The 72,089-nt window shown below is 40.0% G+C and overlaps 3 protein-coding genes across 3 annotated transcripts; 2 read left to right on the forward strand and 1 right to left on the reverse strand.

The window, feature by feature from the left end:
- Positions 1-2,894: 2,894 nt before the first annotated feature.
- On the reverse strand, positions 2,895-6,223 carry LOC139454842 (neurofilament medium polypeptide-like). The gene is made up of 2 exons (XM_071236462.1): positions 5,770-6,223; positions 2,895-3,013 (listed from the first exon to the last, which is right to left on the reverse strand). Exons 1-2 carry the CDS (start codon positions 6,221-6,223, stop codon positions 2,895-2,897), a joined length of 573 nt encoding a protein of 190 aa, XP_071092563.1.
- Positions 6,224-6,227: 4 nt separating this feature from the next.
- LOC139454843 (sporozoite surface protein 2-like) lies at positions 6,228-6,917 on the forward strand (the record flags this gene model as incomplete). The annotated part of the gene is made up of 1 exon (XM_071236463.1): positions 6,228-6,917. A coding segment is annotated over one exon (690 nt), but the record flags the coding sequence as incomplete, so codon positions are not given.
- A 36,382-nt stretch (positions 6,918-43,299) lies between these two features.
- On the forward strand, positions 43,300-43,656 carry LOC139454844 (uncharacterized). Its single transcript, XM_071236465.1, has one exon. It carries the CDS (start codon positions 43,300-43,302, stop codon positions 43,654-43,656), a length of 357 nt encoding a protein of 118 aa, XP_071092566.1.
- Positions 43,657-72,089: the final 28,433 nt, after the last annotated feature.

Genomic DNA, 72,089 nt, shown 5'->3' on the forward strand with positions numbered 1-72,089 from the left:
CTCCCGCATTTTATCGGTATGGATGAGGGGCGGTCGGATAGCGTAGTGGTTAAAGCAATAGCTCGTCACGCCGAAGACCCGGTTTCGATGCCCGACATGGGTACATTGTGTGAAGCCCATTTCTGGTGTCACCTGCCGTGATATTGTTGGAATATTGCTAAAAGCGGCGTATAACCATATTCACTCATTCACTCACTCCTAAGGAGCTTTAAGTAACATCGTACCTCTTCATAAACCTGTAAGGAGCCCATCGTTCTCCCCTCCATATGTGCGTAGAACTGTAGACACATTTCGCTGGTGACGTCAAAACGTGGGGAGAGGAGTGAAGCAATATCTCACTCACTCGGTATGGATGTTAAAGCAACGGGTCGGTAATCGTTATTAACAGAAGGATTTGGAATTGTTGGAACATGGATAACATTAGATGTCCTTCAAAGTAAAGAAATAACATTAGCAACTACAGTAGTTTGAAATATTTGTTTGAAAATATGACAGAGTTGATCACGACGTTCCTTCAATACCAGACAGTATACATTATAAGGACCTGTAGCTACCGGATATTTATTTTAGAAAATGATTTTAACACATCACAGTGGATTCTTCTAGCGTTTCACAATCCGATAAAGCATTTCAGCCTGCCGTGCCAAAGCGAACGCAGAATATATTCAACTCATTGACAGAGTTCAAGGTATCTGCAACACTAATTTCTGCTCGTTTCTTTTCTGTCTCAATTATTGTTTTAACGCCGTCCCAAGCCAATCAAACAGGCAGCAAATTGTCTTTCTGTAATTTGGCTTTTTTTTTAAGTTTACGTTTTTCCGTGGCACGTGATATTTCTTTCGGAACAGATTTGACCTTCAACATGTCTCCAGCACAAAAAAAGCTCCTTTCCCATCATTTGATACTGATTTAAGTTCTTTTGGTGTGTTTTTTCAATAAGCAGTAACACTAAGCCTATTGTTCGGAAAGATATTTGATAGATGTTAAAGACACAATAGAGTTAATACAGAGGTATTTTGCAATCAGTGACAGCATCTATCAATTCGTCAAAATTCCTGCTAGAATTCTCGAACACGTCCCAGGCCATACAACTAAAGCAGCCTTACAATTAATCAAGGGTATGTGGTGTCTACGATTTCACCCATTTTAATATTGGATTGTCGGATTTTTACTTTTAGATAGACTGAAATTGACTGAATTGTGATCAGATGTTCCAAGTGCAGCCTTGGCGTAAGATTTAGAAGGTCAATCGTCCTATCGTCCCATGTCTGGCGTGTAACATGTTGACTGTAGGAATGTTTTCTTAAGACTGCAGTCCCAAAGAACAAATTTTGGTGCATTAACAGAAAGGTCATCAAGTTTATCCACGTGTTTATGAATGATAAATGTCTGTCCGAATTCTCTTGGAAGAGGGGGCACGGGTGGCCCAGTCGTCAAAGGCGCCGCGATTCGCTGTGCAGAGTTGCGTCCCTTGACCATGCCAGAAACCTATGATTGTGGGTTCGAATCCTGGTTCGACCCAATTATGTTTCTAGGTTTGTCAGCACTATACCCGTGCTCGTGGGTTTCACCGAAGTGGTAAAAGTCTGAGACCTGCATCACTTCGGGCTTTCCTCCCACATTAAGCTGACACGCCGTGATATAACTGGAATATTGTTAAAAGCGGTGTTAAACCCAACTCATTCACTCACTCTTGGAAGACAGAAGGGCCGTAATGAAACAGTAACTCCACATCTTCAGTGCACACCATGTCCCGCAATCTAACGTGCTTCATGTCGAGCAAAGTTCCGGCCGCTCCAGCCTTTGGTGTTTACATTTCCCAACTTTTGAGATACAATCCTGCATGCTCTTGCTACCAAGATTTCAAGGGGCGTCATACGACTCTTGACCAGAAAATGTTTGATCAAGCTTGCAACATTCAAGGCCTCAGTGAAGCTTTCAGTTTTTTTATGGTTGGCGTGTGGAGAACATTTCCAAATTTGACGCATCAGTGACATAAATGTTTGGTTGTTGTTTAACGCCGCACTCAGAAATATTCCAGCTATATGACGGCGGTCTGTAAATAATCGAGTCTGGACCAGACAATCCAGTGACTGACATCATGAGCATCGATCAACGCAATTGCGATCGATGACATGCATCAACCATGTCAGTGAGCCTGACCCGATCCCGGTAGTCGCTTCGTACGACAAGCACAGTCGTCTTTTACGACAAGCATGGGTTTGTGAAGACCTACTCTACCCCGGATCTTCAAAGGTAAGTGACAGAAATGACGTCCGATGCAATTCCCTATTTGGACGATCTGTCCCCGTGTTTTTTTAAGTGAACAATTGACTTGCCTTTGCATGCGTCTGTGACGGTGCCACTGGTGGGGCAGGATACGCTCACCTTTTCGCGAACTTCTCGTATCATTACTGTTGGATAGTGATTCATAAACACATGCTCATGATTTAGTCGGAATTGTGCAATCGACTCTGCTTTATGCAGAGATTTCTATTGGATGTGGAAAGGTTTTTGTCGCCTTATTTCCAATACCTCTGGTTGACATATAAACACTCACCGCCTCCGATACATTTTCCTATTATGTTGACGTCTCTATCATTACTGAACGGCGCTCCGAAACCATCAATTTCGAGTTCTAGAGTTCTCTATGTCAGCGTTTAACCAACCCTTAGTGAAACAAAATATGCAGCATTCTCGGAATTCATACATGAACTTTACACAGGCTTCTAGTTCGTTTAGTTGGCGCCACAGAGAACGCACATTTGCCATCAAAAAAATAGGTAATGGATTTCTGGTTTTGCATGATTTTATTCTTCCCCTCAGTCCCTCTCTCTTACCTCGTTCACGGCTCAAGCCTGTCCTTGCGTTCTTTGTACATTCAGAGGGTAATTCTACATGCAAGCCACTTCCATCAGACTGGAGAAGGTGTTCCCTTTCATAGCATATGGTGCGAAAGTGGCGGTGGTCGCCATGTTGTTTTCATGTATCAACTCTGACAACTCTGACAACTCTGACAACAAGGACATGTTGTGAAAACAACAAACATGACAAAGTCTTCACAGTCACAGTATTCCTTTTCCCCACTGTACATAACTCTACAGCTACAAGAATGACTTCGCAGCTTATTAAACAAGCATAACAAGCATAAAAACTTAACTTAAAGCTTTTTCAACCATGCATGTTGCCACAGCGCAGCGCCACCTTCTTATAATAAATGCTGAATCAAACATGTAAATCCAAGTGTCAAAACCTTTTTCCATATTCAGTAGAAACCTCTGCTTGAAGCAAAGTCGATCGTACGATTCCGACTATGGCTTGAGCATGTGTTTATGAATCACCATCAATAGTAATGATACCAGGTGGCAACGTCACAAAAACACGATGAACGAAAACGACGTAGCTAAGAAAGGATGTTTCGATTGTATACGAGTTCATATGGGATTGAGAAAACCCAAATACGAAAAATACTGGAACAATTTCACGCCATCATAGTAACTACACGTTATGATATGACGGAGTAACACGTGTACGCATGGATTCGAACTCTTCCATTCCTTTTCTGTTTTAAATGCTTTTGCTATTTCTTACTCGAGTACATATAGTATATCAAGTTGACACGTCGTGTTATATCTGAAATTTTAAGCAGGGTTGTACTTTTATTTCCGTGTTACAGAAGCATTTAGATTAACCCTTACAAGACGCATGGTTTCACATTTTACCACTAAACGTGGATAATATTCATGTTAGTTCAAAGCGCGACAGATTAAAGGAAGTATAACAATGAAAATAGTGATGAGACTAAGGCCATGTAAATTATGTGTTGACAGTGATACAGAGTCGGAACAGATATGTTTCCCCATTTCAGGACACATGTTTATCTTTGTGTGAAGACTTTATGAAATTAGACAGATGACAACCATTTTGCCATTTGTGGACTGTCTAAGATGTGACGAATCAACACAACTCGCTGGTATGAAGCAGAGGTACAAGCTTGACCGCAAGAAACTCAGGTTCGCGAATCCTGGTTCGCCCCGATTTTGTTTCTAGGTTTGTCAGCACCATACCTGTGCTCGTGGGATAGGTTTGTCAGCACCATACCTCTGCTCATGGGATAGGTTTGTCAGCACCATACCTGTGCTCGTGGGATAGGTTTGTCAGCACCATACCTGTGCTCGTGGGATAGGTTTGTCAGCACCATACCCGTGCTCGTGGGTTTCACTAAAGTGATAAACGTCTGAGACCTGCATAACTTCCCGCCTTCCTCCCCCATGACGCTGACACTGTTCAAAGTGGCGTTATAGCAAACACACTCACTCACTCACTGACTGATATATCGATATGTATTAGATTGTCCAGATATGTTCCAGCTGACATAAGTGTACTGCTGTTGGTTCTAAGGACGGTTTCCACTCTCAAGTCACAACTGAAGAAGAGCATGGACAATATAAACCCAAGATCAGGCCATCGATGTCATGTTATGTTCATATGAATATCACACGTGCAGAGTTAACTTCCGAAGGCGTGCTAGAACCATGGGTTTAAATCGAAGATTTGCCTCATTTATTTGGTCTGTCATCACCAGACACATTGTCTTGGCTTTCCTACCCACACTGTACATCACTTCAGGCTTTCATCCACATCAAGCACATAACACTGAAACAGTATTACAGTCGCCAGTTAGGCCGTAGATCTCCGCGGTGACTTACAAAATGTGTCTGAAATGTTCTGAGCTGATCTCGAAAGGATACATAGTTCGCCCATCACAGATTACATGTATTATGTACAGTACTAGGCATACTTATATGCCTCCTTTGATCCAAATGCACAACCGGGCAGTATATTCTCCTGGATCAAAAGGGACAAGGTATTCTATGTTGGTGACAATGAGGTCGCTACTGCGCTGCCAGCATTTTGATAAACATTTACATTATTAAAGTGTATTGACCCTTAACTGGGATGTACAGCGTCCCGTAAGTTCACAACAACGGCGAAGACTTCGCAAACGTGGGCTAAATCAATAAAAGTCTGAGAGTGTGAACCAATCTTCGAGCGTCCAATTAAAGACATAGAATATAATTTAAGGCCAATATTTGGACAGCCTACTTCGTTAAAAGATACACCTCATGAACACGTTCTGGGGGTGTAATGGTAAAGTTGGGAGTTCAGTAGTAGATTGCACACTTAAGGCAGATGGAGAGGTTATTTCGGTTGATTATATAGTCCTCCGTTGGTAGAACCGAGCGTAAAGGCGTGGATCGTTGCTCGTGATCTCCACCACCGGTTTGCGTGGCAAAGATAAGATTATTTACAGACAGCTGATCACCAGAACCATCTCAATGATAAACACTATCTAATCTTTAGTATCTCAATACTGTGGGCACATCCTCTGAATCCGAGTACCTTCCTACTGTGGGCACGCCACCTGATCGCTAGTATCTCCCTACTGTGGGCACACCTTCTGAATCCGAGACCCCCTGTACCTGCTTTCTGTGGAGACACCATCTAGTCCCCACTGCCTTCTTCAATAGGTCTTCAGCAACCCATACTTGCCGTAAAAGGCGACTATGCTTGTCGTGAGAGGCGACTAACGGGATCGGGTGGTCAGGCTCGCTGACTTGGTTGATACATGTCATCGACCCCAATTGTGTGGATCGATGTTCATGATATTAATCACTGGATTGTCTGGTTCAGACTCGATTATTTACAGACCGCCGTCATATAGCTGGAATATTGCTGAGTGCGGCGTTAATCAACAAACCAACCAACCAACTTTCTGTGGAGACACCATCTGATCCCCAGTACGTCCTTTCTGTGGGGACACCATCTGGTCCCCAGCACATCCTTTCTGTGGAGACATCATCTGATCCCTAGCACACTCTTTCTGTGGAGATATCATCTGGTCCCCACTACCTGTTTTATGCAGAGACATCATCTGGTCCCCAGTGCCTACTTTCTGTGGAGACATCATCTGGTCCCGAGCACATCCTTTCTGTGGAGACATCATCTGATCCCCAGAACATCCTTTCTGTGGAGACACCATCTGGTCCCCAGTACCTGCTTTCTGTGGAGACACCATCTGGTCCCCTGTACATCCTTTCTGTGGAGACACCCTCTGGTCCCCAGTACCTCCTTTCTGTGGAGACACCATCTGGTCCCCTGTACCTGCTTTCGGTGGAGACACCATCTGATCCCCAGAACATCCTTTCTTTTGAGACACCATCTGGTCCCTGTACCTGCTTTCGGTGGAGACACCATCTGATCCCCAGTACCTCCTTTCTGTGGAGACACCATCTGATCCCCAGTACGTCCTTTCTGTGGAGACACCATCTGGTCCCCTGAACCTGCTTTCGGTGGAGACACCATCTGATCCCCAGAACATCCTTTCTTTTGAGACACCATCTGATCCCCAGTACGTCCTTTCTGTGGAGACACCATCTGGTCCCCAGTACATCCTTTCTGTGGAGACACCATCTGATCCCCAGTACGTCCTTTCTGTGGAGACACCATCTGGTCCCCAGAACATCCTTTCTGTGGAGACACCATCTGGTCCCCTGTACCTGCTTTCGGTGGAGACACCATCTGATCCCCAGAACATCCTTTCTGTGGAGACACCATCTGATCCCCAGTACGTCCTTTCTGTGGAGACACCATCTGGTCCCCAGTACATCCTTTCTGTGGAGACACCATCTGGTCCCCTGTACCTGCTTTCGGTGGAGACACCATCTGATCCCCAGTACATCCTTTCTGTGGAGACACCATCTGGTCCCCAGAACATCCTTTCTGTGGAGACACCATCTAGTTCCCATTACCTTCTTTCTGTGGAGACACCATCTGGTCCCCTGTACCTGCTTTCGGTGGAGAGACGACCTGATCCCCAGCACTTTCTTTCTGTGGAGAGACGATCTGATCCCTAGCACTTCCTTTCTGTGGGGACATCCTCTTCACCAATCCCTAGCAATTAAAGACATAGAATATAATTTAAGGCCAATATTTGAACAGCCTACTTCATTGAAAGAAACACCTCATGAACACGTTCTCTAGGTGCAATGGTTAAGTTGGGAGTTCAGTAGTAGATTGCACACACTCCTCCGATTGGAAGAACCGTGCGTTAAGGCGTGGGTCGTTGCTCATAATCTACACCACCGGTTTACGTATGAACACTGTCTGATCTCTAGTATACCTCACTACTGTGGACACACCTTCTGAATCCGAGTACCTCACTACTGTGGACATACCATATAAAGTTACTACCATGACAACAATACATTTCACGGTGTGGAGCACATGGTGACAAAAGTCACAGCGTATTTCCCTTAACAGCCAGAGTTTAAACCCATGTCCCTGATTTCAGAGTAGTACCAATAACAGAATTGAAACCTTACAAACTTTGCAAAGAAGTATTCAGGATAACTTAAGTACCCTATTTATTAGAATCTTCTATTGATCAGCCCATGGGACTCGTTGAAAGTTGAGATGATGTGTGCTTCACCAATACAATCATCATTCAACACGTTCTTGCTGCCAAGTCTTGCTACGTTATTGCAACAATCTGCCTCAGTGAGTCGCTCCCTTGTCGCACTTCGGGCATTGATTCCGTTCCGTCTGTGGCCATTCTACGATCAGAGCACACTAAGATGTATTTAATCAGAGGTCTCGTGATGTGGTTGAGGATTGAAGAAAGATTACTATTAAAATTAACGAACGTAGATTCTAGGAACAACAGCCACACATTCGACCAGATAAATCCAGCGTCTGATATTCTGACGTGGATTTTAAACTATGCATAATACATGTATATATCATTGATCACTGGTTTGTCTGGTTCACACTCAAAAGCTTACATGTCGCTATCAACTGCCTCTGTGGTCTAATGGATAGAGCGTCTCCCCAGAGAGAGGAAGGTCGTGGTTCGATCCACGGGCACGTCATACCAAAAGACGGTAGCACATGGTACTTGTTGCTACCCTGCCTGGCGCTCGGCATAAAGGGGCTAAAAGAAAGGCTCGAAGTGATCAAGGCCTTAGACATTTACGAATTTAGAAGGAAAAACACAATAACGGGTATTGTGCTGACACTTCAATAAACATAATCAGGGCGAACCGAGATTCGATCCCACTATCACAGATTTTTGGTAAGGGACGCACTTCTGCACAGTGAATTGCTGTCACCTCCGCTGTCATAGGCCACACCGAGGACCCATTGTGACACTATATAATCGCCTGGACCGTCTTCAGGGGGCAACACAGCACCAGCATTGGCGCAACCAGCAGTGGAGAAGAGTCCTCTTCTCAGACGGGAGCCGTTACTGTATCTCAGATGTAGCAGATGGGAGAGAGAGAGAGAGAGCGAGAGAGAGAGAGAGAGAGAGAGAGAGAGAGTAAGTCTGCCCACGTCATGGGGAACGTTATTCGGATGCTTGTGTTGTTGAGAGAGACTCGTGGGGTGGTCCGAGCATCATGGGATGGGGAAGAATTGGTCTTGCACAGAGGGTCGGCCCTGTGGTCTTCCAGAACATCGGTCCAGGGAGAGGCAATGGTGTTACAGCAGCTCGGTACATTGATCAAGTATTGAGACCACACGCCATACCTCATTTGGAACGTCGCCGGAACCACGAGTTTCAGCATGATAACTCCCGTGCCCACACTGCGAGAGCAACAAGAGACTTCCTCCAGCAGAATGACATCAGAACCATGCAGTGGCCTGCCCTCAGTCCCGATTTAAATCCCATTGAGCACCTGTGGGACGAGATTCAAAGACGGCTGAATGACGTCCGACCAAGGCCGACAACTGCAGCTGAACTGCGTCAGGCGTTTCTCAGAGTGTGGGCTCAAGTGCCTATGGCCTTCATCAACCGCCTCATCCATTCCATGTATCGACGTTGCACGGCAGTCATCAATGCACATGGCGGACACACGAGATACAGACTTGTGATGCCATTTTATCAGAGACTTGTGTTGTTTCACTTAAAGAACATCTGACACTTTCATTTCAACCTTGATGATCAGTTTTGCCAAGTTTCATCTTTTTAATATGTCTCAAAGTATGTCTACAGTGTTTGAACAAATACGGTTTCTCATATATCTATCAGTGGTGACGTTTCTTTTGCGGTTCAGTGTATTTAGATCTATGCATAAAGATTCAGAGTGACAAAACACTCTCCACAAGACTGTATGACAAGAGGGATGATTTCAACTTTCCAATTGTCAACATTCTCTTCATTTCGAGCAATATTCCAGCAGCACCAGCCTTTGGTGTTTACATTTCATAACTTTTGAGATACAATCGAGCATGCTCTTTCTACCAAGATTTCAAAGAGCGTCAAATGACTCTTGCTCAGAAGTTGTTTGATCAAGGTTACAACATTCAAGGCCTCAGTAAAGCTTTGAAAATGTTTTATGGTAGACATGTGGGGGACATTTCCAAATTTTAAATGATGTCCGATGCAATTCCCTATTTAACTTGTACCATATGTTTTCGTGTGGGTTTTGTCAGGTAAAGAATTTACTTTCCTGTGCATGTGTTTGTGACGGTGCCACCGGTTGGGCTTGATACGCTCCCCTTTTCGCGAACAACTGATACTATTTGATAGTGATTCATAAACACATGCTCATGATATAGTCGGAATCGTAGAATCGACCCTGCTTCATGCAGAGATTTCTAGTGGATATGGATATTGGCTACGTCACACTGTAAGGTGAGAAGAGGTGAAATGTGTTTTAAGGTCGCGATTAAGATTACTACACTAATATAGCTACGTACATCCACGCGTGTGTGACTGCTTGTACTTTTAATGTCAGCTTTAGTAGTGCAAGCTCTCTCAGATTCCATGCACCAGTTTAACACCGATACCCTCCTCAGTCACGCTACACTGACCTATCCTTGTTTTATCCCCTTAATGCAGAGCCACAGGTAGATAAATCTAAAATGACAATGCAAGAGAATAAAGGGCAAAATAGGTGTGAAAACTACATAAATGGACCACTGAAAATCAGAAAAACATCTTTTAACTTACTTTGGTTTGACGCCACCAGGGGAGACGTAACCACCACACCAGTGAGGCCATTTATAGACGGGAAAGAATGATTCCTTACTATCAATTCTCCACGCACGGCATGTTACTGCCGATGCCAGCTGTGGTTTCAACTAGCGCTGAAATATTGTGGATGAAAGATGCTATGGAATTAGGTCTCAAAGAGTGTATTTTTCGTCATAGCCGAGAACGGGGCGGTCGGGTAGCCTAGTGGTTAAAGCGTTCGTTCGTCACGCCGAAGACACGGGTTTGATTCCCGACATGGGTACAATGTGTGAAACCCATGTCTGGTACCGCCGCTGTGATATTGCTTGAATATTGCTAAAAGCTCACTCACTCATTCACTCATAGCCGAGAACAATGACAAATGTGCTTCCTGCATTAGATATTACAACGCCAACGTCAGACAATAACCAGTCTCTAGTTTCCGACGAAACAGATTCCATTGGTCATGAAAGGCAAAGCGGCAAAGCAGTGACAATTACTTGAAAGGATCACTGAAAATCAGTGATGACACCAGGTGTTCGCGAAAAACGTATGCATGTCCTGCCCTACCGGTAGCACCCGCCACGCACAAAATTTGCATAAACAAGCATGTGTTTGTTGCCTGATGCTACACAGCAGTACTCCAGCAATGCGACGGTGGCATATAAAACAACCCAGACACTCAAGTGATACCACCCTAACACTTCCCATGTTTCTCAATAGTCTATTGATCACTGTTGCTCCTAGACTGCATTGCATTAGTGCCTATTGGCTAGATTGATCTCTTTATTCAGTTTATCTGTTTAGCAGTGACACGAGGATGAAAACACAGACACTGCAATTTTAAGCTTGGAAAATTTTAAATATTCTAAAGCTGATTTTTTCATATTATAACGATTTGAAAAAAGTAAATTCCATTGTGTCACTCCATTTTTTAATATATATATATATATATATATATATATATATATATATATATATATATATATATATATATATACAACGTCTATATAAATAAGTGAGTGAGTGAATTGGGTTTAACGCCGCTTTTAAGAGTATTCCAGTTATATCGCGGCGTGTCAGCTTAATGTGGGAGGAAAGCCCGAAGTCATGACGTTTACCACTTCGGTGAAACCCACGAGCATGGGTATGGTGCTGACAAACCTAGAAACCTAGAAGGCGAATCGGGATTCGAACCCACAATCATAGGTTTCTGGCGAGCGCAAGGGACGCAATTCTGCACAGCAAATCGCGGCGCCTTAGACGACTGGTGCCCCCCAATATAAATAATATAACCAATCATCCGCCGAAACAGATTCCATTGAATGCAAGGCAAAGTAGAGGTGAAAATGAAATGAATGGATCACTGAAAATCAGTGATGACACCAGGTGTTCACGAAAAGGTTACGTATGTCCTTACCTACGGGTAACACCCGACACACACACAATTAGCAAACAAAATTTAGAATTGGTTTGTTTGTTGAAGCTAAAACCACTGCCAATGTTTGAGGTCTTGGAGTCTCGAAAAGAAGATTATTTTCACAACACGCTTCCATACTAATTGACACAAAGGAAGTGTTGGTTTCAAATCTTACTGACACTATAGATTAATACACACTTTCAGCTACCTGACAATTACAAGCAAACTTCAACTTCAACTTCGAATTTGCTCTTTAAAGATAGAAAGGTCCATGAACATTGAATGATGGTAATAATATGATTGGTTAAGCTGAATGATCCTATTGGTCAAATATATTAGCTTTGTTGTCTTTCGCGATGAATATCTTATCATTTAGAACCTTTAATTTAACACCATCATACCTCACGTTTTACAAATATCGACACATTCCATCTATCCACATTCATTTCAGCTGAATGAAACGAGGGCATCGTCTTTGTAAAGGCAACTTGTGTACAAAGTCCTTAATTTGATTTTGTTTTATGTTAAGCAATGAACTTACAACACGACAAACCTGTTTATTGCAAAGATCATGATGTCTTCGTTGCATGTACAATGTCATTAGTTATGGGGCTATCTCTGTGTCACTTATCCAAAGAAACAGGGTTCAATCTTCGGCTGATTGTTGGGTATTGATTGTAGTACTTTTGATATCCTCATTGAGGCATGAGTGTTTTTGATGCAATCAGCCTGGCATTGGAGATCCTCCTCCACACGACACAGAAAGGCCAACGTTAGGAGGTCGATGGATATGAAGAATGATGCATTCCTGCAGGATCAAAGGAATTTATCACAGCTCTGTGTGTCTATTATGGATAATCCATATTGCTATCAAAATGGATTTCTGGGATGCTACGGTCGGATAAAGGGACGCGTTGTCCAAACGGAACTGTCCATTATAATGACGTGTGGTTTTCTTTGTCTTATGGACCAATTAGGATGTAAAATGTTCTTTTGAGTAGATCAAGCCGTTGAGCATACGACGAGAATATTTATGTGTATGTATGCAGTTTTCTGAGAGGAGCAAAGCATAGATCAAGGAAATGCCAGGAATGCCACTGACCACTTGAGTGTCTGGTTCACCCTCAATTGTTTATATGTCGCTATCGACCGCCATCGTGTTCTAGTGGATAGAGCTTTTGCGCGGGCGCGTCCTACAAAAAGACGTAAAAGGATTATACTTTATACCCAACCTGGCGCTCGGCATTACGGGGATGAAAGAAGGACAAGTCGGCTCGGACAGTATACTGTCTCTGAATTGGGTATATATGTTAAAAGCCGTCATAGAGCTGGAATATTGTTGAGTGCTGCGTTAAACAACAAACACCACCTCGACTATTCATGTTTAACGTCTGCAAGGTATCTCAGTGGGCTAGCACTATACAATAGACATTAGTCCAGAATAGAACATACACACACACACACACACACACACACACACACACACACACACACACACACACACACACACACACACACACTCACACACACACTTGTCTAGTGGATACAGCTTCTGTCCCAAGCGTCTGCAAACAAAAGACACTGAGGATGTTATTTGTTGTTACCCTGCCAGGCGCACGTCTTTAAATGGATAACAAACAGACATGTCGGTTTGGGGTCAGAAAAACGTGTCTGGGTGGGGTATCCATGTTACACCTCGACATGGTATCTCAGTGGGTTAGCACCATAAAACTGGCATATGCCCTGACTAGCACACACACACACACACACACACACACACACACACACACACACACACACACACACACACACACACACACACACACACATACACACAAACACACACACACACACAAACACACACACAAACACACACACACAAACACACATCAATAAATTTAGTAATTCATAAATACTTCTCATCACTATTTTACCATTATGCATGTATACGGTTTCCTATCAGGAGAAAAACATACACCAAAGAAATACCACGATGGCACCACCTATAGATACAGATAGGAACCATAATAGGGTCTACCGGAAGAGCAGAATGTGTGTGGTTCGATCCCAGGTGGCGTCATTAACAGATGGTAGATATTGTTACCCTGCGTGACGCTCGGTAGTACGTCGATAAAACAAGACCTCGTCAGCTCAGAGTCAGTATACTGTGTCTGAGTTGGGTATCCATGTTTGACTGGTACGGTAACTCAACAGGTTTGCACAATAAGGCCATAATAAATACCGACTAGTCCATGCAGCCATACACACATGTTGGTGGGTTGGTTTGTTGTTTAACGCCGCACACAGCAATATTCCAGCTATATGACGGCGGTCTGTAAATAATCGAGTCTGACAATCTAGTGATTAATATCATGAGCATCGATCCACGCAATTGGGATCGATGATAAGCATCAACCAAGTCAGCGAGTCTGACCACCCGATGCCGTTAGTCGCCTCTTATGACAAGCATAGTCGCCTTTTAGGCAAGCATTGGTTGCTGAAGACTTAGTCTACCCAAGATCTTCACGGGTCACACACACATGTACATGCACGTCGTTATATAACTGAATAATATAATTGAATGCGCCGTTAAACCCCATTTCATCTCACCCACATACAGTTAGGGATACATCAGGCATCTCTGAATATTTTAATCCTTGAGGTTTGCTACATTCCACCAATGGTGACATTAGCATGACTGCTCGCTCTACCCGATATTTGATTATCGTGTGATGGAAAGCTGTGTCACATGAAACTGTGTACCACGTATTTTCATGTTTTGATACATTTTCAAAAACAATTATATCTATGTTGTACATTATATCTGCTTCATCAAAATTAAATCAATATCAAGTTGCAACAGCCGTTCTTATTAATAACGACATCAAGTATCAAATATTATCAAAACCGTCTCAACGTTTCATAAGTGAATGTCAGTATAAAACATACATACAAATTTGCAAAGAAACATGACATGCTCACATTTCATTTCATAATTCCAACTAAATCATCTTCTATACATCACATTGAATGATATTCGTCTACTTTATCATTCAATGTGTGTCTTAGATATATGAATATTTTCTTGAATTTTTTTTATGAACTGTCTAACAAAACAATTATACATATGTCATTTGGATTTGGCCAATAAATTACAAACGTTAACTTATCAAAACCTTACTAGGTGAAAACGGTCTCAAAACGCTGCAAGCTTAAGGTTCAAGACACAGTCATGATACCCGTGTCAAATACATCACCACATTGAAACCATTTCGTGTTTGTTTCATTTTATGACCCCTGAAGATCCGGGGTAGAATAGGTCTATGATTGCCGTAAAAGGTGACTATGCTTGTCGCAAGAGGCGTCTAACGGGATCGGGTGGTCAGGCTCGCTGACATGGTTGATGCATGTCATCGATAACAATTGCGTGGATCGATGCTCATGATATTTATCACTGGATTGTCTGGTCCAGACTCGTTTATTTACAGACCGTCTTCATATAGCTGGAATATTGCTAAGTGCGGCGTTAAACAACAAACCAACCAAATTGTTCATTTTAGCCATCATCAAATATGGGTGTTAACTTTCTGTTACCCGGCAGTTAATGTACCACAGTGTCGTGGGCGTGTTGGTCCTGAAGCCTCCACGACACTGAATTACCCCAATGGTTCATGCGTAGCCATCAAAACAGGAATTTCAAGCACACTGCTTCAATATTTAATATTCTGACGTATCCTTATACTGTCAGGATTCTTGTTTTGTGAAAATCACTTCACATGCGATTTTTATCCATCACAACCCAATGTGATCAAATACATATATGCATTAACCCCAACATTATTTCTGTGATATGAGATCCTCACTCAGAATAATTTTTCCGAGAAAGTTAGGAAATTCGTGACGTCTACTAACTATTTGTACTTTCAAATTAAACATCCAACAAATCAATTCCTTTCAAGACCCAATAACATACACGCAAATGGTCAGATGAAAATGGATGCGAATCTAACATCTCGGAGTTCGGCATGAGTAAAAAAATTAAAAAGTCGTTGGTAGGTGAAGTATCGACAGCACGTGTCACGTTGGAGTGACTCGAGCTGATGCGAACTGAGACTGCAAAGCCAACCAATTTCCGCTCACAGACAGCTCTCCCGGCTTTCTGGTAATGAAAAATTTGTTCGACTGTCTGTCCTGATGCTGCATTTTGATTACTTAAAATTTCGACTTTTCCGGCTCTTCCGAACTTTCCTAATCGTTACGGAAGTAGGTATTCAGACAATATGATTAAACATCACATTTGCAACTGACTGTTTAGTTATGTGTCTCAACTTTTTTTAGATGTCTCTTCGTCTCCCTCTTCGTTCTGATTTTTTTCTTTCTAAACAGGAATTGGAACAATACGCATAAGAGTGAGTGAGTGAGTTGGGTTTAACGCCGCTTTTAACATTATTCCAGTTATATCGCGGCGTGTCAGCTTAATGTGGGAGGAAAGCCCGAAGTGATGCAGGTCTCAGACGTTTACCACTTCGGTGAAACCCACGAGCACGGGTATGGTGCTGACAAACCTAGAAACATAATCGGGGCGAACCGGGATTCGAACCCACAATCATAGGTTTCTGGCGTGCCCAAGGGACGCAACCCTGCACAGCGAATCGCGGCGCCTTAGACGATTGGGCCACCCGTGCCCCCAATACGCATAAGAGGTTTTTATAAAGGCAACAATATTGGACTGGTAAACATTGTGAACTCTCAATAGAACAATAAGGCCCGACTTTTACTTTTCAGATTTTACTCGTGAAACATTAGGTCGGTGGGTTGACTCTTTTTATATGAATTGTACAGTGTGTTTTGTTATTTTTTTATCTTATGATTTGATTTGGATTCACAGGAGATAAACAGATCTTATAAATATTCTATACACACGATAACATATATAACTGTCAGTAACATGGCATTATACTGGTTTTATTGGGAGAATATGTCTGGATACATCTGTAATTTGATCAACTTGTTTGCACACGGTCGGGCTGGTTATTGCTCACTTGTGGTGATAAATTGTTCCTTCAGCCATGTGTTAATGTTCCGTCTGTCTACTTTTCATGGTTGTAACCCGACCTGGGTATGCTTGATTTCACAACACCTCCCATTACATGACTTGCTTCAAGGAGACTGTCTACAGTACGCGTTGCAGTTTCGATTTTCTGATTTCAAACAACAAGGGAACAATGGATATAGTACTTGTATATAACGATATGCAGAGCTACATCTGAATAAAGCGCAGTATTTTACACCAAAGACATAGGATAAACTCTGGATGGCATCAGTGACGTCCACATCGGCGGATGTTAGTGATTCATTGGGAGTTTTACGAATCATTGTTACAGGGTACTGTCCTCTGTACGTACGTTAACGGACCCGTGAAGATTTCGGGGTAGAATGGGTCTCCAGCAACCCATGCTTGCCGTATAAGGCGACTATGATTGTCGTAAAAGGCGACTAACGGGATCGGGTGGTCAGGCTCGCTGACTTGGTTGATGCATGTCATCGACCCCAATTGCGTGGATCGATGCTCATGTTGTCAATCACTGGATTGTCTGGTCCAGACTCGATTATTTACAGACCGCCGTCATATAGCTGGAATATTGCTGAGTGTGGCGTTAAACAACAAACCAACCAACCAACGTACGTTAACGTTCCTGAGTTTATGGTAAGGCATGTAAATGGCGGATGCTACCAGTAGGGAAGGACATGCTTACCCTTTTCGCGTAGACCTGCTATCATCACTGATTTCAGTGATCCATTCATATGATTGTAACCGCTATTTTGCCATTGAAGCCCAATACAATCGGGCGGATAATCGAGTCTTGACGACGATTTATATCTACTTATTCACGGCATACAAAATAACGAGCTTTTTATAAATATGAATTTTTAGAGCAAAGCGCACACGTGAATTTTGTTAGTACGCTTATGACCGAACCCGACGTGACGGGAGAAACACTCGGCTTCTTCACCACTTCTGTGCCGACTGTGTTAAAGTTGATTCGAGTTCCCAAAAAGATGGCCTTTCGTCTGCTTCTTGAACATTTCCAGGGTTTTTATGTTTTGATGCCTTGTGGCAGACCATTCTATTCAGACCATTCATTCTGTCAGTGAAGGGGTGTTTGTTGGGACAGTGAGGAGACATTTGTCTGGAGATCCTAAATACGAGGAGCGGCGTGTGGCGGGTGTATCGTGGCTTATTTCTGCCATTTCGCCTCTTCGCGCTATCGCATCGCATCGCATCGCATCGCATCTTTGCCTATTTAGTTATACGCGAATATGCGAAATGGCAGGAGTAATTCTGTATCCTACCCTATGGATATGTTGTGATGGCGTTAATACGCAGTGGGTAGAGATTTTAAATGTAGACTTCCTCTGGCAGCCAATGGGATTGCTATTATTTGTACATATTAACTTTTTGTTTTTGTAACCATTTTAACTGAAATATTGTGGTTACCACATGGATGTTATTTCACTAAAGCTTTCTCTTTTAGAATTATGACAATTTCAATTTCAAAATAGAATGCTTAGATAGACATTTATGAATATTTTATGATCTACACAGGTCGTATAATTACATTTGTTTAAACATTTCACAGCTGGGAGTTTAGCTGAAATGTTTCTTCAGCAAATTCCATAAAGTCACGTTAATGCTTTCTCGCTTGTCTTTCAAACGGGTTTCAAATTGATGTTCCTTTTTCTCATCTATGTCTATGAATGTCCCTACGGTATTGAGGCAATTAAGGGAGAAAGCAAGCTGTGAAAATATGTAATGAAAAACGTTTGTAATAAGGAAAGCAACCTTTCTGTTGCTGAGTGTGATTAATGTTCAAAGCATATAGTTGGGATGTTTAAGCCATGGGACTGACACACAAGGGGGCTTATGTCGTCATAGTCTGTTTGTGCAGCATTCGTTGTGTCGCAAACAGCTTCTCCTCAGAAATCACTGGTCAAATAAATTTGAGACTTTACATTCTTGTTCCCACCAACGATGACAGCCCAACTTGTTCAGGACGTCCAAACTCGATTTCCATTATAACTGCCACAACAGCTGCTTTGACGATCGTATGTATGGTCATTACTCGATCATTGTTTTAAGATGAGATGAAAGTTGGTATATGCTTAGTCAGTAGTGGGACTAAACCCATTAGCAATATATTTCCTATTTATTTGACATTTGTGTTTGGATACAAGGTAACAAGGTTTTTATTCTCTTAAAACTACTTATGTGTCCATGCTCAAAATGTTTGGCTCTACAAACTTCTTTTCTGAAATTTGGCATGGATGTTTCTTCTTATGATGACATGAAATCTTCTTCAAATCATTCTAGTTACTTTGAATATCAATGATGACAACACTTTTATTAAGTGACGGTCTTCGATTAAGGTTTTTACCGTCGACTACACATTCTGGTGAGCTACAGTGCCGTGACACAAGTTCTTAAAAGTATAATGTGTTGGTTGTTCATATGTACATAGAGTTCCCAAATCTTATATAACATATGCAATTTGAGGCCGGAATATATATTAGTATACAAACAACTCCCGCCTTATACTCACCCACTCACTCACGTCCGTACAGGAATCTTGTCAATCTGATTTCAGTTAGATCTCGAGACATTTAATATAAATGAGCGTACGGTCTTTATGTCACATTCATTGCCACTTTGGTGGCAGATTTCTTCTGGGAGATGTTTTCCACACGCAATTGTTTCCCTTTTCGCATTGTTGCTACGTTTTATTAGAGGTCGTAACATCAATCCAGTATTGAACTCTGCGGTTTAATGTCGTGTTGGTCCTTTGTATGAAACATTCATATGGCGATTGCCATCGATCTGTCGCATGTTACAGACTTTAATGCCAGGCAGTCAGTGTATATTTATATCGACTAAAGGATAAAATACCTCAGGAGCAAGGTTCGTGGAAGACTGCACATATTTTAAGTTACAGCATAATGTATTTTTTAATATTGCCAGCGCTGTCATTAAGGTTATAGCAGATGATGGAAGGATTAGGTTGAAGTATCGTGGTGTTGGCAAGGACCAATATCTTTTACCAGATATCATATGATTTCCTATGCCCTACACACTGCTCTGGCTAGAGCCCATTCACATATATTTAATCAGTGGGATTTCTTGCCCGTTTAAGAAAAATATCTTAGTTCTACAACTGTTGTAATATCTACTAATATTGACTTACGACAGTCGTAGTGTTAGGACTGCATAGTTATCTCAAAACGAGGGAACCACTCATTTCTTGAAATATTATGGACGCTCAGAACATACTCTATGGTCATAAACTGCACATTTGAATAATAATCAATAAAGTTTGGATACATATCAACATGGGCGTCTTTTGCTGGAGAATAAAGGAGAATATTAGGAGTTTTTTGTATGATTCTATATTGTCAATTTTAAATACTCGATTCTGATAGATCAATCAGTGGCCGCGAAATCTTAATAACATACCGCTGATTTCACTGACGATATGCTTCGTACTTGCGTACGTGGCTTCGTAGAGACACTTTGCAACTGTCTCGATCACAACGACATTTGATCCTGTTTTTTCCCCCGTCAGCTGATATATATTTGGGGCTCTTTTACATTTCTTAATCTATGTCACAATGTCCCTATAACACCATTTTACGAACATGTGGGGACCATATAATATATAAAATGAAATAATGGCCAATGAAATATAATCACTCTTGTCTAGTGGGTACAGCTTCTGTCCCAAGCGTCTGCAAACAAAAGACAACAAGGATGTTATTTGTTGTTACCCTGCCAGGCGCACGTCTTTAAATGGATAACAAACGGACTAGTCGGTTTGGGGTGAGAAACACGTGTCTGGGTGGGGTATCCGTGGTACACCTCGACATGGTATCTCAGTGGGCTAGCACCATAAAACTGGCATATCCCCGGACTAGTACAAACACACACACACACACACACACACACACACACGCACACGCACGCACACATACACACACGCACACATACACACACACACTTGAAATCTACGAGACCGCTGATGGAAGCGAAAGAATACCCGCCGTTTAAGTAACAAAAATGTCTCGACTGACAAGTAAAATCAGACATCTACGGTTAATAACGAAACATTTTCAAGAGAACAACCATCGGTTAGAATCGATATTAACTCCATAAATGACGATCTGTCATTATTTTGCCTTGACAATGTGGAACTATCCAAAGACGTTCATATGTATCTCAATACGTCTTTGAACTAACGTAAACAGGAAGTCAAAAGTTTGTGCAGACAGTGTTAGATACTTACGATCAAAGGTAACTCTTGTAACACAATCGTCCCGTCAGTCTTATGTTCACTGGAGTGAAATACCAAGTGTTCAGTGCAGTGAAGGTATCCCTTTCACACTGAACGTAATAATAGATATATATCTCTCTTAGTCTGTCTAGGAGAATTACCCGTCTGGATTATCAACCTGATGCACAATAAACATAATCATGCTTCAAATATAACACTCATATATATTTTATTGCAGTAACCAGTAACAACTTGCCGCAAACGAAAAAGCTGAGGGCGGGACATATAACATCTGTATGAGGTACTCAGTGATGAAATAGGTTGGACCATGTGAATATTGCCATTAACCTCAACTGAAGGTATGAACCTAATTACGTTTGTAAATTAGCGCCTGAGGATGCTGCCAAATTTTGTTTGTCCACTATGTAGCCGATGGAAGAAAGTGACGTCTCTGCTATGTTAACGTTAAAATTATGAAAATCATCGGATGCAATTTCGTTATGTCACAACAGTTAGGAAACTAAGTGTTTCAGCTCATTTTTGTTGATACGATTATGGAAAAGGGATTGTTGCTTCTATTTATATTCAGTGTGTCTATGTGACCTTGTGTAAAGATATCTAAGATATGATACATCATCATATTCATCAAAACATTATTACTTTACATGACTCTTGCTTATTTACAGAGATTCCATTTGAGTCGACCAATAATATAGATTCAATAATGTGTCTGAAAACTTATCTGCACGGTTTCTTTTTGATCAACTGGCATCGATCATTTGTGTGGAAAGGAGTAATTCTTGACAGATGGAGCTTTTTCACTTATTAGCTTATTGCATTCCTATTAGATTGTCCAGCATTATTTCTCCATGGCCTGTCTGGATCGACCCTCAAGGTCGTTCCCGTGAAATCGCATAACGCGGTTTACATCTGAATCGTTCTTTAATTTTGACAATTGATGCATCGGAACATAGTTAAGATGAAACTCGTGACTCCCATTTCAGAACAAAAACCCATTATTCAATCACTTTTGAGCTTATTCTGCCAACAGCGTGTGAAGGAAGTTTCAGTAAAAGATAAAATGCAGTCCTCTCTCTCTCAATGTTTTTTTCAAAAGGATGTATCACCAACCTTTGAGACATTTTTAATCTGTTACTGCATTATTATTGACGTAGACGACTCCAATATCATGAGTCCAATTATGCTTCATAAATATTAATCTATACATCTTTCAGTCTACAGCCCATCCAGGTATTTATATCTTGGGGTCACTCGACTGTCCAGATAAGAGTACTTCTGTTTGGGTAAATCTACTGCCCAGAGATAAATTTTCCTTCCAAATAGGAATCCCTTTCTTGAAAGTAAATCTGTTGTTTATATATCAATATTTCAGGGGATAAATCCGTCATTTCCAGAATCCCCAAGTTGCCATTTGTATTTCACTGCATTATGATTTTGAAACACACCTTACTCTCTCTGTCGATAAATTGTGTAACATTATTCCAGTTATATCGCGGCGTGTCAGCTTAATGTGGGAGGAAAGCCCGAAGTGATGCAGGTCTCAGACGTTTACCACTTCGGTGAAACCCACGAGCACGGGTATGGTGCTGACAAACCTAGAAACATAATCGGGGCGAACCGGGATTCGAACCCACAATCATAGGTTTCTGGCGTGCCCAAGGGACGCAACCCTGCACAGCGAATCGCGGCGCCTTAGACGATTGGGCCACCCGTGCCCCCAATACGCATAAGAGGTTTTTATAAAGGCAACAATATTGGACTGGTAAACATTGTGAACTCTCAATAGAACAATAAGGCCCGACTTTTACTTTTCAGATTTTACTCGTGAAACATTAGGTCGGTGGGTTGACTCTTTTTATATGAATTGTACAGTGTGTTTTGTTATTTTTTTATCTTATGATTTGATTTGGATTCACAGGAGATAAACAGATCTTATAAATATTCTATACACACGATAACATATATAACTGTCAGTAACATGGCATTATACTGGTTTTATTGGGAGAATATGTCTGGATACATCTGTAATTTGATCAACTTGTTTGCACACGGTCGGGCTGGTTATTGCTCACTTGTGGTGATAAATTGTTCCTTCAGCCATGTGTTAATGTTCCGTCTGTCTACTTTTCATGGTTGTAACCCGACCTGGGTATGCTTGATTTCACAACACCTCCCATTACATGACTTGCTTCAAGGAGACTGTCTACAGTACGCGTTGCAGTTTCGATTTTCTGATTTCAAACAACAAGGGAACAATGGATATAGTACTTGTATATAACGATATGCAGAGCTACATCTGAATAAAGCGCAGTATTTTACACCAAAGACATAGGATAAACTCTGGATGGCATCAGTGACGTCCACATCGGCGGATGTTAGTGATTCATTGGGAGTTTTACGAATCATTGTTACAGGGTACTGTCCTCTGTACGTACGTTAACGGACCCGTGAAGATTTCGGGGTAGAATGGGTCTCCAGCAACCCATGCTTGCCGTATAAGGCGACTATGATTGTCGTAAAAGGCGACTAACGGGATCGGGTGGTCAGGCTCGCTGACTTGGTTGATGCATGTCATCGACCCCAATTGCGTGGATCGATGCTCATGTTGTCAATCACTGGATTGTCTGGTCCAGACTCGATTATTTACAGACCGCCGTCATATAGCTGGAATATTGCTGAGTGTGGCGTTAAACAACAAACCAACCAACCAACGTACGTTAACGTTCCTGAGTTTATGGTAAGGCATGTAAATGGCGGATGCTACCAGTAGGGAAGGACATGCTTACCCTTTTCGCGTAGACCTGCTATTATCACTGATTTCAGTGATCCATTCATATGATTGTAACCGCTATTTTGCCATTGAAGCCCAATACAATCGGGCGGATAATCGAGTCTTGACGACGATTTATATCTACTTATTCACGGCATACAAAATAACGAGCTTTTTATAAATATGAATTTTTAGAGCAAAGCGCACACGTGAATTTTGTTAGTACGCTTATGACCGAACCCGACGTGACGGGAGAAACACTCGGCTTCTTCACCACTTCTGTGCCGACTGTGTTAAAGTTGATTCGAGTTCCCAAAAAGATGGCCTTTCGTCTGCTTCTTGAACATTTCCAGGGTTTTTATGTTTTGATGCCTTGTGGCAGACCATTCTATTCAGACCATTCATTCTGTCAGTGAAGGGGTGTTTGTTGGGACAGTGAGGAGACATTTGTCTGGAGATCCTAAATACGAGGAGCGGCGTGTGGCGGGTGTATCGTGGCTTATTTCTGCCATTTCGCCTCTTCGCGCTATCGCATCGCATCGCATCGCATCGCATCTTTGCCTATTTAGTTATACGCGAATATGCGAAATGGCAGGAGTAATTCTGTATCCTACCCTATGGATATGTTGTGATGGCGTTAATACGCAGTGGGTAGAGATTTTAAATGTAGACTTCCTCTGGCAGCCAATGGGATTGCTATTATTTGTACATATTAACTTTTTGTTTTTGTAACCATTTTAACTGAAATATTGTGGTTACCACATGGATGTTATTTCACTAAAGCTTTCTCTTTTAGAATTATGACATTTTCAATTTCAAAATAGAATGCTTAGATAGACATTTATGAATATTTTATGATCTACACAGGTCGTATAATTACATTTGTTTAAACATTTCACAGCTGGGAGTTTAGCTGAAATGTTTCTTCAGCAAATTCCATAAAGTCACGTTAATGCTTTCTCGCTTGTCTTTCAAACGGGTTTCAAATTGATGTTCCTTTTTCTCATCTATGTCTATGAATGTCCCTACGGTATTGAGGCAATTAAGGGAGAAAGCAAGCTGTGAAAATATGTAATGAAAAACGTTTGTAATAAGGAAAGCAACCTTTCTGTTGCTGAGTGTGATTAATGTTCAAAGCATATAGTTGGGATGTTTAAGCCATGGGACTGACACACAAGGGGGCTTATGTCGTCATAGTCTGTTTGTGCAGCATTCGTTGTGTCGCAAACAGCTTCTCCTCAGAAATCACTGGTCAAATAAATTTGAGACTTTACATTTTTGTTCCCACCAACGATGACAGCCCAACTTGTTCAGGACGTCCAAACTCGATTTCCATTATAACTGCCACAACAGCTGCTTTGACGATCGTATGTATGGTCATTACTCGATCATTGTTTTAAGATGAGATGAAAGTTGGTATATGCTTAGTCAGTAGTGGGACTAAACCCATTTGTTCCAGTTCTTGCAATATATTTCCTATTTATTTGACATTTGTGTTCGGATACAAGGTAACAAGGTTTTTATTCTCTTAAAACTACTTATGTGTCCATGCTCAAAATGTTTGGCTCTACAAACTTCTTTTCTGAACTTTGGCATGGATGTTTCTTCTTATGATGACATGAAATCTTCTTTAAATCATTCTAGTTACTTTGAATATCAATGATGACAACACTTTTGTTAAGTGACGGTCTTCGATTAAGGTTTTTACCGTCGACTACACATTCCGGTGAGCTACAGTGCCGTGACACAAGTTCTTAAATGTATAATGTGTTGGTTGTTCATATGTACATAGAGTTCCCAAATCTTATATAACATATGCAATTTGAGGCCGGAATATATATTAGTATACAAACAACTCCCGCCTTATACTCACCCACTCACTCACGTCCGTACAGGAATCTTGTCAATCTGATTTCAGTTAGATCTCGAGACATTTAATATAAATGAGCGTACGGTCTTTATGTCACATTCATTGCCACTTTGGTGGCAGATTTCTTCTGGGAGATGTTTTCCACACGCAATTGTTTCCCTTTTCGCATTGTTGCTACGTTTTATTAGAGGTCGTAACATCAATCCAGTATTGAACTCTGCGGTTTAATGTCGTGTTGGTCCTTTGTATGAAACATTCATATGGCGATTGCCATCGATCTGTCGCATGTTACAGACTTTAATGCCAGGCAGTCAGTGTATATTTATATCGACTAAAGGATAAAATACCTCAGGAGCAAGGTTCGTGGAAGACTGCACATATTTTAAGTTACAGCATAATGTATTTTTTAATATTGACAGCGCTGTCATTAAGGTTATAGCAGATGATGGAAGGATTAGGTTGAAGTAATGTGGTCTGGCAAGTACCAATATCTTTTACCTGATATCATATGATTTCCTTTGCCCTATACACTGCTCTGGCTAGAGCCCATTCACATATATTTAATCAGTGGGATTTCTTGCCCGTTTAAGAAAAATATCTTAGTTCTACAACTGTTGTAATATCTACTAATATTGACTTACGACAGTCGTAGTGTTAGGCCTGCATAGTTATCTCAAAACGAGGGAACCACTCATTTCATGAAATATTATGGACGCTCAGAACATACTCTATGGTCATAAACTGCAAATTTGAATAACAATCAATAAAGTTTGGATACATATCAACATGGGCGTGTTTTGCTGGAGAATAAAGGAGAATATTAGGGAGTTTTTTGTATGATTCTATATTGTCAATTTTAAATACTCGATTCTGATAGATCAATCAGTGGCCGCAAAATCTTAATAACATACCGCTGATTTCACTGACGATATGCTTCGTACTTACGTACGTGGCTTCGTAGAGACACTTTGCAACTGTCTCGATCACAACGACTTTTGATCCTGTTTTTTTCCCGTCAACTGATATATATTTGGGGCTCTTTTACATTTCTTAATCTATGTCACAATGTCCCTATAACACAATTTTACGAACATGTGGGGACCATATAAAATGAAATAATGGCCAATGAAATATAATCACTCTTGTCTAGTGGATACAGCTTCTGTCTCAAGCGTCTACAAACAAAAAACACTAAGGATGTTATTTGTTGTTACCCTGCCAGGCGCACGTCTTTAAATGGATAACAAACGGACTAGTCGGTTTGGGGTCAGAAAAACGTGTCTGGGTGGGGTATCCATGTTACACCTCGACATGGTATCTCAGTGGGCTAGCTCCATAAAACTGGCATATCCCCGGACTAGTACAACACACACACACACACACACACACACACACACACACACACACACACACACACACACACACACACGCACACATACACACACACACATGAAATCTACGAGACCGCTGATGGAAGCGAAAGAATACCCGCCGTTTAAGTAACAAAAATGTCTCGACTGACAAGTAAAATCAGACATCTGCGGTTAATATCGAAACATTTTCAAGAGAACAACCATCGGTTAGAATCGATATTAACTCCATAAATGACGATCTGTCATTATTTTGCCTTGACAATGAGGAACTATCCAAAGACGTTCATATGTATCTCAATACGTCTTTGAACTAACGTAAACAGGAAGTCAAAAGTTTGTGCAGACAGTGTTAGATACTTACGATCAAAGGTAACTATTGTAACACAGTCGTCCCGTCAGTCTTATGTTCACTGGAGTGAAATACCAAGTGTTCAGTGCAGTGAAGGTATCCCTTTCACACTGAACGTAATAATATATATATATCTCTCTTAGTCTGTCTAGGAGAATGACCCGTCTGGATTATCAACCTGATGCACAATAAACATAATCATGCTTCAAATATAACGCTCATATATATTTTATTGCAGTAACCAGTAACAACTTGCCGCAAACGAAAAAGCTGAGGGCGGGACATATAACATCTGTATCAGGTACTCAGTGATGAAATAGGTTGGTCCATGTGAATATTGCCATTAGCCTCAACCGATGTATGAACCTAATTACGTTTGTAAATTAACGCCTGAGGATGCTGCCAAATTATGTTTGTCCACTATGTAGCCGATGAAAGAAAGTGACGTCTCTGCTATGTTAACGTTAAAATTATGAAAATCATCGGATGCAATTTCGTTATGTCACAACAGTTAGGAAACTAAGTGTTTCAGCTCATTTTTGTTGATACGATTATGGAAAAGGGATTGTTGCTTCTATTTATATTCAGTGTGTCTATGTGACCTTGTGTAAAGATATCTAAGATATAATACATCCTCATATTCAACAAAACATTATTACTTTACATGACTCTTGCTTATTTACAGAGATCCATTTGAGTCGACCAATAATATAGATTCAATAATGTGTCTGAAAACTTATCTGCACGGACTCTTTTTGATCAACTGGCATCGGTCATTGGTGTGGAAGGGAGTAATTCTTGACCGATGGAGCTTTTTCACTTATTAGCTTATTGCATTCCTATTAGATTGTCCAGCATTATTTCTCCATGGCCTGTCTGGATCGACCCTCAAGGTCGTTCCCGTGAAATCGCATAACGCGGTTTACATCTGAATCGTTCTTTAATTTTGACAATTGATGCATGGGAACATAGTTAAGATGAAACTCGTGACTCCCATTTCAGAACAAAAACCCATTATTCAATCACTTTGGAGCTTATTCTGCCAACAGCGTGTGAAGGAAGTTTCAGTAAAAGATAAAATGCAGTCCTCTCTCTCTCAATGTTTTTTCAAAAGGATGTATCACCAACCTTTGAGACATTTTTAATCTGTTACTGCATTATTATTGACGTAGACGACTCCAATATCATGAGTCCAATTATGCTTCATAAATATTTATCTATACATCTTTCAGTCTACAGCCCATCCAGGTATTTATATCTTGGAGTCACTCGACTGTCCAGATAAGAGTACTTCTGTTTGGGTAAATCTACTGCCCAGAGATAAATTTTCCTTCCAAATAGGAATCCCTTTCTTGAAGGTAAATCTGTTGCTTCGCAAATAGGAATATCAATATTTCAGGGGACAAATCCGTCATTTCCAGAATCCTCAAGTTGCCATTTGTATTTCACTGCATTATGATTTTGAAACACACCTTACTCTCTCTGTCGATAAATTGTGTCAATGATTATTTAGTACATGCAATTTTATCCAATGTAGCTGTTGAAGAAAATAACATTGTGGTGATAATTGCATGACGATGTCATAGCCGAAGGCAATGGTTGTTTATATCTGGTAGTTGATATCTGTTTTTGTTTTGTGAGGTTCAAAGCTGTTATGTGCCCTCTCGTGGAAAGCCGTGTTTTTGCGGCTATTCAACACGTCTGTACGATATTCATATTTCCTATCCAATCCTATTGTGTTATAATTGATATTTCTTTCGATAATTTGGTATATGGTAAATATACGTTTTCAGCTATTATCATATATGTTAGGAAGGGAAATTCTGTAACTTTTAACAATAGTTGTCTTAAACACACTTTAATATGAAGATCTGTCTGACAAAACTATGTTTGCCTACATGAAAAAGAACCAAACATGTTAAATGTATTCATTTCTGTGTACTGATTTAGGTAGAGGAGTAACAACCAGATACACCATGCAGCCACATGCACATCGCAGTCGCCAGTACAGCGTCTTGCGCTGTGATTATCGTCTTCGAGAAACGAAAGCGAAAGATGAAACTTTAACCCAAAATGTCCTCAAAGTAATGTTGCATATTGTGATGAGGTACAATGCAAGTTCATAGATTACATGTGCTTGAACAATTTTCCAATATCCAGCTATGCAAATCCAATAGGCTTAGAAAGGATTCAGTGTTGCATTGCCTCTTACTTTAAATCAGACTTTTCTAAAAGTTTTAACTTTTTTTGTTCGTGTTGGATAAAACATTATTTCATCGTTTTTTACGTACATATAATATTGTTAGAAATTGAGATGGTGTGCACTGACACACATGCATTAATCAGTCATATTGCACTTCATCAAGGTGCGCGATTTTGTGTTGTTCAAAGTCCCTAATATTAAGCGCCTGAAGTCTGAGGTTTGAAGGATTACATCATTAATGTAACGAAGCAGTGTAATGTAGTTGCTTTATGCCCAAAATGACAAATAATGAAATTGTCGACATGGATGATATTGCTGTTGCAGCCAAGACATTAACTAGTCTTTATTAAAGATTAAAGATTTAAAGATGCATTAAATAACTACCTTATACAAATTGAAAGAGGCATTAAATAACTACCTTATACAAATTGAAAGAGGCATTCTCCAGAAAAAGGCCCAACAACTCTTTGATAGGGTTCTTATCCTAAACTTCATTTCACCATAACATATTGTTTTCATTTGATGAATAAGTAACGTCAAGGAATTTACGTTGACGGGCGAAATTTCGCGTTTTGTAGTTGCAAAGGGGAAATCCATTGTTGGGATTAATGTCCTTTGGGGATTAAGATGTAAACGCACTCACAACCTACACTATCGTGTTAATGATGCATCAAACAACGTGAAGTGGGTATGCTAATGTGTCCACGAAACCTGTTACAATGGCTTCGACACGTGAACATCCGGGGTAGAATAGGTCTCCAGTAATCCATGTTTGCCGTAAAAGGCGATAATGCTTGTCGTAAGAGGCGACTAACGGGATCGGAGGGTCAGACTCGCTGACCTGGTTGATGCATGTCCCAAATTTGTGGATCGATGCTCATGATACCAATCACTGGATTGTCCGGTCGAGACTCGATTATTTACAGACCGCTTTTGACGCCTCAAACGTGGTAATCACGATCAACAACATCTCAGTCATAGTCGTATGACAGGCATTACTTATCAGTTGGTGGATGACAAAGCAGACACAATCTATGGATAACAACTTCTTTAATACTGTTAAAAGCGACGTTTCGGTATAGATTCTTATACCGTTATCAAGCAAGACTGAATGAGGGACATTGTACAGAATATATAGTAGAGGATTAACAGTAACAACAATTACATACATGAGTGGGATAACATAAGTAGGTAATGACAACAGGAGGATTATATTATCAGACCCTGATGGACAGAGAACACATAGGTGGGAGCCAATTAAACAGGATAAGTGATTATTGCTTAATGAGTTCATAGTAGGCGGATGGGATGAAATAGCCTTGATCTCTATTGATCGATGGCTTGTGGTTGCGAATGTGGACTGCTTCTGTTCTAAAAATGCTTCTCTGCTTCTATTTGTAATTTAGTGTCCAATCCAAACTGGTAGTTGACAGCACGAGCAGTGGTCCTCGCAGTCGGCGCAGGATGTCAGACAATCAGACAAGCTTTTGTTTGTGGCGACTTAATATACTCAAGAATCTCTGCGAAAGCCTCTTGTTAAGACATTTATAAATGGACCATGGTGTAAATATATACATCGCGAGTATGTTTTAAAGGTCATATACATTGCTAAATGTTAGTGTGATTAGAGCCATGCATAATTATTCGAGATTCATTAAGGGCACATTGAACAAATGCATTTATTGAATCCCATTAGGTATTATTTTGCCTATTTAAAATAACGTTCAACAGCCCACAGCGCGGATCGTGGGGCCCGCTGGTCGGAGATCAGAATGCTTTATGCTGACACGGCATATAATCACTGAAAAAAACAAATGAGGTGTTAATAAAAGCGACAATGCAATTTCAACAACCCCGAGAAATCTATGCAAAAAGCAGTCCGCTGTATGATTCCGAGCATGTTTTAAGAATCACTGTCAGTTAGAGATGGTGCCAGGTGCATCCTGCCCCACCTGTGGCACCCGTAAAAACACATTCGAATGCAACTCATCAGCACGCTCACATCATTCTGTGGACATAAGTATCAATACCTACAGCCAGCTTTGCCTATTGCAGCATTTTTTGTATGTACAGGATGGAACACGCTTGCAAGTTCGACACTTCTTTTACACCGACGTTTTATGTGTGCTGATTGATGTGTCACTATTCCAATGCATGCGATGACTTCAAGTCATCTGCTCCTCCAGCTTAGAAGAGATTCATAAGGATCCAATGATTTCTGAAAAAAAACGTTTCAACTTATCGACGTTACAAATGCGCGGATGGTGTCGAGAACCACATCGTATCTGCACTCATGTATTGCGAGCAAAATAAAACTTGATAGAAAATACATTGATGATGTTTTTAGTAGCTAAATTGCTTTGGTTGCGGTTTCTTTAAAAATGAACTCTTTACCGACTTTTTCTTTTTCTTCTGGAACTGTCGAAATAACATTGATCTGAAACCCGATTGAACGACAGGTTGGGCGAAAGGAGGATTAACTTGGCTGTTACTGCCTTGAAAATAAATGAGATGTGCTTGAGGAAAATTGCCACTCATGTTCTCAGCCTTTAAAAAAGGAAAATACTCATTCGCAAAAGTTTGAACATGCATGGTCGCGACTTGTGTAGATTACAGAGGCGTGAATGCCACTTAAAGAGCACATTTCGTTGATTTAAAGTAGTCTCTGTTAGATAAGGGTTAAAAGTTAAAAATATCAAGAATGTTCCTCTCAGATGAATATGCTGAAGTGAGTTGAAATGGAAACACCATTTTTATGGAAATACATTAGATCCAAAAGTGCACTGAAACGATGTAACTTAGCAGCCACAGAAGCTGTGGTTTTGCCAACTTCTATTCGCATTCACCAAAATGTCTGTTTCAAGGGTTGGTTTAAAGATAACAATGGAATATAATTATGACAAATATAGGAAACTTTAAGAGTACCTTTTAAATTGGACAAGTATTTATAAAGTCTTAACATTGGTTGTCATGAAAGGATGTTTTAGCGGACCACTTGTGGAGAAATAACATGTGTGTTTCATTCATGTTTTTGGGCGGATCCCCTGGACACGAAGTAATATAGATAGATATTCTTTATTTCCTCCAGATATTGAAGATACATATCATATATGATAGTCTGTATAATTACGGAGCTGTACAGTAGTACAATTTAACAATATTTTGAGAAATGATAACTACAAAATGCATGACAATCAAGCATTCTTATAACTGTTTTGTAACAGGTCCAGCCATTGCCTACAGTATCTTGACACAATAACCATAAGGTCACCCCATAGACTTTGTGATAAAGAGCTAATACACTCAGGCATACCGCCAAGTAGTACAGACAGGATTATATCATCGTCCTCACTACATAGTCATCTATCTATAGAGACATCTATCACATCACAAATGATTTCAAATAGTTCATTTCTGTCATTCATATTCAATGTACAATACAAAAAGACATGCTTAATAATATCATGAGCTACAATTCTACATCCACATTCCCTAGATTCTATATTTAGGCATCCCAGCCGTACAAGATGAGACAGGTTTGGGAACTGTTCAGGACGATCGAGTGCAAGCAGCCAGATTCTGTGTTCTTTATCATTACGTAGCGAAACATATCTATTTAAGTTAAGTCTAGATAGCAGCTTAGAGCATAGAAGTAATTGTTACCCTACCTGGCATTCGATAAAACAAGATCTGGCCGGCTTGGAGTCAATATCATTTGAGTGGATATCCATGTTAACTGCGGCATGGTATGTAAATGGGCTATCACTTTAACATTAACATACATCCGGACTAGTAGAAGCAAGTATGTTAGTGAATAAATCTTAAACACGACGTTAAACCTAATTTCACCTCCCCTTAACCAATCACAGAAACACCGACTTATACCACAACTCGCTTACGCAACCACTCGCTCATGTTTAAATGTTTTCAATGATAGATAATCCATTAATATCAGCCACGCTGCGAATCGTGCCAACAACGAAAGATTTGTTTGTTTGGTTGTTGTTGCACTCAGCAATATTCCAGCTATATGACGGCGGTCTGTAAATAATCGAGCCTGGACCAGACAATCCAGTGATTGACATCATGCCCATCGATCCACGCAATTGGGATCGATGGCATGTATCAACAAATTCAGCGAGCCTGACCACCCGATCCCGTTAGTCGACTTAAACAACAAGCATAGTCACCTTTTACGGCAAGCATGGGTTGCTGAAGATCTATTCTACCCCGAAATCTTCACGGGTCCAATAACGAAAGGATACTGTTTTCCTTCAAGTATACTTTTTTCCCAACATTTTTCCTCTGAGGTCCCATGTGCAAAGTCTCACACATGTATACATATAAGTATGTGTAAGCGAAGAAAAGATGTAATCCCTTTTAAACTTTATAAAGTTTGTTCAAAGAGGAATGGATATCGCACACGCACACCACTAACCTAATCAAGAAATATGAAATGTTCATATACATGTACCTTTACTGTGATAAAATTCTTACTCAATTGAATGACAAAACTTTTCAGGTTAAGCATACTAAGCCTCACATTTTCAAGGTGAGGTGATATGGGGTTTAACGTCCCGTTCAAGATTATTGCTCTTACATAGCGACGTATTCTGTGTGTGTGTGTGTGTGTTTGTGTTTGTGTGCGTGTGCGTGTGCGTGCCGATTTTATATTGCTAGCCTACTGAGATACCAAGCCGCAGCTTAACATGAATACCCCACTCAAACACAGTGTACTCTACTCCAAGCCGTCCAGTCCTGGTTTTAGTTCCTTAATGCCTAGCGCCAGGCAGGGTAACAACAAGTACCATCTTTTAATGTATTTTGGTATCGAACCCAAGACCTTCCGCTCTTACGCTGTCCGGACAGACGCTATACCACTAGTACACAGAGGCGGTCCTCATTATCAAGAATAGTATGGTCACTGGTTTACAGTAATGTTCGGTGATTAAAATATATTTTCATTTAAGAAGTGAAGTAAAAATGAAATATAAGCATGCGTTCCAAAGCTTGTGAGCTATTAACCAAGTTATGTTACAGCAAGTAGTCGATAATTCTCTGCAAGAGTCGTTATTGCAAACCATGCTCTCGGTATGGTGCGTGGAACCACGATACAACGATACAAATAAACCGATTGACTTGTGTAAATTCTTATCAAATTTATTATTTATTCTGCCTAGGAATAGATATTCCATGAAACATAGTATACCACCAAAGCCGATAGAAGGGGTTTACCTAATTTCCGGTAAACTGATACAGTGAAAAGCAATAGGAATTCCCATTTCCTCTGTAGATAATTGGAATTCATATCTGTTTGGAAAAGGGTCCCTTCGATATCATTTAATATCACTTAAATAAACTGATATAGATTTTCGTTTGACAAGTTACCATTGACGAATGGTTTTAGGGCAGAAACAGAACTTGTCCATTTGACATTCATCTGAGTAAATAACGATGTTAACGCAAACAAGAAACATGGCACTACACTATTCATTTCCATCAGCAAACTTGAGGTCATCATCTATGTGCGATTTTGGAATAAGACATTCAGGCAAGAAGTAGTAGCAATTGTGCTCCCTTTCGTGTCGACGTGTTTCTTGACGAATATATAGCGGATTACTGCTCGGATTGGCAAAACAAAAACAGGGGAGAGAGTGAGTTGGGTTTAACGCCGCTTTTAACAGTATTCCAGTTACATCGCGGCTTGTCAGCTTAATGTGGGAGGAAAGCCTGAAGTGATGCAGGTCTCAGACGTATGCCACTTCGGGTACCACGAGCACGGGTATGGTGCTGATAAACCTACAAACATAATCGGGGCGAATCGGGATTCGAACCCACAATCATAGGTTTCTGGCGCGCCCATGGGACGCAACTCTGCACAGCAAATCGCGGCACCTTAGACGACTGGGCCACCCGTGCCCCGAAATCAGGGGAATTTGCATAGAAGTTTAACTTTAGATTCAGGTATATAGATAATCTGATATCGTTCAATAATGGTCAGATGGCCAAGTCCCTTCCTCTAATATACCCACACTGAACTATAAATCACCGAAACCAGTAGAACCTCCTCATCCGTTTAATATTTAGAGATATGCGAAAAGATTCCAAGTGTCAACAATAATCTCCACAACACAGAAGTTGTTTGATCAAGGTTACAACATTCAAGGCCACTGTAAATGTTTTGTGGTAGACATGTGGAGGACAATTCCAAATTTAACGCATCAGTGACAAATACGATGTCAGATGCAATTCGTTTTATTAATTTGTACCATATGATTTTGTAGACATAAACTCTTTCCAAAGAGCTGTTGAACTCGTTTTAGTTGCTTATACATTTTGCCCTCTTGTCCTACTTAATATTAAAGCTTCCCGCTTTGCATTCTGGTCCGTAATCAAACTTCCTGGGATTAACTTTCCTCTTCAAACATTCCGCTGATTCAAGTATACAAGTGGAAAAATTTCTAAGGCTTCCTAGCCCGTGAAGATCCGGGGTAGAATAGGTTTTCAGCAACCTATGCCTGCCGTTAAAGGCGCCTATGCTTGTTGTAAGGGGTGACTAACGGGATCGGGTGGTCAGGTTCGCTGACTCCGTTGATCACAAATGCGTGGATCGATGCTCATGATATCAATCACTGGATTGTCTGATCTAGACTCGATCATTTACAGACCGCCGTCATATAGCTGAAATATTGCTGAGCGCGGCGTTAAACAACAAACCAAACCAATCTGGTATTGATAGTATTACTATCATTATTGTCCGTTAGTTTGACTGCTAACACTACAAAGAGAGTCCATCCGGTATTGGTAGTACTTACATAAGTTATATTTTTTTAATTTATAGTACTTGGGTTTACATAATTACTTTAGTATCCATTGGTAGTATTTAGATAGATTCTTTTGGTTTTATGGTCCCTGTATTAAACGAGTGTCTATTGGCATTGATAGTGCAATTAAAATCGATGCCATCAAGTTCTTCCACGCTTAGATTGATAGGGTGGTCAGGCTCGCTGACTTGGTTGATCCCAAAGGCAGGGATCGATGCTCATGATATCAATCACTGGATTGTCAGGTCCAGACTCGATTATTTACAGACCGCCGTCATACAGCTGGAATATTGCTGAGTGCGGCGTTAAATCAATAAACAAACTAACAAATCTAAGGCTTCGTTTACATCTCTACCTCTAACATTAACAGGGTATGTTACATAGTGCAAGACCCGTGAAGATTCCGGGGTAGAATAAGTCTTCAGCAACCCATACTTGCCGTAAAAGGCGACTATGCTTGTCGTAAAAGGCGACTAACGGGATCGGGTGGTCAGGCTTGCTGACTTGGTTGATACATGTTAAACAACAAACCAACCAAGCAACCAACCAAAATAGTGCAAAGGCCAACATTTTGGCTATAACAGTGTCAGCATGCGACATATTCCATCCAAACTTGCAGGACATGGTATGCTTCCTACATGAACGGTATCGTTTACATTACCTTTGAAAGAAAATGTTACACATGCTTACTCCCAATTCTGTTGTCAACCTTTATTTTATTTTTAATCAGCTAAAACGTTCAACAGAGGAAAATTAAATATTCGATGACCCTACATCCTTGTTCAGAGATGTAAGTAAAAGAACCACCTCTGTCTCCGGCAAGACGACCATTGAGTATATACAATCTTAATATGTAGCAAAAACTTAAAGGTAAATTTCCAAATCTATTTACACAACCAGCACTTGAATATATGTTGCTTTTAGGCACGCGCTAAGCTTCTTGAAAAATATCCCTGACTGCTTCATTATATACAGAAACAGGAGGCTGACATCCACAGTAGATTCAGGCGAATAAGTCCCCGCATAACTGAATTACTGAATATGAATATGACAGTCTGCAGCAATGCTATTGTTATCCTTCAGTTACTGCTCTAAACGTTCTAATACCATAGGTTTATAAGCATATGCCCTTATAAGTAGGAGATCTTTAACTGTTTTAAAGTACACTTGGCTAACCTTAGGCAAACTACATTCTGAATATTTTTTTGGAATACACGTGCAATAAGGCATGATTGACCTATGCATCCCCTCTCACTTGTTCTTCAATGATATCTCGCTGACGCTTAGTAAGGCCATTTGAGACACCGATGGAATCCAACTGAAGACTAGGTCCCCTCTTCAGTACTTCAACCGTGTCCTCACTCAATACTAATTTGGTAAAAAAGAATAAAGAACGTCGTTTAGTTCATTCTGAACGCAAACAATAGTGAGGGCGAAATATCTCCTGTATGAAGGTTTCAGTGAAATCCGACTTTCTCGAATTGCTTAAACGGTTGACAATTTATACAGTATTTATTGAATTGATAAAGAACTTAGACCAATAAAACAATTTATTTACTTATTCAGTACATACGTAGGCCAAGAAAACAAAATTACGAATAGCATTGCAATTGAATAAATAGATTGTAGCAAATGTGTTAGATAGCTATTAAACAACTCCAAGTAATGATGGTTCAACTCTCTGACATCAGACTAATTTCATCCCACTGCACCATCACGAGGACAAGACTTTCCTCACTGGGAAGAGAGCTGTGTCGCTGAGAAGACTGGATGATTGCACAGGGAGTGGTAGGCTCCGGGAACAGTCACTCCAACGTGACATGTGGGGCCGTCACTTCATCTCTTGACGACTGTTTGATTTTTACTGATGTCGCATCCTGGGGATATAGGATCCACATTCATTTCAACTAATCAATCTTCTCATTGTCTCTTTGCAAATGAAATGAGTCTGTTGTTTTTTACGACAATCAAGTAAGAAAAATCGTCAAAGGATAGCCTTTCTCTTTCCAACAAATATCTGCGTTAGTTCTAGAGACACAATTTATTTCCAAGTGTGATATTTGATTCAATCGGACTTATAGTTGGGGTTGACGCCTCAGAAGTAAACCTTTTATGATAATACAAGGCCACACGAAGATTGCATACAGTTAAAGTCTGAATAATTGATCGATGTTAACGTTTAAGCTCTTTCTGGATGAAAAACGATGTTGTGGCATTATCCGTTACATGTTCTTTCATTTGGTCATGGCAACCTATGGAATTCGCATTGCACCAAAGGATTATTCGGGATTGGCACCAATAGAGTTCCAACATTTGAGATAAAATGAGTGATATCAATGTGTATGCAATTCTGAATGCGAAGAATATATCATGATCAACACAAAAGCTAATCCATCAAGACACGAGGCAAAATCGAATTTGAGGACAAACAATTTAATTAAGACACTGCATTAATTCAAAATAAAACATGGGTATTGGCTGATATATTTGAGTAAAACAGGGGCGGTAACATCTGTAATCTGTTCAAGTTACGGAGTGATGACATTATCCTCAACTACAAATTGTGCCGGAGGATGCAGCCGAATGTACTTCGTCCTCTATGTTCCCTACCAAGTTACTTCTCTAGTAAAATGTTAATGTTAAAGTCATGAACACACATCATTAGACGCATCTTCGTTATGTCACATAATTTAAGGTTGGTTGATTGGTTGGTTGTTTAACGCCGCACTCAGCAATATTCCAGCTATATGACGGCGGTCTGTAAATAATCGAGTCTGGACCAGACAATCCAGTGATTAATATCATGAGCATCGATCCACGCAATTGGGATCGATGACATGTATCAAACAAGTTAATCGCCTTTTACGACAAGCATAGTCACCCTTTACGGCAAGTATAGGTTGTTGAAGACCTATTCTATCCCGGCGTCTTCACGGGCCCATAATTTAAGGAACTTAATGTTTCATCCAACAGCACACGGTTTAACTGCTCGCTAAATCTATTCCGTTCACTACATAATTACCACACACCATACAGCTTTGTCAGTACAGGAACACTGATACGTGGTATAAGGAGAGAACACGAATGAGACATGATCCCACAAATTATCATATAATGGGTAGGTTTCTCGGCAGGCTAAAGCCAACGGATAAAAACGATATCCGTTGGGATCATATGCGGATAGAGATGCAAAAGTCAAGTGGAGACTACTTTCAGTGTTTACAACATGGCGTCGCCCTTGTCATTCAGAATTAAACATCGGGAATCTGGAGAAACTACTGGGATAATTGCTATCATTATCAAAAGAATAGTCGAATATACTGACAATATGTGTCTAACTGTGACGTAGCTAAGGCATTTTACGACTTTTGGTAACTTTGGAGATAGAAACTGCGAAACAATTTAGCGAGGACACTCGCCTAGCGGAATCAGTTTCCATATCTGTGCTAGTAATCTTCTGCGGCTTGGGACCTTTTCTCCAAATTAAAACATTTGGATTTGGCCGAAATGTGTCCAAATTGTTACCTTGTTTCGTTTTGTCGCTATGTGTATATCTGACTGCATTTCATAACGTTATGACAGGGCAGGCAAACTCTAACACAAACGTGACGTTTCATAGACTAGGGTTAGAGTAATTTCTCTTTGATAAAGGGCGGTTACTCTTGCGGACAGACCGATGGGTTGCCGAGAAAGGTACGTAGAAACCATTTCTGCAGCCAATTGTTGTTCTGCGTATATGTAGTTACGCCGCTGTATAAAAAACAGGTTTCAAATGGAGCTATATTGACTGTTGTCTCTGTCTGACGGACCCGTCACTTTCCGCCAGACGCATATATTAATGCGCAAATTCCTGGAAACACTATATGATAAAGAGGCCTAGGCTCGCTAGCTAAATGCAATGTTTATTCCTAATACAGGATATTTACCATACCCAAACGCAATAGCGTGATAACCTCCATATGCTGACCATCTCAGGAATATTGGCAATTCCATTGAATCTACATTGACACTACATTGCATCAAGCGATGTTTTTTTTCAAAAGTTTAAAGTGATAAGTAAACGTACTTTCTTGAAGACTTTGTGAAATACTGAACTTTCAGCGACCAGCTTCGCAATATTGGGAAAGATCTTCGTAACTGGATCGTTCAAAGTTAAAATTACTCCAGACTCTAATATAGTAGCAGCTGAAAAGTCTACAACGCTATGGAATAAAAAAATCAACTAATCTACTTAAGTATATTAGAGCTCGATAAAGAGTGAATATAACCTTAAGAATGTAATATCATCTAGTATGAATATTATTTATAACAAAACTAAACAAATAAAACCGTTTTGCCATCTTTGTTCTTCGTGTTAACGACAGCTGTGTGAGTCATCCATATTTCCTTGCATATGCGGAATGTAAACCCTATCTCTTTTAGTATCTTCTATAAAATAACGACGACTAATTCAGATGATAACTCATATTTCAGGTGAATACACCATAAACATTACATCGACATGTAACTTGAACGTGCATTTTGATTGGAAACAAAATAAAGAAAATGTTCCTTGCAAAATAAGATAGTGATTACATGTTTGTATTGCTACGTATGTTCTTATGGACTTTGTTCTTTTGGGAAATAATAGTTTTGATATAACTTGTCATAAATATAGATATATGTATATTTGGATATTTTATTGAAATATTTTGACGCATACACCAAACTGCACTGCGGTGAAACACAGGAACACGGATGTGGCGCTTACAAAACAAGAGACATGATCAGGTGAATAAGGGATTCGAATCAACAATCGTAGGATACCGAACGCAACACTATGCGGCAAATTTCCGCATCTAAGACGTTATATTTATTTCTTTAAAAAAACAATAGAAACTAGTTCGTCAGTTTCATACCCTGAACGACATAGATAATTCTTCATGTCATGGGACATAGCTCAGCAATTGGTGTTGATACATCCATCCATCCATGCATGTGAGTATTTATGTACACGAGAATGCGTTTCTGTCACGCTGAACTCAACAAATTAAGATGTGCTTGTAAGAAACTATTTGGTTATGGAAATGAAACGTTTAAATGTTTTCGCAGTAAACACTTGGAGAGAGTCTGCATATCTGGCACGTGTGACAAGGGTGACATGGTGCGTAACGCGACTTGAACACAGTTTCCCTGTTGTGGCAAAGCTTCATAACTAGGAAAGAATTTGCATTTTTAAGAAACGTTCCATTTTCCGTTTGCAGGCTTCACTCGTGAGATGGAAATGTAGGGGAACATCTCTTCTATCAAGTGACTTCAGGGTGACTACGATCCGAGGTAGAATAGGACTACAGCTTGTCGTAAAAGGCGACTAACGGGAACGGGTGGTCAGGCTCGATGACTTGGTTGATGCATGTCATCGTATCCCAATTGCGTGGATCGATGCTAGCGATGTCAATCACTGGACTGTCGGGTCCATATTCGATTATTTACAGACCGCCGTCATACAGCTGGAATATTGCTGAGTGCGGCGTTAAACAACAATTCTACCATGAGTTTGGAAATTACTTAATCCTGATTGGTCAATCAGAGGCTATTGAATCACAATAAACCCCCTCTGATTGAAACAGCTGGTTTGACGGCCGCATATCGCGGAAGATAATATTCATAGAATAGTACCTTTTTAGTCATTGTCGGTAGGAATATATAGATAATTAGATCTACAATTACAGGTTACAACATGCATATATGCGGTTACTACTATATTCAAAGGATGTGTGGCAATACATTTCGTGGAGAAAACACGATAGAAATCTACAAAGAGATGTATTTACGTTTTGGAGTCAACAGAGAGCTTGGAATATGGCGCTTTTCTATATACGACTGTGACGTCATATATTTTGCGTCACATTGAGCGATAGGAGGTCATAATGGTGACGGGCGGTATGGAACGAAAGCCTTGCAAAGCATGGTTAGTTTTCTTTAGGGATGCCTACTTCATGTTAGCTTACCAAGTTGCCGTGTTTTTTATACTTCCAATGCCTATCATGTGTTTCAGTGAAGTATTACGGAGTAACTAACTGCTTGAGTATATACAGTGCCATATTTTCTTTACAAGCTGTTGTCGGGGAACCGTACTTCAGATCGACAACCCACTCAACACTCGACTCAACCCATCCCGCTTCACGCTTCACTCAATATATTTGCTAACACCAAAGAGTTCACGATTTATTTAACCATGATAGAATGGAGATAAACATACTGTGTTTTCAATGTAGAACTAGGTTACCTGTAGATTTAACCGCGTTAAATTTAACATTTGAAACCTCTCGCTGCTCGGGGTAACCCTCTTGATGCCACGGGACCATATATGGTCCCTCACTTTTCACACCCGCATAGTGCCAAAGGACCATATGTGGTCCCGAGAAAATGCCCGTTTTAAACTGTGAATTTTTATATCAAACACTGAATGCACAAAGTAAAAAATATAACCATCGTCACCCAATCATCTTAGCTTTAACATCGTGCAACTCATGCTTTGTACAATGCAATGGATTGCGAAATATGGCGAGATTAGTGAAGTGGCTACCGCTCTTCTCGGCCTTTCTCTGTCATGTTTGAACACCAAGCAAATGACGAAGAATTTTGATTATGCACCCATGTCATATACACGTAAATATTTTCAGACAAAATCCTTGTTCATAAGAAATAATATGACCTGAGTGGTGAGGACTTATTTTTCCCAACTGTATACTTATTCACGTAACTACAATTCTGTTCAATCCTTTACAAACAAGTTTATTTACCCGTTTTGTATATTTTTATCGACTATCTGTAATGGCGGAATGATCGGAACAGATGAGAAAACGACAGTGTATATTTCCATTACATTTATGATGTGCATTGAATGAAATTATAACCATCATCACCCTAACCATCTCACCGTTAATATCGTGTTACTCATATCTTATGGGTTATTTTCCATTAGTTAGACAGCCAGTTGTCAGACACTGAAGTAGGGGATTAATAAGGGCACTACCCACAACAATGGTACAGTCCTACTCAGTGAACTAATTAGGCATGTCTCAAGGTTCATTGTTTGATCTTTCTCTTGGTCGTCGCATTGAAGATTTCAAAGACCACATGTAAATGGTTATCAACTGGGTGGATGATGATGCAAGGTTTCCACTGCCCCTGTGGAATCACCATGAAACTGAAGGGCCAGGCACCAACAACAGTCTGGAAGGTTTTCACTGCCGGTCGAACCAGTCCCTGCCTCATCGCCATCCCAATATCTTCCGGCTTATAGAGGTCATCAGACGTATTGAACATGCGGAAAGAAGCAAACTCGTCCAGATCAACTTTGGAGCAGCACCACCTAGCCGCAAGCGAGTGTATCGCGAGATCGACAACCGGATCATCAGATTGACAGACCATCTACGCCTTGGTCAGAAGACTCCAGTTCAGTTTTTAGATGCTTTGGGCCACCTGCTGAAACTTGCCTAAAGACCTTAGTCTGACAACAGGGTGAAGGTTTTTAAAATAAGTAGATCTGACTTAACACGTCTTTTTGATTTGTTATATCTTACATTTAAACAAAATCAGCGTCAGTCTTGGAGACATTATGTATCCAGAATCAATTCACGCACACCTATATCAAAGGTGTGGAATATGATTCAAAGAATTAAAGGCAAGGGTTCTAAATCCAGCATTAAACATCTTAAAGATGGTAATGATATATTAAAAGATAAATCTGACATCGCAAATTAATTAGGTGAAACTTTAGCCAAGCATTCTTCATCATCCAACTATGATCCCAAATTTCAGACATTTCAGCAACAACAGGAAAAGAAAAAGGTTAATTCTAATTCTGATAATGCTGAATACTATAATGAAGTATTTTCACTACATGAGCTCAATACCGCCCTTGGGCAAGCTCATGATACTGTAACTGGAGCAGACAATATTCATTATCAGCTTTTGAAACACTTGCCTGAATCATGTCTCCAAACATTTTTAACTATATTTGATGCTATTTGGACATCAGGGATTTTTCCTCCTTCGTGGCGCGATGCGATTGTAGTCCCTATACCAAAACCAGGACGGGATCATACAGATCCATCAAATTACCGTCCGATATCTCTCACTAGCTGCGTTTGCAAAACTATGGAACGTATGGTGAATAATCGATTAGTTTGGTATTTGGAAACCAATCATCTCATTACAGATATACAATGTGGTTTCCGGAAAAATAGAAGTACCATTGATCATCTTGTGCGTTTAGAATCGTTCATAAAAAATTCCATTGTAAATAAACAACATGCTGTAGAATGCTATTTAGAAAAAGCTTATGATACAACTTGGAAGCATGGCATTTTAGAAGATCTTCATGAATTTGGATTGCGAGGTCGCTTGCCTCAGTTTATATCCAGTTTTTTAACTGACAGACAATTTCAAGTCCGCGAGGGTTCAACCCTGTCTGACCATTATAATCAGGATCAGGGTGTTCCACAAGGCAGTATATTGTCTGTCACATTATTCAGCATCAAAATTAACAGTCTCTCCAAGGTATTGAATGACTCAATTGATGGGTCACTCTTTGTAGATGACTTCAACATATCTTGTCGTGGCAAAAACATGCACACAATAGAAAGGCAACTACAGCTATGCCTACATAAAATCCCAAAGTGGTTGCTTGAAAATGGTTTTAGATTTTCTAAAGCAAAGATTAATTGTATCCATTTTTGTAGAAATTATAGATCGCATAAAGACCCGGAACTGTTGTTAAACGGTGCCCCCATCAAGGTTGTGAAGGAGACCAAGTTCTTGGGTCTTATTTTTGATCGCCACTTGACGTTTTTACCTCATATAAAATATCTCAAAACTAAATGCTTGAAGGCTGTGGATCTACTAAAAGTTGTTGCAAATACTAAGTGGGGTGGGGATCAGACAACCTTACTTCACCTGTACAGATCTCTTATTAGATCTAAACTATATTATGGTCCAATTGTATATGGTGGAGCTGCTAAAAGTAATTTAGAGAAATTAGATAGCGTACATCATCAAGGACTGCTTGTCTGTCTTGGAGCATTTAGAACCTCGCCTGTAGATAGTTTGAATGTGGAGGCCGATGAGCCTTGGCTTGCACAACGCAGACTAAAATTATCTCTCCAGTATATAACTAAATTACGTACAAACCCATCAAATCCAGCTTATAACTGCGTCTTCCATCCTCTTAATGAGGAACTGTTTCACAACAAGCCAAAACTTGTACCGCCACTTGGCATTTGGATCAAGTCTCACACTGCAGATGCAAATATTGACTTAGATTTAATATCTCCATGCCGTCTTTTGTCTACTCTCCCTTGGCAACTAGTAAGGCCTGAAGTAGACCTGTCTCTCACTAATTTTATAAAATCTGAGACAAATCAACTTATGTATCTGCAAGAATATATTAACCAACTACGATCCTCATACAATACCTACAAATCTATATTTACAGATGGATCCAAGGATGGTGACGCTGTTGCCAGCGCCACTGTCATTGGATCCAGGACTATATCAAACCGAATACCTGATAACTGTTCCATTTTCACGACCGAAGCAAAGGCCATATTCACAGCATTACAATATATCAATAACCAATCAAAACATAAACAATTCATTATATTTTCAGACTCACTCTCTTGCCTTCAAGCTATTAAAAATCTATCCTGTACGCATCCGATTTTAATCAAAATTATTGAATTGTTTAATGATCTTGCTACTGGCCAATACGACATCGTTTTTTGTTGGTTACCAAGCCATGTTGGAATCATTGGTAACACAATGGCTGCTGCTGCTGCAAAAGTAGCTCTCAACAAATCTGTGACACCACTTCTTATCCCATACAGTGATTATGAACCTGTTATTAGATGTTACATAAGGAATATCATGCAGAAGAAGTGGGACAACCAAGTAGGAATCAATAAATTACATGCAATTAAACCAACTATCGGTTATACCTACTTGGGCTGTCAGTCCAGATTTGAAGAGGTCATAATGCGACGATGTCGTATTGGCCATAGCAGATATACACACGAGTATTTGTTGAAAGGTGAAGATCCTCCGTTTTGCATCCCTTGTGATGAAAGAATCACAGTCAAGCATGTCCTGCTTGACTGTATTGATTTTGCCATCACAAGGGATAACTATTTCAATGTTTCATTCTTCAAGGATCTTTTTAATCTTAGTTCTCATTTAATCATCGGTTTTTTAAAGGAAATTGAATTATTACATAAATTTTGAACGATATATTCTGTATATAATCAGTGATTTTTATAATTGGTTGAATAAAATTAATAACTGAGATTGTTAGTGGCTGTATCCTCAAAGGGGGTTAAAGTAGTGTAAAATTATTGTCCCCCTGAGAGGGTATGTAAGATGACGTCTTTCAAAGTATATTTATTTGTACCACTCTTTTAATCGTAGTATATGTGTCGTTTTACTATTTGCTAACTTTACCAATAATCGCCAACAGCTGAAGGGATGATGTAAATCCGGCTGGGGTCCATGCAGGTGGCAAAGGTACTGTAAGTTCCCATGGACCCTAGCTTGGTGATCACTCTTCAGTTGCTGGTGATCACTAGCTCATTTTTATCTTGTATTGTTACATATGATGTTATATTTTTATGGCTATCTACTAGTTTTAAACATAATCTGTGATAAATCTAGTTATTTTACTGTCCATCGTTGACAGGTTTTTATTCATTCTACATATATGTATTATTAATGTACTTACTCGTCACGATATGGCTGAAATACTGCCGATGTGACGTTAAATATTAACTCACTCACTCACTTGTTATATCTTGATGTTTATCTATGGGTCATTCCATTATCAATCAAGGTAACAGCATTGCACTTTGTTGTGCACTCAACCAGAAAAGTTGTTATTTTAAGGTGTCTAACAACTGGCTGTCTAACTTATGGGAGGACACCATTTTATGCAGTGCTACGATTGCGAAATATGGCGAGATTAGTAAAGTGGTTACCGCGCCTCTCGACCTTTCTCTGCCATGTTGCACTCCATGCGAATGACGGCGATTTTTTTATTATGTACCCATGTCACATACACGCAACTATTACTATATCAGACAGCCAATTTGAAAAAAGAAATCTATAAGACTTGTCAGACATATTTACCGTTCTCCACTGTACAGTTATTGGTGTTAGATTACCAACGTTTAAACCGCAACGGAGGTTTTTTGTTCAAGTATTGCATATGTTTATCGACTGTTTGTCAAGACGATTTAGCACGGCGCTAGAGACGAAACGACAGTGCAGATTGTCTTTCTGTTTATGATCTGATTTACAGAAAATATTCAAATCAAAGATATGGAAAGATAGCTATGATCGATAATATTAAGGTGGTATAGTGTATATTTATGGGCAGGAAGTTCATGATGAAAACCTAAACATTGAATGGCCAAGCCCGAAGTGATCGACAGGGCACGTTCGCATCATATCTGTGCCGCGAGACAATCTAATTTTCACACAGATTCCAGAAGAGTGATATGAAACATGGGAGGACAGTGAGAGGATTCTCAGGACATTCATCAAAGACCATTTGAAGATGGAGAGTGCACACCTACACTTCAAGAGAGTGTATAGAATTGGGCCAAGACGTACATCTCCTCAGGGGAATGACCAGGTGAGACCCAGACCCCTTGTCGCTAAATTTCTCTATACTAGTGAACGTTATGAGGTAAAGTTCAGTGGGAAGGAGCTCAAAGGTAAATCCTATGGAACAATTCCCAGAAGAAATAGCCCAGTATAGGAGAACCGTCCTTATGCCCCGCCTGAGAACTGCTAAGCGAAGCGAGTTTGGTTTTACGCCGCTTTTAGCAATATTCCAGCAATATCACGGCAGGGGACACCAGAAATGGGCTTCACACATTGTACCCATGTCGGGAATCGAACCCGGGTCTTCGGCGTGACGAGCGAAAGCTTTAACCACTAGGCTACCCGACCGCCCCAGAACTGCTAAGAGATGGAAAGAAGGCTTCTATAGTAGTAGACAGGTTGTATGTAAACAACCATCTGGAAGACACCCCTCCACCCCCCTATAGAGCCCCCAAGCAGAGGTTTAGTGGTGGTCACAGAGGAGGATGCAGATAGGGTACAGAGGTGGACATGGGCAAGCAGATGCTAACCCCCCTCTCGGTGTGTTTACAAGTGACAGATTATGTGAAACTGAACAGCTGTCAAGATATTGTTTTAACGAGAACAGAACGAGTAATGATTTAGATGAACGCAACAGAAATAACATTCAGTACAGAGATGTACATAGTAAAGGCTACAGTGACAGTTTACTTACAGCTACAGGTGTGAGAGACTCAATGACTGATGTAATACATGAGAAATGTGATACTAACTGTAATTTCTCTTCTATGAACCCTACCACAGATGAAGCATGTAATACTTCTTATAGTGCCAGCATGGAAGACTGTGTAAACAATTCATTTAATAATTCATCAGATAATAGTCATTGTTTAGTTAGCGATTATGTCTGTATATATGACAATATTTTTATATTCCAAAAGGAAGACCCCTTATGTACTTTCCTCAATACTCTTACAAATAATAACATTGAGGGTGTGGCCACTGATAGCCATGTCAGCACTGATAACCGCACTTATAATTATTACCCAATCAGTGATAGTAAACATAAGTTTGCTTGTACATTAAGTGATATCCTGTCTACTGGTGACAATGTTCATACTGTCACCAATGTACGAGAAAATGAGGGCATGACTGTCGATGCTGATAATGTACGAGAAATTGAGGGCATGACTGTCGATGCTGATAATGTACAAGAAAATGAGGGCATGACTGTTGATGCTGATAATGTACGAGAAAATGAGGGCATGACTGTTGATGCTGATAATGTACAAGAAAATGAGGGCGTGACTGTTGATGCTGATAATGTACAAGAAAATGATGGCATGACTGTCGATGCTGATAATGTACGAGAAAATGAGGACATGACTGTCGATGCTGATAATGTACGAGAAAATGAGGGCATGACTGTTGATGCTGATAATGTACAAGAAAATGAGTGAGTGAGTGAGTATGGTTTTACGCCGCTTTTAGCAATATTCCAGCAATATCACGGCGGGGGACACCAGAAATGGGCTTCACACATTGTACCCATGTCGGGAATCGAACCCGGGTCTTCGGCGTGACGAGCGAACGCTTTAACCACTAGGCTACCCGACCGCCCCACAAGAAAATGAGGGCATGACTGTCGATGCTGATAATGTACGAGAAAATGAGGGCATGACTGTTGATGCTGATAATGTACAAGAAAATGAGGGCGTGACTGTCGATGCTGATAATGTACGAGAAAATGAGGGCATGACTGTCGATGCTGATAATGTACAAGAAAATGAGGGCATGACTGTCGATGCTGATAATGTACAAGAAAATGAGGGCATGACTGTCGATGCTGATAATGTACGAGAAAATGAGGGCATGACTGTCAATGCTGATAATGTACAAGAAAATGAGGGCATGACTGTCGATGCTGATAATGTTGATGTTTTTAATGAATGTATAGATGATAACAGTGAAATTGATGATGAAGATGATGGTGATGGTGATGATGACGATGAAAATGATAATGTTTATGATGCAAGTAACCACAATCATCTAAGACTACTTTCATTAAATGTATGTGACCTCAGAAAGCGGTTAGAATATCAAGAATTTACCAATTTGATTAAAAACAAGGATATCATAGGATTTCAGGAAACCAAAACTGATTCTCTAGATGATATTCAATTATCAGGTTATAAACAGTACTTTCAGCATAGGAATGGAGTAATTAGACGTTCAGGTGGCTTGGGGGTAGCAATAAGATGTGATTTGGAAAATGTGAATATGTACTGTGGATAAAAATATCAAAGACACTATGTTACACCAAACAAGATCTGTTTTTTTAGGAACAGTATATATACCTCCGGAAAATTCAAATTACTTTACAAGTGAGACATTCAATGAATTTGAAAAAAATTTACTTTATTTTCTCTCTTTGAGTGAGTATGTTATCTTGATGGATGACTTCAATGCAAGAACTAAACAGCTATGTGATTATGCCATATTCAATAAGCAAGTACTCAAAGAATTTGATATTGATATGAATAATATGGGTAATGAACTTGAGCCTGATAAATTATTAGATAAACTTAATATACCACAGTTCAGGGCTAATCAAGATAATGCAAGGGTTAATAATTCAGGTAATAAAATAATAGAGATATGTAAAAATCTTAACTTATTCATCTGTAATAGTAGACTGGGACAGGATAAAAATGTAGGTAAAACAACATGTAATGATGTTAGTGTAGTTGACTATGTTATAACCTCCCCCTTGTGCTTAGCTCTGTTTACTGACTTAGCCATTTTAGACTTCTCACCCCTGTATTCAGATGTGCACTGCCCAGTGTCCTTTTCTTTAGCCACCACTGTACTTAAGAACAAACTGTAGGTATCCAGTCCGAAGTAAATACAGTACACAATACTCATCCCAGACCAAAACGTTATAATATAGATAGAACTAACAGGTTTCTACAACATTTAAATGCTGAAAAGGTAAACATTCTCACTTGGAAAGCACATGTGGCTAGACAAGGCCAAGCTGACCCACATCTGATCAATGACATAACTGAGGAGAGCGGGCACGTGCTGATAGACGCTGCACGCGCTGCCTTCGGGATCCGGAGGCAGGGTGTCGGTAAGAAATATAAGATGAACAAACCATGGTTTGGAAAGGAATGTATAAATGCTAGAAAATGTTTTTACAAAGCAAAACGCCGCTTGAAAAAATTTAATTCTATTTATAACAAACGCCTGTTAAAATATGAATCTAAGGCTAATAAGAAATGTATGGATAAGCATATAAAACAATATAAAGATAACTAAGGTAAAATGTTAAGAGAAAAACACAAACACTCTCCAAAAGAGTTTTGGAAAATGTTAAAAGGAGATAAAAATGATGACAATATTTGTGCTGAAATTAAGAATTTTACCAGTTTTTTAAGTGACTCAATGACACAACTTCAGAAGACCCGGAAATGAAGGAATATACTATGGATACACAATATGACTGTGAAACTTTAAATGGAGATATCACACCTGATGAAGTTATGATAGCAGTAAGAGAACTAAAGTGAAATAAAGCATCCGGTATTGATTTTATAGAAAATGATTATTTTATTGATAGTATTGATTTATTAACCCCTTTGTTAGTTGAACTATTTAACCTGATATTTGAAAAGGGTATACTTCCAGAATCTTGGTTAGTGGGTATAATTAAACCGATTTACAAGAAAAAGGGCGAACCACTTGATCCTAACTCGTATAGGCCAATCACTATCCTTATTTGCTTTGGAAAACTATTCACCAGAATTTTAAACAACCGTTTAACTAAATTCTTAGATAAAAATAATATTCTAACACCTGCCCAAGCAGGATTCGGGAAATCTTTCTCAACTGCTGACAATATATTTGTAATTTATATGCTTATGCAAATTTTAAGAAATGATAAACAAAAATTATACTGCGCTTTCATAGACTTTACTAAAGCTTTTGAAACTGTTTGGCGAGTGGGATTGTGGAGGAAAATGCAGACTATTGGCATCAAAGGTAGATTTCTTGCGTTAGTTCAAAATATGTTTAAAAATATTAAATCGTTGATACAGTGTGATGATAAAATGTCAGGTTACTTTCCTTGTAATATAGGTGTCAGACAGGGAGAAAACCTATCCCCTCTATTATTCTCAATTTTCATAAATGACGTGGAAATCTTTTTGCTTTCATCTGGGTGTGGAGGAGTTAATCTCAACTATGATGAAGATAAAGACTTAATTGTATGGATCCAATTCATAATTCTATTGTATGCAGATGATGCTGTATTACTTGATGAATCACCAGAAGGTTTACAGAAAGCCTTGGACACGTTTAATGAATGTTGTGAAGAATGGAAATTACATGTAAATATAAATGAAACAAAAATTGTGATTTTCGGTGGTGGCCCATCGAAAAATTCGAAACATAAATTTCACTATTCTGATAAAACTCTAGATATTGTCGACACTTATACGTATATAGGAATTGTACTTCACGGGAATAGAAAACTAGTATCAAGTCTTAAGTCCCTCAGTGATAATGCTTTGAAAGCAATGTTTTGCCTGATAAAAAAATCAAGAAATTTAAATTTACTTTTGGACTGTGTATTATCAGCTTTTGATACGATGGTATTACCAATATTAACTTATGGTTCAGAAATCTGGGGCTTTGACAATTTAGAAATTATAGAAAGAATACACCTCAAATTCCTCAGACTTATCACAGGATTAAGAAATTCAACTCCTCGTTATATGATATATGGCGAATTAGGTAGGCTACCATTAAGAATAATAATTTGTAAACGAATGATATCTTTCTGGCACAAATTAACATATCAAACTGGTGTGTATAAACTTTCACAGCTGTTATATCAATATCTGTCAATTAACGGGAACAAGACTATTGCGTCAACAAATTCCTGGGTTAGATGTGTTATGGATATATTAGACAGTATTGGATTATCTTATGTATTTAACAATCCGTCAATCTGCACAACGTGGCTAGTGTCAGAAGTAGAGCAAATACTTAAAAATCACTTTTTTTCAGAAATGGAGAAGTGACGTTAATTCTAGTCCTAAAGGCTTATACTATAAACATTTAAAGGACACTCCGTTTCTCGATAAATATCTTCTATTGCCAAAACGAATAACAATTCCTACGATTTCGAACCTGTAATCATAATTTACCTAATGAGACTGGCCGATGGAAAAATATTCCAAAGGGAAATAGAACTTGTAAATTATGTAATTCCCCATCTATTGCTGATGAATTTCACTACTTATTCAGATGTAATTATTTTAAAAGAGAGAGGCGAACATTTCTCTCACCATATTATACTGAATGGCCAAATATTATAAAATTTGTAAAACTCTTATCAACAACAAACACACAGGATCTAAAAAAATTATCGAGATTTATTGTAAAAATATCCATTAGTATTAAAAATGCTAGGTAATCACATGTTGTTATTAATTGCCATCTTGTCTGCCTTTTGTACATATGCATAATTATTTATTGTAATATGCTCTTGTACCACCTTTTGTGGTTTCTGAGAATAAACTGATTCTGATTCTGATTTCTTGTCTACAGGTTGCCCAACATTCTCGCCCGTATAGACAAATAACTGCTTCTTTTTTCATATAAAATGACTAAGGGTCATGTGTGATTGTTCAAACTACCTGACCTTGTGAATGACTTGCCCTTACTCTTTCAAATTTTGTTGCAAAAGGAGAATTCAAAAGTGTGGCCACGCCATCTAACGCGAGTCGACGCCATATTGTAAACAAATTGTGTCAAGGCCGGTTTCAAAAGTGGTAGCTCGGCCCCCGTTTCTGTCGATGGTACACGCGATACAAACATAATACAACTACTGAAAACATCAACATATAACTTCGACAATGATGACAGCAATACCTTTTTGTTTTTGGGTTAACCGCTCATGGATACGCCATGCTGTTAGGTTCGATTTCGATTTGTTTTTCCTTTCATTGAAACTGTGATGATGGCGCTATGATTGGTTTGCTTAAATAGTATTTTCCGTGAGTCTTATGTACATGGTACATGCTGTGATTGTACAAGATAATTGATAACCAATTGTGTATGCATATACATCATCAAATACACATTACTTATCTCTTCAGAAAATGGAATATATTATCATAACACGACAGCTCGTATTTCCAACATTCTGCCATGGATATTAGATCTAATATTATTTAGATTTACAAATTATTGATGTGCACTGTACTCTCGATTAACGTATGATAATCTATTGCAAGTCTTCAACTCAATGTCAGCAATCAGTAAACCTTTTTTTTCGTTACAATCAGCAATTATATTCGAATAGGCTAATAGACGGTCAGTGATTTCCCGCCACTGTGAATTTGTCGTCTGGACAGGTGCGCGTGATTTGACCTCGCGTGTTGTGACGTGGATGACGTCACATGAAACAGCTGATCTAATGTTGTGATAGTAAAAAGGTTACACGTGATTTCATTTTCCAAATAACAATCTTCTCTTTGACTGAACTAGAAAGTAGATATCTAGTACATCACGCTTGGAAAATTTCTACGGCGACCGACGAGTAAATGAGACCGCTTATCACTTGACTAACACTGTTAGAATATTTGGCGCAGTTTTCCAATTTTGGTAGAATCTATATTGACATGTGCTTTTCATATCTGTTCGAAGGCTTGATATGCCAAGAAAATAATGTGCATTTAGTTGAGTAAGGGAATGGAATGTTTTACAGTGAGAAAGCTGTCAAAATGGATCCAATATTAAACAAAATACTAGTTGAGACGAGGATGTTTGTTTCTAGTGGTCAAAGTGAAACAAATTTGTTCCGAGTTTTGAGCACATGAACTGTATACGTATATACATTGAACACTATGATAGTTATTGATATTTTCGTAATTAGTTCTCTTTCACTAAATCTAGACATTATTTATAATTATGTCCGTAAAACAATAATGTTGCCTTCTTTCACCTGTACTGTGTCATTGTTTGCTTGTATTAAATATAGCCTACTCTACTCTTCTTGAACTTTCAAATTCAAGTATTAAAATTGTCCAATTACATCTCGTTTCAAGCTTTTTAAATGTTAGATTTAAACCATTAACAATACATCATGACACCCGAAGCATCAATAAGCGGTCTGTGTGACTGCACAACGAAGCAATGACATATGGTGCCCGAGTTGCGAGTGATCGAAAATAGGTTCGTTGAATAGACTTGCTGCCCATAAAACGTTTTGATGAAATATACATGTACTTACTCTTGGGTGGTATTACGTTAGTATGATCTTGTTAATTATTAAGAAATAATAATGTTGTTTTTATCACTAATAAAAGAGCACGGTCACTGAAACATACTTGGACGTAGCCGTGATTTCTTCAAGATATACATTCCAAACTTTCATTTGTATTGTGACATAATCTTTGGAACAGTCTGCGTATGAATTAATCACGACCACTTTCGTCAATTTTGTTTTGACGTCAAAAACACGCACAATTTCATCGGGATTTTTTATCGGTAAATTTTACTTACGGAAAATTCTCAGTTAATGTGTACTTCAACATCAATGTCATATTTCTATCACTGTTAGGACATGTACTTGCCAATGATATGACTTATTGGACATTTAGATTTCAAACAAGGGCGCTTACTTGACTTTGGCTGCCATATACGGGTGCTTCCATATTGCGATTAATGTAGAAACGTAGGGAACTTATAATACCAGCACTTTCATCAATGGCTAGGCAGTGCAAAGATCTTTTGGATTTGGTGACTTTAGATACTGATGGAAACACAATAAGTGAGTGAGTGAGTGAGTTGGGTTTAACCTCGCTTTTAACAGAACATGTATTCCAGTTATATATATCACTGCGTGTCAGCTTAATGTGGGAGGAAAGCCCGAAGTGATGCAGGTCTTAGACGTTTACCACTTTGGTGAAACCCACGAGCACGGGTATGGTGCTGACAAACCTAGAAACATAATCGGGGCGAACCGGGATTCGAACCCACAATCATAGGTTTCTGGCATGCCCAAGGGACGCAACTAAGCACTGGGAATTGCGGCGCCTTAGACGGCTGAGCCACCCGTGCCCCCGGAAAAACACAATTATTTCGAGTTGCATGTTATACAATTTAGTTATACTGTGTGAAGAAATAAAGACGTTGTAACACTTTTGATACAATGTATACGTTTTTGAAACCGCGACGTCATCACAGTGCGGCACTGAGCGGTATGCAGGCTGACTGACGTCCAGGCACCATGAGGGTTAAATCTACAGGTAACCTATCTCTACATTGAAAACACAGTATGTTTATCTTCCAAATAAACAAATACACACTCGCCGTCGGTCAACTCCTATTTCCTCGTTTAAGTCGATCGTAAAGTGTTCAAATGCCAATTGTGCTGTGACCTTTGCCTTCACACAACGACGTGTTAACAATCGAACAAAAGTTGGCTTAACTCGGGGCATGAGATGTTCATGAAAGTAAAGTGTTAGTCGTGTCTCAAATTAGTCCTCTAAGGGAAATGTCAAAATTAAGATATAATGAACGACACAGTTTCAATGAACTTTGGTTTCGTACTTTACAACGATTACAATAGGTTTACAGAAGTCTATGCTTGTTCTGCGAAGGGACTTTTTGGATCTGCTGGTCCGAAACGAGGATTTTGTTGATGGCGACTCATCGTAAGGCCGCCTTCATATAATACAACAAACAAACTTATAAATAAGAACAAAATATGACAAAGCCGAGATAGCTAGTGGTTACTGGGCGTGTGTACACCAGCTAATAGTCGACCCGTGAAGATCCGGGGTAGACTAGGTTTTCAGCAACCCATGCTTACCGTAAAAGGGAACTATGCTTGTCGTAGGAGGCGACTAACGGGCTCGGATGGTCAAGCTCTACATTGTAGACCGTCGTCATATAGCTGGAATATTGCTGAGTGCGGCGTGAAACAACAAACAAACAAACAAAACCTTCTAATTGTCAGTCAGTCACTAAAGATCAATCCCCTCACTTGACAAGCATTATCAGTCAATTAATACCAGTCCATAACCATCATTGTCTTCATCAGCAAATGATCACAGATCCGTCATGACATGCCAATCATCAATCAGGTTTTATAGTGAATCAGCGTCAATAGAGTCAATCATCAGTCATTAGCAGGAGTTAATCACATCAACCAATCACCACTCTCAACAGCAGTCAATCATGTAAAGTTGTCACCAGACTCAGCAGCAGTCAATCACAACAACCAGTCACCATTATCAGCAGCAGGTAATCGCCTTCACCCAAAGAAAGCACAATAAGTGTAACTTTCTCCAAACGAATAATCACACTGCTCAAACTCAACTATTGAAGTGTACTGCCTTATTCAATCCCCATTACAGTACTTCAAAGCACTGGTGCTCTGAAGTCTCGTAATCAAAGACCGTCATCTCTCAAGAATTGTAGAACGTCAAACGTTTAAAAAAAGAGAAAATCAATATTTAACAATTAGAAGGAATGGAATCGTGTTGCCTTGCACCAGCAAAAGGACAAGGAATCAAAGAGTTGAGAAACTAATGCTACTGGACATGCAAAAATGCGCGAAAACGCGTAAAAAACGCAAGTGGAATGCTGCCACATTAAGGATCAAACACTTTCAAATAACGTATTTTTGACACATAATAACGTTTCAAACACATGATTCTTTGTTCAATCTTAATATTTCCCCTTAAAAACAATTACCATCGCACAATCTTAAGCTACAAAATTACCGAAACCGAACTTTGATGGTCATGATGTATCATGTCATCACGATGACTGCGCAAATAAGAAATTCGTCATCAAAAAAATTAATTGAATTGTGCACAATTGTCAATGTTAACCGAGTCATATTACAACACTCGTAGCCACCTGAGGTCATGAATAATGAGTGGATATCTTTGGCGCTGATTTAACAACCTTCCTGCAGCATTACAGTGGTACACAAGAAATCTTCACACCTTGTGTCCATGAATGGAATTAAACTCACAAATGTGGCGCTACCAGTGAAGATACTATGCCGCAGTTTAAACATGAATACCCCACTCAGACACAGTATACTGACTCCGAGCCGACCAGTCCTTGTTTTAGCCCCTTAATGCCGAGCGCCAGACAGGGTAACAACAAGTACCATCTTTTGACGTATGTTGGTATGACGCAGCCAGGGATCGAACCCCGTGACCTTCCGCTCTCCGGGCGGACGCTCTACCACTAGACAATGGAGGCGGTCTGTGGCGCTACGAACTACCGCAAGAACCTCTGAGCTAGAAGATAAATAACAGGTCATCTAATGTACATCATAAATGTATTTTGTTTTTAGACATCACACACAGCAATATTCCATCTTTAAAACGACGACAGGGTAGATTGTTTACTGAGTAGTGCGAGTGTTAGGCTTGCCAGAAACCTGTTGAAGAATTCTCAGATTCGCCATGAATCTGTTTCAAGGATTTTTAGCACCAGACAATGGTCCAAAGTGACATGTCAAAGATCTGTACAACTTTTTTTCCATACCAGTCTGACACGGCGTGGTGCAGGTATACCTGAAATACATTCCAAAAGTCTATTATTATCGGTTCGAATCTCCCATTCTCTCGGAGTAATACCACTACCATATCCTTGTTCGTTGAGTGAGCCCGTGGTCTAGTGGTAGAGCGACCGCCCAGAGAGCGGAAGGTCCGGGGTTCGATCCCCGGCCGCGTCATACCAAAAGACGTTAAAAGATGGTACTTGTTGTGACCCTGTCTGGCGCTCGGCATTTAGGGGCTAAAACAACGACTGGTCGGCTCGGAGTCAGTATACTGTGTCTGAGTGGGGTATTCATGTTAAACTGCGGCATGGTATCTCAGTGAGCTAGCACTATAAATCAGCATCAGTCCAGACTAGTACAAGCAGCCACACAAACACACACACGTACATGCACGTTAAACCCAATTTCACCTCACCTCGTTGTGTGAGCAAGGTGTTAAACGTCTTGGATTTGAACCATTCATACGATAATAACTCGCTCAACTACTACTGACACCATCATTTAGTTCATCATAATTTGGCATAACAAATAACTACTCACATTCATTTTAAGGTTTCCGCGTCTGCATATCAAGCATTTCTTTGCCAATCTGAATTGTAATTATCCATTGATGTTTGTGTGTGTGTTTATGGCAGCGATACTGACATGTGTGTTTATGAAGGTCCCCTCGGCCCCGAAGGGCCATAAACAAGACTGCGGTTATAATATGCAATCAAAACATTTAGTGTAATGGGAGCTGTTGCAGAAAACAAACATACGCCGTGAGAAACAAACCCATTAACAAGGGGCCAATGGTGCTTTAAGAGCAATGCTGAATGGTCAATTTATAACCCTTAGTGGCCCTATAACCACTCGGCTGTGTGAATGCAATTTTATCAAATTACAGATTCCTTCTCACTGAAGAAGAGATGCGTCCTAGAAAGCTATTACGACGGCATTAAGAGCGGGGGTTTAAAGGGATCCTGATGGTTAATGGCTTTGAGTGAGAAAGTAATGTTAGTCAATGTGTTTCAACTACATTTACATACAACTGAAACACTTTCAGTGGGGAAAGCCTGTCTATATGACACTTTTCTCATTTCAGCACAGAATCATCATTTGAATTGAACAATGATTCAAGTTTGATATTTTTTTTTTTTTTTTTTTTTTTTTTTTTGCTTCACGCTGCAGCAATATTTCAGCTATATGGCGGCGGTCTGTAAATAATCGAATCTGGACCAGACAATCCAGTGATTGAGATCATGAGCATCGATCTCTCAATTGGTATACGATGACATGAATCAACCAAGTCACCGAGCCTAACCACCTGATTCCGTTAGTCGCCTTTTCACGACACGCATAGTCGCCTTTTGCGGCAAGCATGGGTTGCTGAAGACCTATTTTACCCGGATCTTCACGGGTTTTTTTTAACTTTGTACATACAATGTTGGTAAGGACTAAATTGTTTCTAATGCACTAATGGTACACGGGTTTTAATTAATTATATACTCAAGATATACAAAACAAAAATCGATAGATAAATTTATGTCCATGTTCTGACTTGCCCTTTGATGATCGTTTCCTTGGTCGTGTGGTCAGGCTCAGTGATTTGGTTAATCGCACCCTGACGGCGTGGATCGTTTTTCATATTACCGTTCACTTGACTATCTGTCTGTTTATTTGCCCACTTTAAAGAATCGATTACGGCGCTGCCGTCATACAGCTGGTTGGTTGGTTTGTTGCTTTACGCCGAACTCAGCAATATTCCAGCTATATGACGGCGGTCTGTAAATAATCGAGTCTGGACCGGACAATCAAGTGATTGACGTCATGCGCATCGATCCACGCAATTGGGATACGATGACATGCATCAACCAAGTCAGCGAGCCTGACCACCCGATCCCGTTAGTCGCCTTTTACGACAAGCAAAGTCGCCTTTATATGGCAAGCATGGGTTGCTGAAGACCTATTCTACATACATTTGCAGTAGTAAATAACATAACACTCACACACACGCACGCACGCACGCACGCACGCACGCACGCACGCACACACACACACACACACGCACACACACACACATGCGCTTCAAGTAGTAAACGAGAAACTTTGCCGTATGGTATGCATGACGAGGTACACGTCAAACAACGAGGACCACAAACATGTGGACGAGTATCGTTTTCTCACTTATTAGATGTTTAATTTCGTACATTTTGGGGGCGGTAGGGTCGCTGAAGACCCGGGATCGATTCCCCACATGGGTACAAAGTGTAAAGCTCATTTCTGGTGGCCCCCGCCGCGATCTTGCTAGAATATTGCTAAGAGCGGTGTAAAACCATACTCGCTCACTCGTTCATATGGCTGATTATTTTCTACACGTTGGAAAATGCATCAGGCGATTTACTTTCCCCATGAAACCAATTACTAATGTAGATACAGTTTCTAGCCATAGTCATACTGTGTTTAATGTCTGAGAATTAATTATTATATCGATAATATGGACTATGTATCTTTAAACATCAGTTTACATTTGAAGAACTTAGTGATAAATAATGGCCTTTTACATTGTACTAAGAGACCCTTGGTGATTTGTAAAGCATTCTAAAGAACTCAAGTTATACACAGTCGACAGCAAAGAGAATAAAGTGTCCTTAGGGATAGTGTCATAATAGTTGAGTATTGTCTGATAAAATTAATTCCCTTTGTTTTGTTCGCACGGGCGGAATCAGCAGGTTACACACAACCAAATGTTTTCCCATAGACTTCTATGGTAACGTTATATATTTTTTTTTTATATAACTAAGCATTCAACAGCTATAACCTGTACGTGTGTGCACAGTTTGGCCTTGTAGCAGCAATAAAAACATAAACATTAACTAGCTTAGCCAGCTCCTTTTCCGAGTACAGGAAGCTAAACACACCACCCCCAGTTTCGCACCAAATGTCACCTACTTGAAAATAGCTGTGGTCACATTCAGCATAAGACATCATGTTGAAAAAGACAGTACTAAATATAGAAAAACTGGATGGATGTACATTTAAAAGACATAAAACTCTTACAGAATATCCTCCAATCACAGCCTGCAGATATCTCTCGATCTGCACTGAAACCGCACTGTCCCAACTGGTTCTGATTTGGTGTAGTAGAGCCAGCAGGAGTAACTCCAGCGTGACATGCCCTGACGATACTTGACCTACCAAAGTTTTGTTTAATCTTTTGTTGATGTCGAACCTCTGGATGCCAGATTCCCATACGTTCTCAACGAAGATGTATGTTGGTGTTTTGTTCGTGGGATGGTTAAAAGTTGAAAACTTTCAACAAGAAGCAATTTCCTGACTTAAGTACTGTAAATAAATCTACCGGATATAGAAGGTTATGCATTCATCTGCCGTGGAATGTTTTTGCTTGAACGTTTAATTAGACTGTATATGTTGGTTTCAGTCAGTCATGATGATGAAATACCAGGAAATCCACTTTGGCAGGATGGATTATTCATAAAAGAGATATAGAGCTGTGCTAAATTTCTTTGATCGCGGAAAAATCCCTCCTAACTCGACCTTCAAGCTTGGGTTTATCGATGAAGTTTGGAGGACATTCTCGAGCACCACGAGTCATTAATTGATAAATAAAAATATTGCAGCAGAAGCACCTGCATCAGTGGCGGTATCAGAGATGCTAATGCGATCAATACGGAACACTCAACACAGGATGAAACTGTGCCTCTTCTGGAAAAAGGAACAGAGACGTCCCCCAAAATGTAGCAACACTATCTGCAACGACGGCGGTATCATCTTTGAATCTTTCGGTTAAATTCTACAGAGATAAAAAAAAAGGATTCCAAGTGCGTCTGCATGTGCGTGTGTCATGTGCGGATGTATATTCGGCTTGCACAAATCGTAACATTTCAAGTGTGAAAGAAAAAGCAGTGCTGCCTACAGGGTTTAGAAGAGATAATTCTTGTCTAGCCGTTTGAATTCCTTGTGCAAAGCTGCTTCACTTTAGCATGTCCGACCCAGATGCTACTTGGATCGAATCTTTTGATCATGGTTATTAGTTGTCATATAATTGAAAATAGAAAAACAGGAACGAATGAAGGTATCTTTTTTATAATTATCAGCTCCACAGGTGACGTTTATTTCTCTGTGTCGGTGTTATCCATGAGTGTCGGTGTTATCCAGGACACTCATGGTGCAGATGGGTGTCAATCTTCTGCTGAATGTACGTGCAAGATGTCTTAGAATTTGTGGGGGCACGGATGGCTAAGTCGTCTAATTTGCTGTGCACAGTTGCGTCCCTTGGGCACGCCAGAAACCTATGATTGTGGGTTGGAATCCCGGTTCGCCCCGATTATGTTTCAAGGTTTGTCGGTACAATACCCGTGCTCGTGGGTTTCACCGATGTGGTGAACGGCTGAGACACGATTACTTCGGGGTTTTCTCCCACATTAAGCTGAAACGCCCTGATATAGCTAGAATAATGTTAAAAGCAGCGTTAAACCCACTTCACTCACTCACTCTTAGAATTTGCGATTTATCTGTGTCAATGAGGCGAAGGTGGTATTTACGAGACACAGATGATCCGTAATTCTAAGTTTTGAAATAAGTAACTGTATTCTTGTACATTGCCCTTTGTTAAATTAAGAAATACATGAAACGTCACCTTCCCAACGTCAACCTATAGATGACATAACGCTATAAATTATTGACGTCGTTCACGTGTCGTTCTCTACATGGCATCCAAAGGTAATGAAGTTATTAGGAGAAACAACATAAAGACACGCCGTGATATAACTGGAATATTGTTCAAAGCGGCGTTAAACCCAATTAACTCACTCACTGGACAGACGGACAATGAAGTGATGCCATCACAACCAGTAATCTCGCCAAATCACCAGGACCTCGTTCCTCAAAGCGATCTTAGCGCTACAGTGATCGTAAGCCTATGTTAAAGTATGGGCCTACGATTGCTTTGAGGAACGGGTCCCAGGACCTGACAACATTCAACTGTCAATTAAATTGACTCATATTTCATAAATACCACTTTAACCTTACATGATCACGAAACAAACTTAATACAATACATCCTTTTTATTCAGAATATCACAGATTTTAGTGAAAACTAGTTTGAGAGCATATAAAAGAATAAACTACAATTCAACAACACAAAAACGGGTTATAGATCGCACGCCGCCAAAGTTAGGTCACCACACAAGGAACCGTGGGGACGTAAATGCTTCTAATTCCTGCACGGCTTCCCAGAAGGATTTACACCATCCCCTCAGTCGCTGGCGATTGTAGTCAATATTATCAACCAGTTAAAAATAACCAGTATACTATGATTAAAATGGGATAGCTCTAAATTTACTTTGAGAGAAGTAGAACTTATGTATCCTTCGAGGATACAACCACTAACAATCGCAGTTGTTAATCTACCAGATATTCATCAGACCAGAGACAAAACAGACAATTTCTCATTTCCAGTTATTTTCATAATGCAAAAAAAACCATATGGCTCTGTCTGTGTATGGTACGTGGTAATCTATACATTTGTTCCGCGTTATTTGTACAATTATTACTCCTCGCCGTGAGGTCTCTACTACCGAACAAACTAAACTCATGGGGAAAAGAAAGTATATGGTAAATGGCTTAAAACAGTTGCCCAAGAACTGCGAAATAAGTCTCTAAACGCAACGCGTTAGCCATAAATATGCCATGCAGTGGCCAAAAGTTATCCAACAGCTTTAAAAAGTATTCGTAAAATCGCACGTGCTGAAATTGTATAAACAGGCGGTGAACCGTTACTAAGACATCACATGCAATGAAAAATAACCCCAAAGATATGCCGGAACAAAGAGGGAGAGAGCCATAAGTATGGAGCAGATGGGAGCCAACCACACCTAGAATCGCAAGAAACCTAAACTGGACACGGGAAACGGTCGTCAGACAGACTAGCAGGACACAAGACAGACCAAGATAGGGCAGACCACGAGTGACAACGCAACAGGAAGATCGGCACTTGCACACGTACAATCTGCGCAACAGGTTCGTCACGGCGACGGAAACGGCAGCAACGGCGTTAGGACACCATATCAGTCGAGGCACGGTGCTACAACGTCTGCGTGACGCAAGTATTAGAGCTCGCCGTTCCTTCCGTGGAATAGCATTGACCCGGGAACATCGACGTCGAAGACTGCAATGGGCGGGTAATAGAGAAAGCTTGTAAATTGTTAAAGACCCAAAGTATTTTGGCCATTTTATGATCTGGGGACGTTTTCCCTAAACATATCGGACGTTTTCTCTAAGTACAAAGGACGTTTTCTCTAACGCGGCGGCCGTTGTCTCTAATTGACCAGCTACCGTTTTCGTGGGCGGACGTTTTTTCCAGTTCTCCAGTGGGCCAGGACAGTGGAATGTTGGCATGTCCGTGATTGGCAGGGAGTGCTTTTCTCTCACGAAAGCAGGTTTCAGCTGATTCACAATGAAGGTCGAGCTCGAGTATACAGTTGCAGGGGGGAACGTTTGGTGCCATGCTGAATTCCAGAAGTGCGTCCCTGTGATGGAGGTGGTGTGATGGTTTGGGATAGAATTTGTGGCAAACAACGGCCAGAGATACAGGGATGATGTTCTTCAGCCCGTGGTGCTTCCATTCTTTCGTTAACAGCAACAGGGAACACTCATGAAGCATGGCAACGCTAGATCACACTGCAAGGCCCGTCCAGAACTTCTTGAATGCGGACAACGCCAGCGTTCTTCCGTGGCCAGCACTCTCACTTGACTTGAACCCAATTGCCCACCTGTGGGATCATCTGAAGCGTCAGATCCGAAGACGTCCACACCAACCAGCAAACCAGCTTGCTGACGCTTTAAGAATTGAATGAATCGGATCCTCGATTACGTCATCAGGCAGTTGACAACATCACTGAGGCAGCGAGTCAGGGCGTGCACTGGTGCTCACGATGGTCGGACTCGTTACTGAGTGTACCACATATCCGTTTAAGACACAAACTTATCAAGACACTACCTGGTTGACTCTGATCATTCCTGTGAACTGTGGTCTGCCTATCCCCATGTTCATGTAAACGTTATGTGCACGTCACCTCCTTAGAGCTTCGCACTGAAATTGTACATGGACTATCGCATGTGACCCTATTAGCGATTACACCATGGTTGAATAACATTCTCCTGTTTGATTTCATTTTATTGACCATCAAACATGGGTGTATACTTTCTTTTGCCCACTAGTTTAGTCTAGAATTTAGCATCGAAAGAACTGTCGGAAATGCTAGAAAAATGTTTTTTGTCTGTTAAAAAAGGACTGTTGTTATTGAAATATCGAGTAACTACCGATCGACCTACCTGTGGTTTGAAGAATTTCAGTCACAAGGAGTTCTATCCACAAGTTTAGAGGAGAAAGATTCGAACGAAAACAGAAGTTCACATTTATTCTAAGTTTAATGAAGGCAGTCTAAAACGGACTATAGAAATATGAGCACGTTACTCCGTTATAATACTTAAAATGTAGTCTTAAAACATCTAATCCGCACACAAATTCATTTGGAGAAAATTCTAGAAAATTCTAAAATTCTAAAATGACACAGCATTTGTTTTGTCAACACTTGTCCATAATGCATGTTACATTACACTCGCACAGCCATAGCCATGGTACACGACATGGAATATGTAATAGGTAATGTACCAACGTTCTTTACACTTTAGTGAGGGAGGGGGAGGCATTTATTCATTTAGATAGGGTGAATTACAGAACTGCCCAAGCTATGGTCAATTCAAACGATCAAGTTTATGGTATGATAAATAAAACATTGCAGCTATAGGGATGGTCTCAAAAACATAAAAGGATATTAGACAGCTTTCATACAGGGTGATTAGGCGTATAGTGTGCAAGCTTTATGAGCAGCAGGTAACCCTGACTTGTAGAAGAATTTGAGTCGAAATAAAAGAAATTAATAACGTCCGAGAATCAGATACTGTCGCCCCAACCATTCGTAGTCTGAAGGCGACCATACAGGAATATATGTCATTGTCGATTTCAGACCATATGAAACGAAATTTAGCTCAATGAGAAACCAGTAAAATACAAGACATATGTGCTGGTGGCACAACACGGTCACATTCGCGTTATTTTGATATATGATCTTTTTTATAGTCCATGACTCGTATTTACTAAATAAAGCCGGAAAATCATTTTTCTAGCATTTCCGACAGTAATTTAGCAAGATTATATTAATCAAACATATAACAAACTTAAACTATTAAAACTCCCGATGTGTTTTCCATCTAACTTTACCCCTTATCCATATGTTGTTTGTCACTAAGAGATATATTTCGTTTCTTTGAGATACAGCTAGAGCCTCCATTATGCTCCATTCAATTTGCAGTGCAGATAAATAGGTTTTGTACACATGCCTACACACATCTATTCACTGGAAGCATTAACTCTTACTCCCAAAATCACTAAAGGATCTTCTAATAAATATGACAAAGTACCCTCGCGTTTAACAATTGTAGAACGTCTTTATTGGCGACACCAGTTCTGCTGTTCGTTGGGCGCCGTTCGTTGTGTGTTTCTCCTAATATCTTGCTTTAGAAATTTGGAAGAGCTTGCCAATCAATCGCTTTCCGTGAATAAATTAAACATTATTTTACAGTTTGCTGAACGGCGTTTGACATCAGCAGGAAGCAGTCAAGTGATCTAGAATTAGACCCAACAGAGAGTAAGAATTGAAAGAGAATGTTTGCTCAAGAGGATCTAGTGTAATACGTCTCTTAAGCCCATGCTATCATACAGTCAAATGCAAGAGAAGTTGCTGCTATGGAAATACCAACTTTTAAGGAGACGTCTTTGATAGGCATTGAGAAGTTGGAAGAACATGAATACATGACACTTTTTACGGATCGCAACTTGTCACGACGTGTCAGAGCTATTTCTTGCTCCATCATCGGATGTCATGTATTTATAAGGAGACTTTAAGTATTGGAATCCCGCGTGCATTAACTGACATGTTGTACGGTATGATTTGCGACAGAAGGGGGCAATTTCATTAGGCATCCATAGTCTCGTTGGACCTGAAGGTTTTCGCCTATAAAAGGATTAATTTACTCCCAGTTTACCAACCTACCTACCTACCTGCTATATTGGTAAATCCTATGAGGACGAAAATGGTGCTGATAAGTCTGGAAACATAATCACGGATTTGAACACACGGTCTTTGGTTTGTAGCATGCTTAAGTTGGTTGGTTGGTTTTTTGTTTAACGCCGCACTCAGCAATATTCCAGCTATATGACGGCGGTCTGTAAATAATCGAGGCTGGACCAAACGATCCAGTGATTGACATCATGAGCATCGATCCACGCAATAGGGATCGATGACAGGCATCAACCAAGTCAGCGAACCTGACCACCCGATCCCGTTAGTCGCCTTTTACGACAAGCATAGTCACCTTTTACGGCAAGCATGGGTTGCTGAAGACCTATTCTACCCCGGAATCTTCACGGGTCAGCATGCTTAAGGGAATTGCGGAGCCTAAGACGACTGAGTCACCCACCTGTGTCCCCTGTGTTTCAATGTCAGTGATAACTAAACGTTAGGTGAGGTTAGGTGAAATGAGGTATAACGTCTCGATGAAGATTACTGCACATATCTGGCAACGTTGATGCACATGTCTGTGTGTGCGCGTGTTTGTGTCAGTGTGTCTGCATGTACATAGTTCGGTTTTGTAGTTCTGGATCACGGTTGGTTGGTTGGTTTGTTGTTTTACGCCACTCTCTGCAATATCCCAGCTATATGACGGCGGTCTGTAAATAATCGAGTCTGGACTAGACAGTCCAGGGATTGACATCATGAGCATCGATTCACGCAATTGGGATACTATGACATGCATCAACCAAGTCAGCGAACCTGACCTCCCGATACCTTTAGTCGCCTCTTACGACAAGCATAGTCGTCTTTTACGGCAAGCATGGGTTGCTGAAAACCTATTCTACCCCGGATCTTCACAGGTCTGCTGGATCACGGAGATAGCATGCCACTTGAGGAACTATTGTGCAGATGCATTATCTGAAAGATAATGAATGTCTGCATGCCGTGTTGTTGGTAGAAATTCTGCAGTTTACAAGTGCATCTACAAAAGGTATTCGAGGTAAATGAACTTTCAAGTTGTTGTTGTAACTTTACATTAATACAATCAATATTTTCGTTAAGCAACTGAGCCACAATCTCAGGTTCGCATTATGATGCTTGTATATTCAGCAACATAGCACCAACTATGCTTCTGGTTTTCCCAATGTGGTAAATTAGACGTTCAAGATCTGCATCACTTCGGGCCCCCCCCCCCCCCCCCCCCTTAAAAAGGACACTCCGTGATTAAACTGAAGGCGCTTGAATTCCCGTGCGGAATTGCGTCCCTTTGGCCAGTTTTATTGGCGTGTCCTATGATTATTGGTTCGAGTCTCAGATTCACTCAGATTACTCTTCTTAGTTGCCAACACCATATCCGTGTTCGTAGTGTAACCACAATGGTAAACGTCTTGGATGTGAACCATTCATGCGATACTAACGCATTTATCTTTATACAGGCCTCCCCAGACCTGGTGGGCAATAAACAAGGCTGCGATTAAAATCCATATCAAAACATTTAGTGTAATGAGAGCTGTTGCAGAAAACATTTACCATGAGAAACAAAATAAACAGAGGAACGCTTAATGGTCAATTTATGATTCTTAGTGTCTCAAAAATCATTCGGCTGTGTGAAAGCAATTTTACAGAGATTCCTTCATATTAAAGACGAGAAAGCTATTACACACATTCTTCATCTTCATCAACATTTATTTTAACTGCTAACTCTCATGAAATCAAAAGTAGGACATCCCAAATAGGGCATATTAAAAAGAGATAGATCAGGTCACTGTCAAAGATTGTACAGGTTCTATGTGTTGTTGATTCATACACACATGATATAAAGATATTTATTTCCATAAAATGTAGGGATTGTCAAACAAGCAAATTTCGCTTATCTAAATGCCTCTCCCAAACATGATACACGTACAACTTACAATGTATGGAATAGCATACATTATATAATTGATATTAAAGATAATTATTGTTCTGTAAGTGTTCAAATACTGGATTATCTTACGTAACTACAGCTACGTTATCATTTACATCCAACACAACAACATCGTAGTATCTTATACCAAAGCCAACATCTCAGACAAAACCTCTGAATCGACAAGAAGATAGTCTAGAATAGAACTGATTTCATAATATCAAGATTTGTTACAGTCGTTAAATGTGAATTACCATTTAGAATTGAATTTAAATCGTAGCCTTTTACGAAATAATACATATTTTGCCTTCATGTACTGTTTAAGGTACACGTGAGAAAGAAATGAAGAGCATCTTCCGTGTGATAGCACGTGTGACAACATCTCGGGCTGTCGGATAGAAATCTGGCAAATTTGTCGGCGTGAAAATCACTGCAGCCAAGCCATGCACACATACTCCTGATACAACCGGAAACGTACAATGAACTTTGCTTTCAGCAGAGGTTTCTTATAATTATGGAGATGTGTTTTGACGTATATCAGAAGTGTTATCAACTCACCACGGCTGCTGCTACTGTACTGAACATGGGACGAGGGTGAGCAGTGTTATACTTGTAATTATACAATTATTTGACAAGGCCCTAGACGGTTGTCGAAACTCCTTGCTGAACTTGTCAGCAAACTAACCACACTGGACACTGAACTTGCTAGCGCTCCAGTCGCTTGTTTACACCTCGTATCATCACTATTTTATAGTGATTCATAAACACATCTTCCTTATAAAGTCGAATTCCTTATAAAATCGAATCGTACCACTGACTCCTCTGTTTGCAGAATATGGAGAGGTTTTGCTGTGTATGTTTATCTCATCATTATGAGCTTTGTCTTGTATGGCATTGTGTCCGCAATGAATATGGCATGACCATTAAACTCCCAATACATGAATGGCGAGATAAAAATCCGTCACTTGATTAACGCGAACAAGAGACAGTAATCGATAGTACGACATGCACAGTGAGGTTTCTATGTTGTACACTTATCTCAAGTTTGATAACTGTAACGTTTGAATAGTTTACATATGGAGAAATCATATTTGACCTATTGAAACGCACTAAGAGACCCTTACAATATCCTCCAGTGGTCAAAATGTGCTCGGATCTGAGCAGAGATTGTGGAGTTTCAACTTACAAAATGACATTCCATTAACAAGGTCAGTGCTGGTTCTTATGTAGAGAGGGATGGGGATGGCTTATTTTGAAGACGTATAACGGAGATCATATTACCAAACCAAAACCACTGTGTAACAAAGTAACCCTGGGTAATGATCTGCAAAGAGTTGTAAACAAATCTCAGATATATACAGTCGATAGCGAAAACATAAAGTGTCATTAGGGACATCTACTACTAACCTGGCATTGTTGGAAAAGTGAGTGATTGAGTATGGTTTTACACCGCTTTTAGCAATATTCCAGCAATATCACGGCGGGGAACACCAGAAATGGGCTTCTCACATTGTACCCATGTCGGGAATTGAACCCGGGTCTTTGGCGTGACGAGCGAACGCTTTAACCACTAGGTTACAGTCGATCGCAAAGATAGAAAGTGTCATTAGGGACATCTAGTATTAACCTGTCATTGTTGGACAACGTGGCATGTACATGTTCTGACGATGATTGCCCTACCAAAGATTTGTTGAAGCGTTTGCTGAAGTCGAACCTCTGGATGCCAGATTCGCATCAGTTTTCAACTAGCATGTATGTTGGTGTTTGTTCTTGGGCTGAAAAGAGGCTGAAAACCCTGATAATTCCCTGACTTAAATGTTGTTAATAAATGTACCGGACACAGAAAGTTATGCATTCATCTTCCATGTTTGCTTGAACGTTAAATTAGACTGTATACGTTCGTTTCAGTTAGTCAGTCATGATAATGAAATACCAGGAAATCCATTTTGGCAGAATGGATTATTCATAAAAGAGACATAGAGCTGTGCTGAATGTCTTTGATCTTAGCACCATTCCTCATAACTCGACCTTCAAGCTTGGGTTTATCAATGAAGTTTGGAGGACATTCTCGAGCATCACGAGTCATTAATTGTCAAATAAAAATATTGTAGCAGAAGCACTTGCATCAGTGGCGGTATCAGAGGTGATAATGCGATCAATACGCAACACTCGACACAGGATGGATCTGAGTCTCTTCTGGAAAACCTAATAACACAACATGCAAAGATGGTGATAACATCCATGCATCATTTGGTTATATATTTACAGAGGCATCTGATGCCACGGAATATGTGAGTGTACGTGTGTATTTTAAAGATTTATGTGGGCTTGCACAAATGTTAACATTTCGCAAGTGAATGAGAAGCTATCGTACTAATTCAGGGCTCTGAAAGAAGCATTTGTTTTCCAGTCGTTTAAATATACAATAAACAATAAACAATGTTTTTTTCAAAAAACAACACACAGTTTATATGTTTACTCTGTTGACTGGCACTAAGAAAGTTCAAAGGCAATAAAAGTATGTTTTAGATACTAAGAGTTATCTGTTCTGTGTGTGTGTGTGTGTGTGTGAGTGAGTTTTTGACGACATATTTGATCCGTAATTCCGAGTTTGAAACAGGTAATTATCATGTATGTTACTACTTGAGGAAAG

The sequence above is a fragment of the Haliotis cracherodii genome, unplaced genomic scaffold (assembly GCF_022045235.1).
Source record: "Haliotis cracherodii isolate W230 unplaced genomic scaffold, xgHalCrac1.p SCAF_11, whole genome shotgun sequence".
NCBI classification, from domain to species: Eukaryota; Metazoa; Mollusca; class Gastropoda; order Lepetellida; family Haliotidae; genus Haliotis; species Haliotis cracherodii.

What these genes read in the sequence shown, in the direction of transcription:
- LOC139454842 (XM_071236462.1), bottom strand. Translation starts at nt 6,223, where the DNA reads ATGGTGTCTCAAAAGAAAGGATGTTCTGGGGATCAGATGGTGTCTCCA. An exon ending in GGTGTCTCCACAGAAAGTTG is followed by an intron (nt 3,014 to 5,769) that starts GTTGGTTGGTTT and finishes CCTTGTTGTCAG; the next exon opens with AGTTGTCAGAGTTGTCAGAG.
- LOC139454844 (XM_071236465.1), top strand. Translation starts at nt 43,300, where the DNA reads ATGGTTATCAACTGGGTGGATGATGATGCAAGGTTTCCACTGCCCCTG.